General features: G+C 39.3%; 1 long non-coding RNA gene across 1 annotated transcript; it reads right to left on the bottom strand.

Moving 5' to 3' along the window:
* Window positions 1-37218: 37218 nt before the first annotated feature.
* On the bottom strand, window positions 37219-65348 carry LOC123453252. The gene is made up of 4 exons (XR_006634247.1): window positions 65236-65348; window positions 52426-52566; window positions 51411-51519; window positions 37219-37507 (listed from the first exon to the last, which is right to left on the bottom strand). It is a non-coding gene; the product is annotated as an uncharacterized LOC123453252 (long non-coding RNA).
* Window positions 65349-72089: the final 6741 nt, after the last annotated feature.

Raw genomic sequence — 72089 nt, 5'->3', positions numbered from 1 at the left:
TCAAGGCCAATTTGTCCTATACAGTGATGTTGAGGCCAGCCTGAACTATATGAGCCCCTGATTTAAAAAAAAAAAAAAAAAAAAGGACCCAGGTTCTACTCCACAGGACCCACATAAGCCAGCTGCACAAGGTATCACATGTGCCTGGAATTTGCTTGTAGTGACTAAAGACCATGGTGTGCTCTCTCAATCTTTAACAAATAAAATATTATTTAAAAAAGAATAATGAAAACAAACAAGGCTATTTAAATGACATAAATTATTATGTGTGGTTGCTTGAGGTGAATTTTTGATCGAATTCAAGTCTTTGCATGGCAAAATGGTTAATGAACTTGACTATCACAGTCATGAGTACAATACATAATAAGCATGTGAACTAAGAATGGCCTTTCTTCTAAGATCAAGTCACAAAGCACCAAAAAGTGTCACCAATGTCGTTAAAAGAACTCTTTATTCTCTGGAATCATAAAGCAGATATGACTAAAAATCAAACACAAATGTTCAAGTCACAGGATTATAATATAAGATAATTTACAAATAAACTACGTTTTAATGTGAAATCACAAGTATTCCTCAGAAGTGGATGCCTGATGCTTGGGAAAAACAGTACTTTGGGCTCAGGCAAGGTTGAGTATCTCTGTTCTAATCTAATAGCTTGATTAGATAAATAGCTAAGGCCATGAGTGCCAGCACAAGTTTTCCCTGCATTTGAGGCAAGTAGCCATCCCTTAATAGAACATTCTGCCAATGGCCTTGTATAAGGGACCTGCCTGTCAAAAGGATTCCTACCACTAAGGACTACCTCAGTATCTATTACCAGAGATAGATCTTAACACATTCTACAGAGGCAAATACCACAACTTCTTTTTTTTTTTTTTTTTTTTTTTTAATTTGAGAGCGACAGACATAGAGAGAATGACAGATAGAGGGAGAGAGAGAGAATGGGCGCGCCAGGGCTTCCAGCCTCTGCAAACGAACTCCAGACGTGTGCTCCCCCTTGTGCATCTGGCTAACGAGGGACCTGGGGAAGCGAGCCTCGAACCGGGGTCCTTAGACTTCACAGGCAAGCACTTAACTGCTAAGCCATCTCTCCAGCCCCACAACTTCTTTAGAAGAAGAAAGCTCATACTGTAAAAGAGCAGCAAGACTTTGAAAGTATGCAATGACATAAAGCTGGATAATAGATGTCACAATGAACTGTGCAGGCATTAATCCCAAGATGATCAAATAGAATGTTAGATTGAATCAAATATGTTATTGTGATTTATCCCTCCAGGGAATAAAGTAAATAAATGTGAGGATCTTGTTTATCTGAAATGTGGAGCCAATATTGACTTGGTTTAATTCAGGTGAGATGTTAAAACTTCCTTGGCATAGAAACTGAAGAAAGGAACAAAAGCTGAGAAAGATAGCAATGTTGGAGATAATCTGGATATCCATTTATAGCATATTCCTTGAGACCCAGAGTTCAGTTCCTTTTCTAGAATGTTAAGATGTACATGAATGAGTGGAGAATTACCTCCCAGAAAAGTCCAGTGTTGGTTGACTATCTTTTGTAAGTTTGAGAATGAGTTTTATCACTGAAATTGGCCTCCTTGTTTTAAAGTGGTTGGTGGACTTCTGTGATATCCAGGGCCAAACAGTAGGATTTAAGCACTAGAGAGAAGATAAACATAATTTCCATGGTGAAGAATCATACTTGACCTGAAGGTATCTTCAGTCATAGCTAATTGATCACAACATTTAACTAGTATAAATCAGTCTACCAAATAATCCTGTGCATAAATAGAATCAGGAGAAAATGGTGGCGAGAAGAAATGACTTGTATCATGCCAATAGCAATGCAAATCTTGCACCCAGCTTTTCCCTAAACCTGGTCACAGGCTCAGATTTACTGGTCCCTCCACAGAAGGTTTATCCCATACTTCCAAAATCATGCTCTGAAATATTCCTCTAGGACTTAAACAAAGGGTGTGTCCAATGTGATTCTCCTCTTTGGTTAATGTAAACAGCAGAAAGAGAGTGGCTGTGGTAAAGCTGCTCAGGTGACAATTTCAAGTAGAGTAGTTGGCACAAATGTGTATCTTGAGTGGTACACTGGAATGTAGCTTTAGTCATGTCTTCCAGAGAGGGATAAATAAGTACTAAAATTTTCAGACACCTAGGACTTAACTGTCATTTACTTATCCTGCCTACTTACCTCTGCCATTGACCACAGACATAAAGATGAATGTCTGAAATCGATGACCCCCAAGTTGTTCAGAGTAGCAGAGCCTTTGTCTCATTAAAATCTGTTTTAGTCTATTTAGATGCTGAAATAAATAACCTAAGACTGGGGCATCTATAAATAACAGAAAATTATTTCTTATAGTTTTAGAGGCTAGAAAGGCTCTAGAGTCAGGCAGATGGAGTGTTTAGTAAGGGTGTACTATATCCAGGAGGGCACCTGGTTGTTTAATCCTACATTTGAGAAGGATGGAAGGGAAAAAAAATGAAGAACTTGGCCTTTTTATAAGAGTACTAATCTAATCAGTGAAGCTGAACCCTATGGTTGAGTCTTTTCCTCACAAGCCTCATATCTTAATAACTATTGCTTTGGGAATTCAATTTCAACATGAATTTTGGAGGATATAAATATTAAAGTAGAACCAAATCTGTTTCTCAGAAACTCACATATCTTTCTTCTCTTCTATATACAAAGCATATAAATAACTCCTTCCAAATACCAAATAATTGATCAGATGCAGAAGCTCAAAGACATGGAGTGCATAGGAGGTAGCCTCATTATATAGGGCCCAGGACTTGAGAGGTATTTGGGAGGATATGGTTGTATCACCTCAATGAATGAACAATCCAAGGAGCCAAAAAGGTCCTTTTATAATCACTGCTTCTTCATATTCTGTTACTATACACTAATACCAACACTTTCTCTTCCTTCTTCTTAGCATTATAATTCTTCCCTCTAAAGGTCACTGAACAATCCCTACTAATCCCTATGAAAAATAAAACTTCTTCTAAAATAGAGTGACTCCAGGTGTACATATCCCAAAATATATTGTAAGGCAACATACAGAGAACCCTTACTTATGAATTTAAAAATAAATCTAGCAATTTATTTACAACACTAAATGGCAGATAGGCAGATATCTCAGTAAGTAAAGTGCAAGTATGAGAACCTGAATATGATCCCCAGAACCCACATAAAAGTGCCAGGTGTGATGACATGAGTGCCAGCCCTGTGTCAGAGACACAGAGACAGAGCCCTGGGGCTCCCTAGCCCCTCAGTCTTGACTAAGTGCAGAGCTCCAAACCAATGAGAATCCCTTTCCCCTAAAAAGTAGATGGTGCTCCTGAGGCATGTGACACTTGAGGTTGTCTTCGATCCTCCACACACACTTACACAAGCATCCACACTCAGGAACATGCACGTGTACGCTCTCATGTACACATCTATGCATAAAAGTTAAATGCTAATATGCAATGGCTATAGGTACAAGCTGTTGAACAGAATGCACAAAAAAGGAAACAAAGAAAGAACAAAATGAAGGCCGGAGAGAAGGCTGAGCAATTAAGGTCCTTGCATGTGAAGCCTAAAGACCCAGGTGTATGGTGACTGTCCACAGGGACACAGTGACTGTCCACAAGTGTATGGGGGTAATCCACAGGCACATGACAATTGCCTACAGGTGCATGGTGACTCTTCACAGGTGCATGGTGACCCTTAACAGATACATGGTGACTGTCCACAGATACATGGTGACTGCCCACAGGCACATGGTGACTGTCCACAGGTGCATGGTGACTGTCCACAGGTGCATGGTGACTGTCCACAGGTGCATGGTGACTGTCCACAGGCGCATGGTGACTGCTCACAGGCACATGGTGACTGTCCACAGATACATGGTGACTGCCCACAGGTGCATGGTGACTGCCCACAGGTGCATGGTGACTGTCCACAGGTGCATGGTGACTGTCCACAGATACATGGTGACCGTCCACAGGCACATGGTGACTGTCCACAGATATATGGTGACTTCCCACAGGCACAGGGTGACTGTCCACAGGCTTATGGTGGTTGTCCTATGGTACCCAGATCACAATAAAAAGATGTCAAGCTCAGATGGACAGAACCAACATTGGGCTTTCTGCTCTTCTTCCAAAACATCCAGAACTAATATTTGATGCTTATTTAATTCACAGAGGCACAGCAATTTTCTATATTAAGAATGCAAACAGATTAAGACAGACTCCCAAAAAAAAAATTATAGGCATGTGAAACAGTATATTAAGACACAGTATTTGGTTCTTTTGTTAATACCCTGGAATTAAGAAAGAGAAGCAAACTCTTTCCTTAGTGAACTTTAATAAATATGTGCTGATAAAGCAGAACTGGTAAACTGTCAACCCTAAAACTTTATTTTCCTATTTTGCTTTTTAATTTTATGTAATCAATACATCAGAACTTTCCATGTGTATAAATTTATTTTAATAAAAATTGAAGGTTAGACTTATCAAATAATTCCTGACTGATATGTGTTGGAAGCAACACATGTATTAAAAATGTAAAGGGCTGGAGAGATGGCTCAGTAATTAAGGCACTTGGCTGCAAAGCCTAACAACCCAGGTTAAATTCCCCAGTACCCACATAAAGTCCCAGGCACAAAGTGGCACATGCCTCTGGAATTTGTTTACAGTGGCTAGCAGCCCTGGTGTGCCCATTCTTTCTCTCTCTCTCTTTCTCCCTCTCTCTCTCCCTTGCAAAAATAAAAATAAAGAAATAGAAAGTAAGTGATGGCCTAATATACTTTGTATTGGTTTATTACAGCCTGAACTTGGACAAGAAAATGTTAATTGCTAGATTATATTTCTTCCAACAGGGGCTCTATAATCACAAAGGCAAGGATGTGTAGGAAACCCCTATTAACATATTGGTCCATTCTAGTTACATTGGAATAAAATTCTGTTGTTCCTCAGCCAAACCTGCTCCTGCCTAAGGTTTTATGTTTGCTGTTTCCCAGCCTTGAATGACCTCTGTCTTCCACTTCTTCCCTGTCAGTCTACTGAAGACACTTTCTCATGACTGCCCTCTCTGTCACCCTGTTTAAGAAGTCAACTCCTTCCTTGCTGGATTTCTTGTCCTTAGCACACCCTGCTATTTAGCATAATATGTGTTTGTTTTACATTTTTCTTTCCAATGTATAACTTCACTACTGGACTATAAACTCCATAAAGGCAGAAGTTGTTTTTCAGGACTGTATTTTCAGCCCTTAGTGGCATGTGGCATACTTCAGACAGCCAGTAAATATCAATTGAATGAATAAGCAGACATGTAATGTTCAAAAGCATGAAAAGAAGCATGACAGGGAGACAAGCTATACAGCCTATAAGTCCTCCCTTTCTTCCTGAGCCTAAACAACATTTTACCTACATCTTGAATAGACTCACTATTTCTTATTTTATTCCAAAAATATCCAGCTGTTTGGGGCCACTGGGGGAAGACAGACAGCTCTGATAAATTATGAATGCCCCAGGAAACTTCAAAAATTCTATTCCCTGAATTCTTCATAATACATTATACTTTGACATTTATAAAAATGAAAAACAAATAGAAATTAATCTCATCTTTAAAATATGAAGCCTATAAATGTTATTGCACTATATTTATATCACCCATTTTAAAAGCATGTATAATACTTGGATTTAAAATCCATTACTACTTCACAACTTAGAATTTTTAAATTAATGAATGTTTATTTTTATAATCATTAATATTTCTGCAACAAAATACATTTGCTAATCTTGTAATATTCTCTTTTTTTATTTTTAGCCTACACTATAGAAGCTGTTAATACTCAATTTGTAAGCTTCTTCCAAGCTGCTTTCTGAAAGTAGGGCAGAAAATGAAAGCACACTGTTGGGATCATAAGCTTACAAAAGTTGGAACTTACGAAGGCAGTGCAAATGATCAAAAATATGTAATTTCAATAAACACAGATGCTGGACCAAAAATTTTACCCATGTACCTATGAGTGGGCCTTCATGGACAGATCCCCAAAAAGAGAATGAAACAAAATTGTCACAAGGAAATTCACACATGAGCCTCACCTGAAGTGGATTCTAGAGGAAAGGGTGAAAGGATGGTTTAAGTGTTTTGGATATAAAAGGTTTGCAGAAGAATGGAACAAAACGAGAGAAGAATTGGCAATCAAACCAAACCTCTCACAAGCATGTGCGTTCTAAATATCACTATCTGATACCATGCATATAGTCCAGGATGACATTTCCTCATTAGCAGTTTCAAGGTTGGTTAGCTCAATCTCTGTGGCTCGCTCTGAGGCAGGGGTATTGCAGGTCAAGTCAGGAGACTAAAGCAGACACCACTACATTCTTTCTCTTCCAACCTTACAATATTCACGTTTTGCAGCTGAACTCAGATGATGGAATCTTTATCTAAACAAAAGATAATGCAAATGATACAAAATTTTGAGGAGTTATATACATTCATGATGAAAATCATCAACATCCTACAAATACAAGGAAATTTATGTCACCTGATAGAGGGTATCTACATGTGAAAAGGAGAGTGATAATCACTTCATGCATGGAAAGACTTGATAATTGTCAATTCTACTCTAATTGTTCTATGTATTCAACGTAATCTCAATCAAAATCTGAATAAATGGATGAATGAACAATTGGCAGAGAACTCAAAATCCTATAACAAACTATAATGGAATATTTTTGCAAACAGTATGTTTGCCTTAAATAATAAAAGTTTGTGGGGGTCTTTTTTGCAACATGTACTAAGGGTTTAAAGGACATTGAAGACTCAATACGGGCTCTGTTTTCCTGTCAGTCCTTAACACAGTTCTTTGTAGACATTTTACTGCTTGCAATCAGAGCCCTTTCTTAGCGTGGGCTTCTGTCCAGTAAAGAAAAAAAAATTCTTGCAATATTTTTCACATAGATTGGTTTCTTTATTACTACTCAAGACTTCTGGTATTTTATGTCACTTATTAGTCAGTTTTCCAAATGATACTCTCTAATAACTTGTATCACTGTGTTTCTTTGGAAATTTTAGATACTTGTTTGGATGACCTAGGAATAAAGTTTGATTTTGGGGGTGAATCACTTCATATATAATTTAATTTTTAATAACCTCAAGTAAAATCTTTTATCTATTTTCTCCTCAAAAAGTTAATCTTGGTTGTCTCCAAAGCCTGAGTGAATAACATAGATTTAGAATTCAGGCTTTAATGTTTTTTTCTTCTAAACCTATTTAAGCCTTCTTTTTGCATAAAAACAAAATATAGTTTGAACACACACATATTTCAGATGACCAGTTTGCTTAGATCTACTATGAAATGCCTTCTGAAATTAAGGCATGTTTGTTTATGTGGCACTTACAGGCATTTACATGACATCAATTATTAAAGAATAGTTAACATTCTAGAAAGATAAAACATAAGCCATTGTCATGTCTACACACAAGATGACTTCCTCCTAGCACCTGTGGCTGATCTTGGTTTATGAACAAGGAAGAATGTGTATTTCTTGAATTCACACATTGGTGTATGATCTGTAACCAAGCAGAAATGTCTACATAAATGGTAAATTATAGGAACAGCAGTATTTGTTAATAAAAGAGTAGGAAGTCGGCTACATATGTGGGAGGTCAATCCGTCACCTTTATGGGAATAGTAGTCAAAATTCCTGAGTTCTCCTACAAACAAATGGACATTGAATGTTGTATTAGATAGCCTTAGGTTGTTGGATAAATTTCCAAATCAGACACAGTTTATGTGAAGAAGAAGAGGTTTATTTGAAGCTCACAGATCCAAGGGAAGTTCCATAATGACAGGAAAAGCTGGCCTGTTTTCACAGGTCCAAAGAGAGAGAGAGAAAAGCCACAACCCACCACCAATACCATCAGCAAGCACAATCCGGGGACTCCAGGCAAAGCTCAAAAGTGTATATCTTAGGCTGGAATTCCAGGCCCATCTCCATACCTCCTCTGTCCAGGTAGCTGGAAATCCAAGAAGCTTTAATAAAACATCTAAATCTATTGAGGGACATCTATTCAAACTACCATAGCTATGAACCCTAATACTCTTTCAGAGGGATCATGCAAGTATTGATCTCTTACGTGCTGCAAGGTTTACATGGCAAACATAATGGCTCCATGAAATTTTTAGGTGTGTGACTAAATTTGGGCAGAAGTTTGAATCCATTGAGTTGTTCTGTTAGACATTCTATTTAAACATTAATTGAAATAAACATGAGGTTTGTTATAAAATGCCACTCCTACATATAATCACTTGTATACTATTTTCATACTTGTTTCCAAGGATCATGGATAGTAAGTACATGGTCTGCTTACATAGCACCTTCCCCATGTGCCTAAACCTTCTATACACTATCTGAAGAAACTACCTGGGCATGCAGTAAAAAATGAGAAAATGAAGAAAAGAATAGACATTTCATTCATTCAAACATTTCCTTTAAAAAAATAATCAGGGCATTTCACCTACTGGCGAAAATACAGAAGGCTAGACAGACAAGTACACAAGGGCACTTGTAAAAGCCATACTGCATACTCATGAGTATCCCTATTTAAGAATATGGGGATATTTACTAAGTTTCATGGATTATTTTCCAGGCCCTATTGCCAATAAAGAATTATTAGTTTCCTATGTATCTTCTCAAAATGTCTTTTCAGCTTTCACTACATTTGGGCTAACATTTGTGGCAGCATGGGTATTTGCCAAAGCAGCAGCATGAGTCACTGTTTTCAAGACAAGCTTAGGAATAAGATGATTCATACCTTACACATTCAAGCTGCACCACTTCAACATTCCATGTTTTAATTCATTATTTACATCTTACATTTTCAACTAATCATTAATGCTTTTCTACGGCTCTAAGGTTTTTTAAGTTTATTGCAAAACAAATTCTTATTTTTTTTTTCCACAGGAAGGGCTGGGAATGCAGCTTGGTGGTAGTATGTTTGTCTTGGATATGCAAGACCCTAGGTCTTCAATCCCAAGTACTGAAAACAAACAAATAAGTTTCTTAATGTTTCAAGAGAATTACTCCTTACACTATAATTAATGCTATACCATTAGTAAATAAGAAAGAGATTATTCTTTTGAGAAGGAAAAACTAAAACCTTTTATATCATATTGAATGTGTGAGAAGGTATATTAAGACTGAAATGTTGTTGGGCTCAGAACAGATGGCCTGATTTACTCAGTCCAGGAATCACTTTGTCTTTTTTTTTTTTTTTTTAAATACAGGGCTGGGCATTGAAGGTAAGACTCGTGTGTTCTAGGAAAGCACTCTACTAACTGAACTAAAGGTCCAACCCTTTTCATTTTGCGACAAGATCTCCTTATGGTGCCCAGGGTGGTCTCAAATTTTCTCTGTAGCCCAAGAAGACTGAAGTTGCAATCTTCATGCCTCTGCCTCCCAAATCATTTAATTAATTTTTGCTGTAAAACTTGCAATTTTTCTACAACAATCATGTCATTTACTGTGGACACAATTGAGTCTTCTTAAAGGTGTCTCAGTTTATGTTAGTCATTTCTGTTACAAACAATTAGCTCACATGTAAAACTATACTGAAAATTAAACCATGGAATTTCATTTTAATGGTTTAATTATTAAATCATTTGTACATATTATATAATTTTAACTTTAAAAAACGAAGTGTTCATCCAGGCATGATTGTGCATGCCTTTAATCCCAGTACTTGTGAGACAGAGGTAGGAGGATCACCATGAGTTCAAGGCCAGCCAGAGGCTACATAGTAAATTCCAGGTCAGCCTAAGCTAGAATGAGACCCTACCTCAAAAAAAGTGTTAATTTTTAAAAAATGAAATTTATGTTAATAGAATGATTGTTGGACCTCAGCAAATCATATGTCTGAATTATATAGGATTTCCTCAGATATTCCTCATGTCAGGAAAGAACAAGATTGTTGCTTCAGAACTACTTATGAAAACAACAGTAATATAATAAAATACCTTATGGTCAGTGAGCATCCCTAGAATGTTGCTTCTGTAAAGTCACTGTAGCTCAGAACTGTGCATCAAGCACATATGGTAAATTGGTATTATTACTAATATGTATTCCTGTTATATGGAGGTGTAGAAAGGAAGAAATGCTGCTAGAAGTTTTGTTTTTAGTTGTTAATGAAGTAAATTTTCCAGATGTGATTTATATTTTACAACTCTTTTCTCATAAAAAGTTATATTAACATCTATTACTAAACTACACTAGTTGTTTCAATCCAACAATTAAGTTTAGGATGTCCTCATTTCTATTAGATGCCAGAGATTAACACTGGAAATAAGTAAACTGGAATTCATGCAGGTGGATACAAAGACAGGATACATTAGGATGCAATAGAAGGTAGTGATGTTGGCATGGTAGAGGAACATATATAAAGGAAAACATAGGTCTCCAAAAACATTAAGTCACTTGCACCCTCTCAAAAATCAATGTATGCCCTATTTTAATGATATTCATGAAGAACAGACTTGGGGCTCAGAAAATGGGTCAATGGGTAAGTGTTTACCTCACAAGCATGGAGCCTTAAACTCAACACCCGTGAAAAATGTCAGGCATGCTAGTACGCAACAATAATTCCAGCAATGTAGATAGACACTAGAGGATTCTCATGTCTCACTAGCCAGCCAGTCTGAGAGACCTAGTCTCAAAAATAGCATTCCTGGGGCTTGGAGAGATGGCTCAGTAGTTAAGGGTACTTGCTTGCCTTTAATCTGTCAGCTCAGGTTTCATCCCCACTACCCATATAAAGCCAAAAAATATACAAAGTGGCACGAATCTGGAGTTCATTTGAAGTGGTAAGAGGCTCCAATCCCTCTCTCTTGTAAATAAAAAATATTAAAATAAAACAGCATTCCTGAAGATAACATCCAAAATTTTCCTTGGCCTCCACATGCATGTGCATTAACACACACATGCATCTACAGACATACAAACATGTACATACACAGAAGAAACTGTCCCCCTTTCCCTGGTTCACACAGAGAAATACCAGCACCACAAGCAAGGAACTCCAGGAACCTGAGGCAGAGTTCCAAAGGCTCTCTGCTCACCCAAACACAACTTAGGGCTGAACCCTAGGATCTCCCCATGGTTATGCTTTCTCCAGCCAAGTTACAAGCTTGAAGAAAGCTGAATCTGTTTAGGCAACATCCATTCAAACTGCAAGACAGCCATACTCCCCACCTGCTTAATGTGAGTAACTCATATTAAGTGCTGCAGTAAAACTTCAAACCTCAGTTTCCTCATCTATCATAGGAGAGTGATGAACTCTCATTTAATAGGTTGTTGTTGGGTTGTGGAGATAGCTCAGTGGTTAAAGGTGCTTGCTTGTAAAGCCTGCTGACCCAGGGTCAGTTTCCCAGCACCCATGTAAAACCATAGGTACAAAGAGTGGTGCATGTGTCTGGAGTGTTTTGGATTAGAAGAGGCCCTGGTGCACAGATTGTCTCTCTGTCTCTTTTGCTCATATATAAATAAATATAATTAAAATAAATAAATAAAGATTGTTAGAACTAAAGATGATCTACGAAATCATTCTATATATTGACAGCTCAGTAAATAGCTCTCAGTTAGTATGACAATTACTGTCATCGTATTTAGTTATTTGAATGGAAGAACTCCAGACAGGTTTTTCCAAACAAGGAGACAGGGCTTAGTAAAAAGCACATAACAAAAAAGTGGTGCATGGAGGTGCACGCCTTTAATCACAGCACTCAGGAGGCAGAGGTAGAAGAATAACTGTGAGTTTGAGACAAGCCTGAGGCTACATAGTGAATTCCAGGTCAGCCTGGGCTAGAGCAAGACCCTACCTTGAAAAACAAAACAAAACAAAAAACAACAAAAAAAAAAAGGATATGGATTTAATTCTATAAAATACCATACAAAATGGAGGGGGGGGCGGTCATGACAAGATCTAGCAGACGTGACTAGATGGAGCTTGGATCTATATATCAAATAGGCACCCTGGGGGGTATTGAGTTTGGGGGCTAAACTCATCATCAAATGATGGGAAGCTGGAGTTCACAGCAACCAAAGACAAGAACCAGCCTGATAGGAGGATCACAGCAATCCCCAAAGATGAACTGCTAAGCCAAAATAATGATTAAATATTTTCTTACATTTTCATGTATCCAATAAAGTGAAAGGAAAGCTATAAAAGACCAGAAACTTTTAAAAATATTTTTGATTACTTTTATGTATTTATTTGAGAGTGACAGACAGAGAAAGAGGCAGAGAGAGAGAGAGAGAGAGAGAAATGGGCGCGCCAGGAACTCCAGCCACTGCAAACAAATTCCAGATGCATGTGCCCCCTGGTGCATCTGGCTAACGTGGATCCTAGGAAATCGAGCTTCTGACGGGGGTCCTTAGGCTTCACAGGCAAGCGCTTAACCATTAAGCCATCTCTCTAGCCCAAGACCAGAAACCTTTGTTAGCAACTTTCATGCTGAACTAGAGAAAACTTTTTGTATCCTGCAGAACCCCTGATTTACTTAGTAAGTATCCAGTAAATACTTGTTAATGGCATAGGTTTTTGTCTACCACAGAATCCTGGGAAGTGATTCTGAGAAGCTCCATGAAGCAAATTTGTGGTGATTGCCATCAAGATGAACAGTTAAATCTAGGGGAGTAAAAATCAGAATAGAAAATGTTAGACAGCTCACATGCAATGACTACCCAAGCACAGAGTATAAAATCACTTCCTCATCCAACTCTAAGAAGCCATCTTATTCCATAGACTTAGGCCTACAGACGCCACAGCCCAACTTCTTTTTTTTTTTTTTTTTTTTAGAACAACTCAGCAAAATAAAATTCTGGTTTATTGTTGGACATTGTTTCACACATTATCAAACAGGCCAAAAAAATAAACAGCAACTTCATAGACAAAAACGGAAAAAATGAAACCTTTTATCTTTGGCCTTTTTAACCATCTCATACAAACCAACTACTTATAGTACAGCTAGGTACATACACAAAAAAAGTTACTGGAACGCTCGGAATAAGATTGGTTGGTTGGTTAGTTAGTTTGTTTGTTTGTTTGTTTGTTTGTTTTACAAGGTTTTTTTTTTTTTCCTCCTTTGAGATTATAATGAACATGGGCACACCACAAGTAAAGTCAGAAGTAGGACCGAGAACGCTTCTGAAGGCTGGTCTGGTCATCCGTTATCATTAAAAATGGCTGACCCCTAACAATATGTACAAAAGTATAAAATGTAAATAAAAACCACAAACAAATTTTCCTTTTAAAGTACTTTTAAGAAAAAAAGCAGGGCCTCAGAAGTTTTGGTTTTCTCCTCCCCTGTTGCAAATTCTCGCTGTGGTTTTGGTGGGGAGGTGAAGAGCGTGTCACCTGCGGAGGCGCTGCCCGTGGCCGGCGGGCGGGCTGCTTCTCCACCCCAAGGGGACCACGCTTGGGTTCTGAGACGGGAAGTGGAGGGTGAACTGGTCACGGTGGCCTTTTTTCAATAACTTTTCCTTTTATGCTGTCTAGTCATCCTCATCATTCTTCTGCTTCTTGGTATCAGCATCATCATCTTCATCATCTTCAGCTGCCCGCTTGCCCGTAGCTGCCTCCGCCTCCTCATCTTCATCTCCATCCTCTTCCTCGCCATCACCTTCTTCCTCCTCCTCCTCCTCTTACTCCCCACCTTCTTCTTCTTCATCCACCTCATTATCAGCCTCCTGTTCCCCATTTTCCTCATTAGCATTCCCATTGGCAGGGACTTCTCTTCCATTCTCTGCCTCCTCCACAAGTTCCTTCTTTTCCGTCAAGTCCTAGGTGGTGATCTCGGAGCTGGGGTCCACAGCCGCGTCTGACAAGGTGGGGCGCCGGTGAGCCGGTGCCGCGGGCGAAAGAGAAAGCGAGAGTTGAAGACGCTGGCGAAAAGGCTGCCGGAGAGAGGGAGGGAAGGCAGGCGACGGAGGTGTCTGCGGCGAGCGGAGAGACGGAGACCAGGAACAATGCAAAGACGGCTTTTCTGAGCAGCCTGTGGGGCCACAGCCCAATTTCTATTCCCTGCTCCTTCCATTCCTCAGAAAATAGGGTCACTGGAGCTTGCTGGCCAGCTAGTGAATCATTATTGGTGAATTCCATGGCCGGTGAGTGCCACTGTATCAAGATTATAGAACAGAAAGTAATAAAGACATGTGACATTGACCTCTGGCCTCCGTACATATGTGAACATATGTGAACTCATGTACTTTGTACCTACACACATGCAAATATTCATATACACATGCATGGTGTGGTTGTTTGTATCAGATGTCTCCAGTAAACTCATGTGTTCTGAATATATGGTTCCTAGCTGATGGCAATTTGGGAGGCAATTTTCTGGAGGAAATGTGCTTCTGGGGTCAGGCTTAGGGATGTTAAAGTGAGCTCCCCATTACTAGAACTTTTCACACTCTCCTGCTGCTGTTTTCCACCTGCTATGTCAAGGAGGTGATGTCAGCCACTATTTATGCCATGCTTTTCCCTCCTTCATGGAATATCTTCCCCTTTTGAGACTGTCAGAACAAAATCTCCCCTCCCCATCACCCTTGGTCAGGTGTTTTCTTTCCAGCAATGAGAAGGTAACTGCAGCACACTCACACACACATACACACACACATCTGCATGCACACACATAAGTGGATAAGTAAATAAATAAATAATACATAAAAAGAATGACTGTGAATGACAGAAAATGCAAACAGGATATCATCAAGAACATTAAGGAAAATGACAAGATAGAAAAAGGTGATAAGAAAATTGATTTGAGGAATTTGAAAGAAAACACCAGATTGCCATTGCACCATTTAACAGTAGTTTACAAAACAAGAAAAGCAATGATCACATGCAGAGAAAGGGACCAGAATAAGATGAGATGACTCCCTGCGCTTAAATACACACAGACATGTTTTCTTATTTAAAATGGCATTTGAAGGTGAATAGATGGCTTAGCTGTGAAGGTACTTGTCTATGAAACAGGATTCAAGCCAGATGTGCAAGGTGGCACATGTGCGAGGATGTGCACGTGCACAAGGTGGCACATGTACCTAGAGTTTGATGGCAGTGGCTTGGAGGCCCTGGTGCACCAACTCTCTCCCTTGCAACCACACAAATTTTCTTTCTCTCTCTCTCTCTCTCCCTCCCTCCCTCCCTCCCTCTCCTTCTCTCTCTCTCTCTCTCTCTCTCTCTCATAAAATATAAATGCCATTTGAAGGGCTGGAGAAATGGGTTCGTAGTTAAAGTCCTTGCCTTAATGATGCCTATGGACCAGGGTTTGATTCCCCAGTATGCACATAAGATAGATGCTCCAGGTGGCACATGTCTGGAGTTCATTTGCAATGGTGGAGGCCCTGATGTGCCCATTCTCTCACACTCTCAAGTAAATGAATAAATAAAATATTTTTAAAATATTTTTTAAAGTCATTTGAGTGCCAGGCATAGTGGTTCATGCCTTTATTCCCAGCCCTCAGAAGACAGAGGTAGGAAGATCACCATGAATTCAAGGCCACCCTGAGACTACTTAGTGAATTCTAGGTCAGCCTGGGTTATAGTGAAACCCCTTCCCCAACAAAAAAAAAAAAGTCATCTGAGCATCAAACACAGAGTTTAATTATTCTGATAGTTTAAGAAACATCAACATGAAAAGAAAGTCTAAACTTTGGACATTTGAATCTTTGGGCATATTTCTTTAACTATGAATTATAAATGCTTAACATAATATCACAATTCCTTTGATGTCTTATGGAAAGTCATTTTTAATGTATATTTCTATAACCAGCTAATTGTCAGTCAAATATAAAAATCAAGACAGTTTCTGACATAGCAAGATATTTTAAAAAATTTTCTCCCAGATTTACTTTTTGAAATCACTTCCATGTGTACTTTTGTAAAAATACACCACAATGAAAACATATGTCTCTTCTGTCAGTAACAGAAAAAGGACAGTTAGAGGTTCAGGCAAAGGAAAGCAAATGCTTTATCACAAAATCAGTCAAGTATGAATAAAATTATAATGAAGCATGACTTTGAGTTATTGACTGACTTTAAAAGATGTCACTTTCCTCATGCTTGGAGCACTCATCATTAAATGTCATATATTTAATGACACAAGATTACATTTTCTCTCTTGGAGTACAATCCAACCACTTAGATTTTTCAATGAATAATTGTACATAACAATAAATTTGTAAATGTCATTTAAGGGCACTCCACTCTTCAAATCGACTTATATGCAGTACTAAAAGATAATTATAGCTAAAGACCAGAAAATAAGTGTTTTAAACTCTTGCTAATATGGCAAATGATGCAGAAATCCAGATATTGGAATGGAAAATGCAATTTCCTTGGGCCACACAAAATAATTATTTAATTAAACTCTCTCTGAGTTATTGACTTAAAACTCATTAATGTCATTTTTACCTTGCAAAGAATGAGGACAACAACAGTGGAACCAAGGCACAACCAATACCCTGCCAGGGGTCTCTGAGCACACAAGTGACTAGAAACACCATCTGGGGAGTCACTTTCTTCACCTGTAATGCCCCCATCCAGTCTCAAAATGGCTCTGTGGCTTGACTACCACTTCCTTCCTTTTCCTCATCATTCTTTAGTGAACGGTGACAGGTAAATTTTGTGGAAGTTTTTTGTTGTTTTATTTTTAATCTGAACAGCCAAGTATATTCTTAGCTTCATGATGAGACTCAAGCATAAGAAAGACATTTTCTCACACTATGAAAATGCATTCTTGATTCTGATTGAAAATTTCAAACATTAAATTCATTTGTATGCTAGTGTACCTTAAAATATATAACAGAAAACATTAAAATCTCATTGGTTTAACACATACAGATTTATTTATTGTTGGCTAATGGGGCTCTGATTGGCTTTACTCAATGTTCAGGAACCTAAGTTAACAGAACATGGCCATATTTAATATATGACTCAAATAGCCTGAGACACAGGTAGCCAGGCACTAGATGACAAAATAGAGGAGTGAGAGGGGAAAAGAGAGAGAGAGATTAGAGCACTCCACAGTCATTTATTCTTAGCACTTTGGTAAGTTTTAGGTCTCCACAGTCATCACCTCCAACTTCAAAAAGAAGCTTCTTTACCAAAAGGTGAGGGCAGCACCAACACTGTAGAAGAGGAAGAATGGAAGAGCCCATGGATGGGGAGGAGTGCTGTGGACAGCCTTCCCCATGTCTTCTAGATAGGGCATGGTTGCTGCACTCATGAACTCACAGTGACTGCTGCGGCCTTCACAAGACCTGCACAGTATTGAACCTAGCAATGTTCCATCAGGGATGGGGAAGGAGAGAAAAAATAAAACAAGACATCGAAGCGGAAGAGAAACTAGTTGGGTGTAAGAAGAGGTTCAGTTGAAGGGGGACAAAAGAAGGTAGTGTGATGAATTATGATCAAAATACATTATATAGGGTTAGAGGATGGCTTAGCAGTTAAGGTGCTTGCCCCTAAAGCCAAACAACCCAGGTTTGATTCCCCAGTAACCACATAAAGCCATATGCACAAGTTGATGCATGCATCTGCAGTTTATTTGCAGTGGCTAGAGGCTCTGGCACACCCATTTTCTCTCTCTCTGTCTCAAACAAATATATAAATAAAATATTTGAAAATACATTATATACACGTATGAAAATTGTCAATATTTTTAAGGGAGACATGATCGAGGATTTCCTGAGGTATTATGGGCTAGATATAAATGAAAGATCTATTGTTCCTGTCCACATTTCACTGACCAAGACATAGTCATAAGTCTGTATATTGATGCATGAGAATTTAGAAAATAGAAAATATGATTAAGCTAATTTGTGTAGGCAGAGGAGTGTAACTGGGTTTGTGAACAATTAGCCAATATGCCACGAAGAACACTATTTAAAGTTAACAGAAATGCAGAATGCTTGCATGGTGGTTTAGCACTTGCTCAGCCCCACCAGCATTGCATTGCAAGCAGCCATACAACAGGAAGCACGGCTTAAACATCTTTGCTTTCTTAGCACCTCCACTTGCACAAGTAGGTGTTTGAGAAAATCTTGAAGGAATTAATTTACTTAATTATATTCAAGTAGCAAGACAAATTAATGCAGCTACCAGAGTGAAAAACAATCTTCTTTTTCAATGAAAAGATCAAGCCAAGTATTTTGAACTGATTATATTTTTATTAAAATAACTACAATACAATGATCCCATAATTGGTTATTCCAAATAATAGCTGAGTTAGTGAATTTCAATATTTGTTTTATTATTGAATGCAAAAGCAATGGAAAAGACTGCAAAACACACACATTGTTTCATTTTATTTTCTTGCGAAAACAAGAACATGCAGGAAATGTTTAATGATACAATGGATTGCTAATTTTCTAATTTGCTACAAAAGAAGAAGCATTTATCAGGTGATGTTTACATGTGTACAGGGCAACAAACCATTAATGTAATGAACCTAACTCTCATAAATCAACCAAACAAGTAAGTTCTCAAATACAGCAACTGTTAGAGGGGTACCTGAATCTCCAACTCTCAGGGGCCCCAGGAAAGGATGAAACAGAGATCGTAACTGATGGAGGAACAAAACTACAAATCTGGAGGAAATAAATTGCATAAATCAATGGGGACACGTTGTGAATCAAAAGTCCAAATGGGAACTGGACCTGGTGGTACACGCATTTAATCCCAGCCCTTGAGAGGCAGAGGTAGGAGGATCACCTTGAATTCAAGGCCATCCTGAGACTACAGAGTGAATTCCAGGTGAGCCTGGGCTAGAAAGAGATGCTAGCTCAAAAAACTAAAAAGAAAAAAGAAAAAAAAGGTCAAAGAATGGACTGCTCAAAACTTATGGCTGGGGTTCTCAGTTTCTGGTAAAGACAGGGCCTATGATACCACCAAGGAGCAGGTAACTGAGATGGCGCTGAGGACAAGATGACTGAAGGACGGGAGACTAGAAACTGGGAGGTCAGCTGATTTGCAAAGATTAGGCAAATGCCCCTCGATTTTAAATATGGGGTTATATCTAGGTAAAACCATCATAGTTTGAAAACAACCCAAGTCAAAAATGCATTTAATATATCTAATATTCTGAACATCACAGCTTAGCAACCCAGTTCACTGTAAAGACCTCATAATTTCATCACTGTCTGGGAGGTTCAACTCGGGGCTGCTGCCCAGCATAATGACAGAGTATTGTACTGCAAGTCACTAGAGCCTAGTGAAAGATCCAGATTCAAAATGAAGCAGATGTTATCTAGGGAATTAGTGTCACTTTCACATCATTGTAAATTTGAAACATCCTAACTGCAATCATCCTGAGTCAGGGGTTGTCTGTATGTGTGGATAATCTGATAGACAAGGAAGATGCTAAGAGTGATTCAGAGAATGACAGTGAACCAGGAAAAGCCATCAAGATCCAAGGGACTGGGGCTCAGAAGACACACAGAGAGATGATAGGTAGGTCATAGAGTTGAATGCCATGAGACTCAAAGCCGGGTTTTCTGTCATGGGAGAAGCAGCAAGATGGTTTGCAAACACCAGTGGATCATAGGTGGTAGCAAAAGTATGTGAGAGAAAATAGACACCAAATTCCAAGGACAGCAGTATTGTAGCAAAAAGCTAAGAAAATGCTCCAGATTTTGCTAATGATGCCCAATTGTGTTCTTTCCAACTGAGGAGCCCAGAGATGTCAGGGAGCCATCGGGAAATGGTACTTCAGGGTGCTTTCTATGGCAGAGCCAGCCAGACAAGCAAAGGTCTCATAGATGGAAGGCAGATGTGGGGCATGTGTCCCTCCATCACCATCTTGAAGAAGCCCCATGAAAGCTTGAAGCCTGAACACCCAGGCATGTGAGCCCAAAAAAGTGGGTTTGAGGGGCCAATTGTGATAGATCAGTTTTTCAGTTTGCTTTGCTTTTGTTTTATATTTGGGAAATGCTTCTCTTTCTAAACATAAAGCTTAGGGATCTGATAGCAATAGGGCCTGACAACTGACGAGAGCTGAGCAGATGAGCACAGCAGCTGAGCAGCTGGATTACATCAAGCCAAATTCGTAAGGGCTTCAGAAGGATGCTCACATGTCTACATCTGAAATTTGTTACACTTTGAACTGTTATGAAGGAATCTCACCAGATTTAAGCATATACAAGAGGACAAGAGAAAACCTCTCTAACCCATTACTTTTTTAACCTCAAATCCTTATGTGATAATTTTTCTATATTTTTAGTATTTTATACCCATACATGACATATGGTTGATAAGAACATTTCTAGGAAATTATCCTCCAGCTAAACTCAACTCAGGAATGATATGGTGCCTTTCATAAACTAATTTTAATGGACACTTATTTAAAATCATGACTGTTGGACTCTATGATCATAATCTAAAGTAAGATGTACATTTAATGTTTTCATTAGGTAATATTAGTACAGATGGTGCCACACATATGAAATAGAATTTTAATGGAAAAAAATTCTTAGAAGATGAGATGCACATTTTATCCTATTAATTCCCTATATTAAATTCTGATCAAGAATTAGTGATGTAATAACCAATTAATGGAAATAGCCAATTAATGGTCACAAATGGCAGTTTGGTAAACATTAACTTTTGAATGGCAGTATAGAATTACCCTATTTTTTTCTTATCAAGAATCTTTGAAAAAGAAAATGTATCACTATATTTAAGAAACGATGTTGTTGGAGAGATGAGATGGTTAAAGGTACTTGCTTTCAAAGCCTGATGGCCTGGTTAAATTCTCCAATACTCATGTAAAGCCAGATGCCCAAAGAGGCACATATATCTGGAGTTTGTTTGCAGTGGCAAGAAGCCCTAGCATGCTCAATCTCTCTCACTCTCGCTCTCACTCTTGCTCTCACTGTTGCTCTCTCTCTTTCCTTGCAAAGGCACAAATTTAAAAAAATAATCTTTTAACATTGATGGCACAGGAGGACAAAAGGAATTAGACAACAAAACAGAGGAAGGACTACTTGGAAAGAAGAGTCTTCAGTGGCATAGAGGTAGGGGACGGGGGACAAGACAGGGTGATGGAATAGGAATAGAATCAAATTATAGTATGCTAATATATTAAAGTTCTCAGTAAAAAGTGAGTGAAACAAAAACACAAAAATCAGGGCTGAGAAGATGTCTTAGCAGTTAATGGTACCCTTCTGGCCTCAGTTCAATTCCACAGCACCCACGTAAATGTTAGGATAGTGGCACAAGTGTCTGTACTTCCAAAGTGTTTATGACAATGGAAGAGGCAGAGCCAGGAGAATCTGGAGGCCAGACTGGCCTATTAGCAGCATAAACAAGGGGGACCCTGCCCAAAAAGATGGAGAAGGCTTATTGCCTACACACACACACACACACACACACACAATTTAAAGTCTCTAACCAAACATGGCACTAAATTTATTACATTCACTGTCTGATTTAAGCATTGTGGCAACTTGTGAGATAGTCACATCTCTCAGATACCTTTCTCACTTTACAAACTATAGAATTGGGCTTCTCATCCTATAATTCACTATATTGCCCATATTGTTTCAGTTTTTGTCATTGAAATTTGCTAAGCTATGCTAAGGGATCTGCAGGGGACAAGACATGATAAACACTATTGGGAATTTCTATTCAAATTATGCATAGCATCTCACAAAGCCACATTTCCCAGTCTACCAGACATTCCATTTTCATTAGCTATGAGACTCAACTTCTTAAGGTAGCATGGCCTAAACTTCAGAAAACTCACACAATAGCCTTCAGAATTCTCATGCTTTTATCTGTTTCTATTTTCTGTTCTGTACTATCAGATGGCTCCCATCTTCTCCAAATGTTGCCGCTAGTTTTCTAATTTAACATTGTTAGTGGCAGCCAGAGAAACTTGGAGAAATAGCCATTTCATCAATTACCTCCAGCTGGGAGGATTTACTGCTTTTTAAACAGGGCCACAATATCAAGTTCATCTACACTATTAGTTAGGTCTTTATCACTGCCACATTCACAAAGTGATAAAGCATTTAAAGTGTTTTTGCCTTTGTGTATTGGGAGCAGTTCATTTTCTTGCTTTTTGTGGAGTTTGAGTTTCATCTCTAAGAAAACCATCACTCAAAATCAAGTCTAGGCAGAATTATGGAATGAATATTCCACAGGTCAACCCAACAGTTAGTCAGCATTTACTGATTCTGCCTATGTTCAAAGCTCTGTGCTAGAAACTCTCTGAACCTTCAAAAAGACTAGAAGTCTTACGTGATCAGTAATGCTGTTCATTAAAGACTTCCACTCTTCTCTAGGGCATGATAAAGTCACTTTTCTCCACCCCCTGAGAATTAGGTATGGACAAATGACTTGTTTCACAGATGAGCAGAGTCACCTCCAGGGAAAGTTTTCAGAGCAGTGGGTGATGGACTGCCTTCTTTCTTCCTCCTGCTATCCCAATCAACAACAATTCAAACAGCAGCTGCTCCATCACCTCGGGTCCCTAAGTAAGGTAAAGTGGGATGAACCCCTAACTGACCCACAATGTGTATAGAATGTAAGTGATTGTTTGCAAAGGAAAGGGTATGGAAATGGCTCAGTGAGTGAAGTGTTTGCCACACAAACATGAAAAGCTGAGTTCAGATGCATAGGGTGATGCCAAGATGCTCTAATGCTGGTCCTGGAGATGCAGAGACCCAGAATCCCCAGAGCTCACTGAATAGCTAATACAGCCAAATTAGTGAGTCTGGGAGAAGTTCAGTGAGAGCCTTTCTCAAAATTAAGTATACATAACTGAGGAAGACCTCCCAATATTCACCTCTGGGCTCACACACATGTGTATCTACACATGGACTTGCATATACACATGCATTCACTACACACAAGCAGGTTTTGACAGTTCTATCAGTCAGGATACAACTGACATAACAAACTAAAAATCTCTGGGGAGGTTATAAAATATACTTAAATCACACAATTTAAAAAAATGACGTATAGTGGCACATGTTTTCTTAATTTATCTTTATAGATATGGACATATTTAGTTTGTAAACAACACATGTTGGTACCATCCTTTCCCTCATCCCTGCCCCTTTTCTGATGAAGCCTTCCTCATCAGGGATGCAGGTCAACCCCATGGGGATGGTGAGTCATGCATTGTGAGGGCAGCAGTCAGTTATGGGGGAGAGGCAATGTCTGCCTGGATAATGTCCCAACCTATAGCTCTAAAAATCTTCTTACCCCCCTTTCTACAAAATTCCCTGAGCCATGCTGGGTGTATTTTAAGTCTATTTCACTAAGGGGCTCTTAGGAGCCTCTGGATCTCTGCTTTGGTAGGTGTTAAGTGTCCTCAGCGTCTCTCTCCTTCTTCCTTGTGCTGACGTCAGGTTAACTGAGAAAGCAGCACTCTTGCACATTTCCCTGATTCCTCTGTGGTTTCAGCTGGTGTCAGTGTGGAGTGCGCTGTGTCATTTATCTCCTCAGGTCCCACTCCCATCTGAAAAAGAGAAGCAAAATCTCCAATGGAAAGTGAAGTCAGCACTGATTAAACAGGATGACCATTTTTAATTTAGAGAGAAATTAAAGGGTGTAGACCATCTTATAGCCCAAGATTAGTGGGAGCTTGACATTGGAAAGCAGAATTGTTATCTAGACATGATTCTGACTTGTTTCCAAGTTCCAGATATGGGTTCCTTTACTCAGGCATTCATTTACTTGTGTTTTTACCTATCATTATGTAAGAGTTCCTGCTAGCCAGATGCTTGGAATCCAAAGATAAGTGGGTTGTGATCTTTAGTTTAAGTTCTCAATGCTTCATAGAGGTCATATGAACAATTCCCAGCCAGTGCACAATAGTGGTAGGTTATAACAGACACTTGTATTACCAGGAGTACAAAGCTAGATAGGAGTTAATTTTCATATTGGGAGGAAAATAAATTGGAAGATGAAAGGAAGGCTTTAAAACAAAACATTGGGCTAAGGACATGACTCACCACATAAAAGCACTTGCTTGCAAAGCCCAGCTGCCTGGGTTTGATTCCCCACTACCCACATCAAGCCAGATGCACAAAGTGGTACATGCACCTGGAGTTCATTTGCAGCAACAAAATGCCCTGGCATGCCCATTAATTCTCTCTCTCTCTCTCTCTCTCTCTCTCTCTCTGTCTGTCTTTCTCTCTCTCCCTTTCTCTCTTGCTCACTCTCTTTATCTCCCTTTCTTTGATTGCAAATGAATAAATATAATTTTAAAAATAAAATAAAACAAAGCATAACATCCGAGCAGTTTCTTAAGGGTTAAGGATCATGCAGGCAAGGGAAGTAGGACACCTCAGTCAGGGAGAAGCACACTGGCTCGCTAGTGACCGGTTCATTATGCTTTGTTTTTCCATTTCTTAGTGTCCTGCGTACCTGGCTCACTTCAAAGCAGCTGTTTATCCATCACACACGTGCTGCCTGGCAGGCACTGTGCTAAGCTTGGGACATGACAACAGCGGAGATTATCTTCCTCTCGTCACATTTTAGCTAGAGAAGCATAAAAGAGTTAATTAGACAAGTGATTATAGCGAGTCATGGTTGGTGTAAAAAAAGGGACAAAGCACAGTGCTATGACAACGCATGGCACAGACCCCAATATAGGGGTGGGAAGCAAGACAACCCAGAGTGATGACTTTTAGTTGAAACTTAAAAGTGAAATAAAAAAATATCTAGGGGAAAAGAAAGGGACAGATGGTTCCAGGGAGGAAGACCTATCCATTTGAAGATTTGCAAGTGAAAAAGGGAATATATAGGAGGATACAGACATGGGAAGAAATACAGTATGGCTAAAAGATAGAGAATGAGGGTGAGAGGCAGAATGTGGGGACATGCAGGCTGGTGAAAGAGCAGGAACCTAACTCCAAAGTCTGGGTTTTATCCTGAACTCTGTTGGAGGGCCTTTGGAATACTTCAAAGAGCAGGTCGCAATAAACTTTGTGGTCTAGAAAGCAACCAAGTGAGGATGAAAAAGAAGTAGTACCAGAGATAGAACGAACAGAAAAGATGCTTTTGTAACACGCCAGAGAAGACCAATGGTACTTTACCAGGATAGCAATAGTGGAGACAGTCTTGAGAATATCTGAGAAATACTGAGGGTAATGATGTGGTCTGACTTAGCTCTCTGTATAAGGAAAGAGAGAGCTTAGGGCCATGCCATTGTGAGGGTTTTGGTTTCCCCTTCTGAAAATGGACACTTAGAGGTATCATGCAGAGAGGGGGGCACAAGATTTTCCAAAGCATTGCGAATAAAAAAGAGAAAAACGTGTAGGGAACTATCTATACTCAACACAGTGAGAAACGGAGTGCATGTGGGGAGGGGTGAATGAAATTTGGTTTGAGCTGAGATTGCAAGTGTCCCTCTATGCTATGACTGAAGGGTAGAATCTGTGAGATTCTGAGGACTCTAGAGACAGGATGGGTGGAGAATTGGAAAAGGAAGTGGGTAACAATGAAATTGGTGATTATCTCAATTGTCCAAGGAAGTAGTAATAAGAGCATAAACTAACAGGACCATGAAAGGGCTCAAGAACATGGAGCACAACAAGAGAGACTTGATGGATTTGGATGATCATGTGCTGTGGTGAGAGAAAGAGAGGTGCTAAAGGTGAGCCAGCTGCTCTGGTGTAGGAGTCTGGAAGAATGGTGATTCTGGAATGGAAGAGTGCTCTTTGAGTTAAGGAAGAGCTTTGGAGGAAGCATGAAAGATGTGGTCTGTGAGTGCCTGTGGGACCTAAGAGGTACATTACAAGGTGTGCTGGACCTTGATGTCTGGAGTTTAGGAGAGTGAAATACAGTCATAGGAACTGGAGATGTGATCATACAATTGGAGATATTGTCATAGGAATGGTGATGTGATCATAAACGACTGGAGAGATGGTCATAGCAACTGGAGATATGGCCATAGGAATTAGAGATGTCATGGGAAATGAAAATGTTGACATAGGAACTGGAGATATGGTCATAAGAATAGGTAATAAGTACTAGTTGACATATAAAACACAGAGAAAGACAAGAAGGAACCCTGGGGAAGAACCTCTATAATGGTTATGGGCAGAGGTAGAAATGAGATGGTAATCCTTCTGTCCAATAAAGCCGAGGCCCTCTCAAAGAGACTGCAGAGTACTTCAAATGTACCTGTGTGTTAAAACTGAAACATGAGTCACTTGTGAAAGGAAGACCCACTTGAAAACTGTCAGCAGATCAGATTGGTATATTTTAGCACCAATTATAGATTTAATATGAGTATGAATGAGGGTAGGCTTTTGACCATAATGACTACTTTAGGAAATGACATTAAATTCAAGTTTTTTTTTCTACACAATCTTTTTTCCCCATAAGTTAAATTACTTCGGCTGAAAAAAATATACTGAATAAAGTGACTGCTCTGTCACTAGTACAGTGAAGAAATAACAGTAACTATTATTAGTTGGGCAAATGGGCCAGAAAGAATAGAAAAAGAACTTATAGTAAATTTGGCTGTTTGACTACTCAACTGAGAACCTGCCATGAGGCATCAATTTAAGGGTGCCGGCAGCAGTGTTCAATTCTAAACAAGGTCAGTAAAAAATGACAAGAATGTGAGCCAAGAGGCTCCACCCAGTCATGCATAATACTCATTCTGTAGCTATTTGGAAACAGTGGGACAGCTCTGGTGTCTCGCTTTTAGTCCTGGCTCACTTGTGTATGACATGATGACATGCCAGTGCATACCAAGTGTCAGTGTAAAATATTAGTTTTGAATTTACCCAGACACCTCATTAAAATGAAAAATGCACTGTAAAAATTTCTAAAGAACCTAGGCCTCCATCTGGTTTGCTTATAACTCAGGAAAAGACATAAACAGAAAGAGATTTGTCTCTATCCATAGCCAGGTCCCCATCTAAGTTCTGAAGTGAGATGAGTCATTTCCCTGTGAGCAATAATTTCAAATATGCTATAATTACCACCCTGTCCATGTCACCTAAGGAGAAAACAAAACATCTGAGTAACATTATGAACTGTCAAACACTCATCAACAATCTCCTCTCACACTGGTGATGACCATTCTGTGTTGTGGGGTGTTTTTTTTTTTTTTTTTTTTCCTTCTTCACAATAATAGACCTGCCAGCCAGGTCAGAAGAACAAGAATCTCAGATAGAAAAGAAAGTTGGGATCATTATTAGCTTTATCTTCATAATCCAGGGAAAACCCAAAAGCTTATATTTTAATTGGCTCACTAATGCATTTGAACACAACATCTCTAATGAGATTATTTTTGCCATATTCAAAAATAATGAGAGAGAAAATTATACTTTCAAGAACCTTAATATTTGGCGTTCAGAATTTAGAAAGTTATGCATCTACTTAACATTAGTCAACTTGACACTTGTCAGAACCTAAAACTTCTCTTCAAGTGGAGGTGGTTAGAGGCTAGGGCATGCAGAGCTGGGCTTAGAGAAAGAGAAACAACTGTTCATGTTATTTTATAGGACTGTCATGTAAAACAAATAAACAAACTAGGCAACTTAACAAACAGGAATGTATTGTCTCTTGGCTTTTATAAACTAGACATGCAAAGTCAAGGTGTGAGCAGGGTAGGGTGACTTCCTTCTGAAGACGGTAAGGGAGATGCACTACACCTCTCTTTTTGGCCTGTAGATGGCAGTCTCCATACCTTGTCTTCATCTACGCTGGGAGCTTCTGCGTCCAAGGTTCCCCGGGGTAGAATACTAGCCACCCTAATAGCTCACATTAATGTGATCATTTCTGCAAACACCTAGTCACTAAACGAAGTCACATTTTAAGGTATTGAGGGCCCAGATTCCAAGTATTTTATCAGAGCCGCATAACCCTCTCAGAAGAGTAAATAAATACTTTGAATTCCATCCACTTATTTGTTATTTACAGTCAACTGTCACAAGAGGCATGATAAAACACAAATCAGGGGTGCATAGCTGAAAAATAAAACTGGCACACAGTCACTGAGAGAAGCAATTGAGTGATTTTGGTCCAGTTCACAAGGACAAATATATCATCAGTCAATTTCTGGTGGAACCATAGCATACTCTGCAATAAGATATCTAGATAAATATTCATACACATTCTCATGCCACATTATTCATGACTTTTACCATTCACACTGCTTGTAATTGCTTAGCATGGAACCTGAAAATCCATCCCTCTGTGTTAATGACATTGTTAGATATTCCAAGAAACATCTCAGAAAGAATGAAGGAAAGAGAAAGGAAGAAAGAAAGAAAGAAAGAAAGAAAGAAAGAAAGAAAGAAAGAAAGAAAGAAAGAAGGGAGGGAGGGAGGGAGGGAGGGAGGGAGGGAGGGAGGGAGGGAGGGAGGGAGGGAGGGAGGGAGGGAGGGAGGGAGGGAGGGAGGGAGGGAGGGGAGAAAGAAAGAAAGATAGGCAGGAGGGAGGGAGAAGGGAAGGAAGAGAATTCTTCCTTTCTAAGGATGAACAGAAATTTGCTGCAGTGTGTCGAATTAAGAAGAATTTGATTTTTGTGGAAAAGGAGTGTACAGAGACAGACTCACAACCACTGGCTTGGGTTCACAGAAAGTTTTGCTCTGTGGAGAATCAATCAGTTTGTGTCATATTGCCATCACAGAGGACCATAGAGAACATTTCCTGCCCAATTCCCTCACATTAACTACTTCATGAACTCTATTCTGAGGAAACAATTTAAAGTGTGGGCAAAGATGTCCTATCTAAGAACCATTCCTAGTGGCAGAATTTTATTTAAATATTTTGTTTATATTTTCATAGGGAAAGACAAAGAGGAAGAGAGAGAGAGAGAGAGAGAAGGAGAGAAAATGGACACATGAAAGCCTCTAGCCACTGCAAATGAACTCTCCGGATGCATGGCCACCTTGTGCATCTAGCTTTACAAGGGTGCTAAGGAATCGAAATTGGGTCCTTTAGCTTTTCAGGCACATGCCTTAACTAGTGGCAGAATTTTAAATGCACACTCAGGGTTAAGAAAGCAACAATTAGGATGCATTTGCTCTTTTAAGATTTTGTAGTTCTGAAAGTATTATATGTGAATATCCTACTGCATCCTGACCGTATGACTCTGTAGCAAAGTACATACATTTAAAATCCATTCATGCCCTGAATTTTCACTTGGCCTTTGAATGTCCTTCTCTACACAGGAGACAACTCAGGGTCACCAGATAACTGAAGCAGATTTTTTTTTAACATAAAAGGCAGAGCAAAAAACAAAGAGTGTGAACAAACTACATGAAGAAACTATGAAAGAAGGAAAGCTCCAGTGAAAGCTATCATTTGTGCTGGCCATGTCGGTCATGCCAGTAACGTCAGCTCTAGAGAGAATTAAACAAAGGTTTCCAAGACTCAGGGCCACAGAGCAAAGCCTTATCTAAAAGACATAACGGTATCATTTATACATTAATGTCCTTAGTAAGATATGGAAAGATAGTAACATCCATGTCATATGCACAAATGTTATTTTAAAATATTAAAGGAAGAGTTCAGAGTTTTTATATTAAACATAAGCAGAAGGAAAACCAAACCTAATAGAAAAATAAGATCTCAAAAGGCAGCAAAGTAAATGTTAGAGATGGGAAATATGTAGGAAACAAGGAAAACTGAGGGTAAACTGTGCATAGAGATGCACACTTGTGATAGCAATATGTTAGAGGTGGAGGAAAGAGGATCAAGAGTTCAAGGCTAGCCAGGACTAGATAAGACCTTGTCACAGTAAACAGAAAGAAAGGTAGATAGAAGAAAGGAAGAAAGGAAGAAAGAAAAAGAAAGAAAGAAAGAAAGAAAGAAAGAAAGAAAGAAAGAAAGAAAGAAAGAAAGAGAGAAAGAAAGAGGAAGGGATGGGAAAAGAGAAAAGAAAAATGGACCATTGTCCAAGAAATAAAATCTCAGTTAATAGGAATTGCAGATAGAGAATATGAAAGGCAAAATATTATCAAATAAGTAAATTAGAAAGTTATCCCAGAATTGCAGACCAAGAGTTAAAGAACTTTTCCAATGCCTATCAAAATTTTATAAATGGGCTTACACTAGGACCTATTATGATAAAATATTGGAATACTGGAGACAAAAACAAGATCAAAAGTTCTAGATAGAAGAAGAATATTAAGTTACATTCAGAGTCACAAATCAGAACTATTCAATTTTTCAAAAATAAGAAAAGTGGGACTATAATGGAACAATGGCTTTAAATTTCAGGTGATTAATTCAAACCTAGTATTCAGTAGGTAACTAAATTTCAGTAAATGATTAGGGTCAAATCTAAAGTCCTTTTCAGTCTACCAAGTGTCTTTAATTTGAAAAAAAAAAAAAAAAACAGAAGAAGAAGCCCTGATACAAGTACTAATAGATTATTGGCAGGGATTGGAGAATGATGTGAAAGAATCTGGAAGGAGGCTTTATAGCTTTGTCCCTCTGAGGAACTGCAAAGAGACAGCTGAACATGCCACCCACTTATTTTGCCAATGGATGAGAAAGCTGACCATCATTGCTAAGAGATGTTCCTATGTATGAACTGAACAGGACGGGCAGAGAACCCAAGCTACTCGTATTCACACCAGTCAAGATATGCAGAACTTTGAATATCAAAGGAGTCTGGTGAGGGTACTGATGACATCTGTGACAGGTCTCAACCTAATTTCTAGCCTGTAAGCTTGGTAGTAATGCACAGCCCTTGGTTTAATACTCAGCATGTAACATAAAACAAAACAACCACATCAAACACCATGCTTTCTTATGAAGAAATACAAGAAGCACTTCAACAAAATGATATAGTAAACCAGAAAAGGAAAACAGAGATTCCCAGGATAATGATAGAGGACCAAGATGATATAGAGAGCCATCAGCTGAGATGTGAGGAGATGAGTAAACACCTAGAAAGATGTCCCCAGAATATGAACGCTGGAGAGGATTTGATGTGTTTAATACACGAGGAGATTGAGACACCTGATGAAGACATCATAGGTAAGTGAGGAATACACAGAAAACTATGGGGAAAAGCAAGATATTTAGTAATTTAAGGGGAAAATAAAGCTTTATAAGAAAGGAAAATAATTATGGCATACAACATAAACAATTTACTACTTTGGGCTTTATTGCATGACAATTTATCACATCTGTACATACACAACTACTGTATTTTCATATATTAATATGCTATAGGGCTGGGTGATAGCTCAGTTGGTAAAGCACTTGCAAGCATGAGGACTAGGGAATGATCCCCAGAAAGCACATTAAATCCTATGTGTGGTGGTGCATGACTATAAATCCAGTGCAGGTGAGGCAAGAGGACCCCTGGGAATCACTGGCCTAATTGGTTGAGCTCCAAGTCAATAAAAGACCCTGTCTCAGAGGAGATTGACAGCCTTCCTGAGGACAATGCCTGCATTCACTCTAACACACATGAATTGTGCACACACATACACACATGCTTATCAAAATAAAAATTAAAAACTTTTAAAAATGCACTTTAGTTCATGTAACACTTCTTTAATAATAATAAGTATTTTGGTCATTTCCAGTTTTTTCCCTGTTACAAATAACCCAAGAATAAACATTCTGAAAAATTTAGTATGATATAATCTTAGTAATGTAGTAGTATGATACAATCTTAGCCAAGTAGTATACATAGCTGAAGTTTTTACTTTTTTCCAAAATTCTTTTTTCATTAACTTATGTTTCCATCAATTAAGCACATGGCTTTTCTCCACATCTTGTACAATGGATAATACTAATGTGATTGTTGTGTTTTTATTTTTTTATTTTTGATAGATAAAACTAAAAAATAAAAGGGCTTATTAATGACTTTTTACTTAATTATACATATGAATTAATTTTGTTTCAATGCACTATTTTTAAATTAAGTTACCATAATTGATTAGTCCAATTGAACCTTCATACTGATACTGCAAAGGCAGATTTTTCAAAATAAATAATGTACTAAAGTCATAAAGCATTATAGTTGTCCCTAATACTAAGTGATCTTATTCTATGAAAATTCAGTCTCTTCTTTTATCCATACTATAGTTGCCAAATAGCCAGTAGAGTTATGAAAGGATTTTCCTTAATATTTTAAATTATCCATACATATTATGGTATGTATTAATTTTAAGCACTTAATTTTTATAAATTCCAGGTCTTTCACCCAAGAGAAGTGTGAATGTAAGAAGGAGGATACATGACCTTCAGGTATCAAATGAAGTACAGGATGATTAATGACAATTAGTGACAATAAGTAGAGAATTATATCAAATTCCACTGGTGAATGGTTTCAATTCCTTCATCTATACACTATCTTACTTCTGTGCTAAGGAACTCTGTCACCCAAAAGTGTAGACCCAAGTTGTGATGAAGAATTCACGTGCTATCTTCTAAATTTCTCAATTAAAAATAATGACTGTTAACGTACACTGTTATTAATGACCTCTTTTATTAACACAAATAGTAATTTATTTGTACTGACTCTCTCTGACATAGTTTGAGGCTTAAATTAGATTCTAGTGTTACATCAGTTTCTCCAAATTATGAAAAAGACTTGGTTTTCCTCCCTCAAAAGAATAATTCATTGACAAAACTAGAACTAAATAATAGCAAAAGGTCAGAGTCACAAAATAAGTCTTAGTCCTTTCAAATCATTTCTGGTTCTCAGACTAAATAAGCAAAATTCAAACACATGTATTTGACCCTGGTTCGTGGTGGCGCCCAGCATTTTTTCAAGTTAACTATTTCAAATTGTAAAATCTTCATCATACCCTCTCCAGTGCCTTGTGGCTCAGGTGTTCCCTCTAAGGGCCTGGTGAAGGTTCAACCACTTTAAAATATAGGGCTGGAGAGATGGCTCAGCAGTTAAGATGCCTGCCTGCAAATCCTAGCGACCTAGGATTAATTCTCCAGTACCCATATAAAGCCAGATGCACAAAGTGGTGCATCTATCTGGAGCTCGTTTGCAGTGGCTGTAGGCCCTGGCCTGCCTATATTAATTCATTCTCATTCTCTCTCTCCTTTCTTTCTCTCCTTATAAAAATCCTAGGAGCCTGTATTTACTAGCATGTCTTTTGTGACCTTAATTTTAAGTTATCTTCTCTTTAGCCAGATTCAAAATGCATCCTGGGTATGGTTACAGAGGTGGGTGCAGAACTGAGGAAAAGTGAACCTCCTCCGCCAAAGCCATGTATTTTACATGATCTCCTTACAAAAGAGCTCCTGGTGGACACAATGCCATCTATAGAGGACAAAGATACAGAGAATATATAAGCTAGATACCTGGCTCTATAAAAACTCACACAGAACATGAGGGCCAAGAAGATTTCCCCTTTCTCTCCAATCAGACCCTGATTTGAATACTCAGCCCATCCTGGGTTTCACAGGCAGAGAGGATATTGGAGATATTGGACCAAGAAAGAAATGAACAGATTGCTAAACTTGGAATAGGAGGGAGCTCTATTTTAAAAAGGCTTCTGAGTAATGGGACCGATTAATAAACAAAAATAGAATCTCAGCTGCTTTTCCTTCCCACTGTGAACAGAATAAGAGAAAACAGGTGGAACTAAACATGAGGGTTCTGGCTGCCAACAGTTTAGCAAGTCAGGAGCAGCAGTGTGTATAGCAACCAGTTGTGATATTTCAGTGCTCACAACCTGAAAAGTAGGGCATTATGGAGGTGAATGTGATCATTTCAGCAAGACGCTGAAATGAATGAAGGTATGCTGTAGGGATGGACCTATTCCTAAAAACACCAACCAAACGTAAGCCCTCATTTCCAGACCAGCACGATGAGTAACTTACATGCCAATGGAATCTGGAAATAACACTTAAATGACACTCCTGGGGTTCGCATCCTGGCTCTTCCCTTTACTACCCTGGAGTCCTTAGACAAGGTACTTAACCTATATGTTCTTCCATCTCCTCGTTTGCTTACCTCTGGGAGGTGTTGGAAAAGATTAAGGAGTAAAAATACATGCATTGTGGCTTATGTACTTATTAACACTATTTTTCAGTTAGAAGAGTATGAGTCAGAAGAATATATTTAGGCAAGGATTCATGCATCTAGCTTCAACATTCTAATGGCCAAATTCTCCCTTAATCAGGGTCTCTATTATTTTACTGGTTGTTGTGACCAAATACCTAACAGAAAGCAACTTAAAGAAAAAGAGAGTTTATTCTGGCTGGCAGTTCAAAGGGGGATGCAGGAGGCTGGCTGGTCACATTGCACCCATGTCAGGAAACAAGACAAACAGGAATTGAGGCCAATTTATAAAACCTCAAGGCCTGTCCCCAGTTATCCACTTCCTTCGGCAAGGTTCCACTTCCTAAAGATTCCATAAACTTCCCTCCATGTCACCAACTGGGGACCAAGTGTTTAAACACATGAGCCTATAGGGAAACATTTCATTTTCAAACCTCAGCAACCAGCATTGTCAGCCAGTACATTAAATGCAAAGGCCACCTTTCTGATAGTACTGAGGAGGATTCCATGAGACCCCTGGGTAAGAATCTCACAAAATGGAATTACATTGACAGGGCACTTAGGCTTTATCTATTGAATTCTTGAGACCGAGTAACCTTGTATTTATTCTATTCAATAATTCTTTCTTTGTAAGATACTGTACTAACTAGAACACATATTTTTCTAATCATAATATGTAACACATGCCACTTAATGTATCATACATAAAATTCATTCATTCATTAGCTAATCAAATTTTGACTACCGATGCAGACCTTTGGCTAATATTCCTGTATTCCCTTTGGCTGTTTGTAAATATGACCACATAGCTTAATGAACTGCAAAACAAAAAAAATGGCTAAGGAAAACAATACCTTCTTTTTAAAGCCTGTATTGATTTCAGACAAGCCTTTTATAAATTTAGTTTAAGAGCTATAATTAGGCACTACTTTAAAAATGTGTTGTCTTGCCTCTGAGTGGTTACACTCTAAGAGAAAAGAATAATCAAAGTTGCTATGTTGGATAATTATGACTCTTTTAAAACTTCATATTCAGGACTTTAAGAAGAAAGAAATTACATGACTTAAATTCTGCTTCTCTGTTGCTTTTTTGTGCTGTTATGTTAGTTGTTCAAATAAAAATTTAAAGTAAATAAATCATGTGAGTATACTCTAGACACAGAAATGCTCTACTCATACCTTTAAGGACACGACGTAAAGCTGTTCCCCTGGTTTGCACAAGCACACGTGCTTCCCCAGGACGACAATCGTTTCTACATAAAAAATAAGCTGGTGTCTTTCAATAAGATAATGTAAGAATGTTACATAAGTACAAGTAATTTTTGAATATTTAGGGTCTTTATTTTTAACTAATACTCCTTGATTTCCTCTTTTTTCTTTCAATTTTTCTGAGGTACTACTAACATACAAAAAAATATCCTGCACATATATAGTATATACAGTTTAACAAGTTTGAATATCTGTATACACCCTTGGTGCCATCACAATAATTAGCAATATATATCACCTCCAAACACACCTTTGTGTCCCTTTTCTGTTTTCTTTAATTTTGTGTTTACAATTTATTTTTTACTTTATTTTAACTGATAGATAAAAACATACACATATGCCGGGCGTGGTGGCACATGCCTTTAATCCCAGCATTCGGGAGGCAGAGGAGGATTGCCGTGAGTTTGAGGCAACCCTGAGACTCCATAATGAATTCCAGGTCAGCCTGGGCTAGAGAGGGATCCTATCTTGAAAAACCAAAAAAAAAAACAAACATACACATATACCATGTGATGTGTGTATAGTATAATGTGTAAGTCAAGTATGTCTCAACATTCACCATTTATTTATGATGCAAACATTCAGCATTCCTTCCTCTAGCTTGTGGTACATTACTTGTGATCTATAGTCACCTACTTTGTACTTCATTCTGGTTAGAACATCTAACAAGAGATCTACCCTCTTAGCCAAATTCTAAGTATATACATCATGCTCTTACATATAGGTACTATGCCCTAAGCAGATATGGAGAATTTATCCTGCATAAACATGAACTCATACCCTTGGAACAGCAACTATTCCATAGCCCCTGACCACTGCTATTCCACTTTCTGATTTTATGAGAATGACTGTTTTAGAGATGTCATATAATCAGGGTACATACCATGTTTCCTTGTATGTCTGCCTGACTTACCCCTAGCATAACATCCATCCAAGTTATAAGTGGTAGAATTGTCCTCTCTAAAGACTGAGTACTATTTGCAGCTTTATTGTCCATTTGTCTGTCGATGAATATTTGGTTTGTGTTCATATGCTGGCTATTGTGCATGCTGCTGTGATAACGGGAGTGCAGCTCTTTCTCCAAGGTTGTGATATCACGTTATTTAGAAAGATACTCAAGAGTAGATTGTTTATCTTAGTTTCTGATATTTGAGAAACTAGTGCCCCAGTGACAGATGGCAACCTTGTGCATGGAAATGGGCTGGGTTCTTCTTTATCAAAGCTAAGATATCTCCTTGCATAAGATGAGGAAGGGAGAAAGCCTGGGTGGTAGTCCTTCATGTACTTTAAATCGTGTAACTTCTGCTGATGACTATTTAATGTATATGTATGGGCAAGACCTCTCAATACCTCCTCCAACTTCCCTCCATCTATAAGATTAGGATTTATTTACACATTTGAAACAGACTCATTCACAGAATTGAATGCACACTCTTCTTAAATGAGCAAAAACATCCATAAATAAAGTCAAAAGACAAACAATGAAAAACGCTTCCACTGCACATAAGGAACAAAAGATTACTACACCTAAATTGTGCACAACTCCCACCAACATAAGAAAAGTAACATAATAGAAGCAACAGTAGGTGGTACTTTATATAACAACAGAGAGAAACAGTTATGGGAAGGTGCTCAGCCTTAGTAGGAGTCATAAGAATACAATTTCAACAATGAGATAACAATTTTTCAAATATCAGATTAATTTCACAATTTTTAGGAATAATGACCTTAGTGGTGCCAATATAGAAAACTCAACCAAACCTCTTGAAGACAGTTGACAAGAGGAACTATGATTAACTACAACCAATTTCTTTTTTGGAAAGCATGCCAGACATACTAAGAGAAAGTACTGAGCTACAGTACACCACAGTTCTTTTTGAAATCTATGCTTAGAAGGGACATTTGTTGCCTCCAGCTCCTAGTATCCACTCCTCTTTCCTCAACTGCACACTAAAATGTCCACTCTGGCCACAGTGACTGGTTCTGGGAGGACTGATCAAGCCAATGATCTCTAAATAGGAACCCTAGGAAAATACCAAATTATCTTGCGACCACAGGATGGGGCTTCTTCCGGGAAGGAATGAGAGTGAGAGGTGAAACACTGCCTGCGGAAGCTGGAGGCTCCTGAGGCTATCTTCCAGAGGCACGATAGGTAGAAAATGACGATGGAAAAGAGGCCCTGCTCCCAGGATCTGATCCACTTTTCTGCTGGAAAAGAAAGGAAACTTCAGGTACTACCAATAAGCACAAATGATTTACAGAGACAATGTTAAAGACAGCAAATAAATCATGCTTAGTTAGGGCCAAAATGGCCTACAACTTGACATTCTTAGCACTCCCTTATCCTGGACGTAAACAATACTCCTTACAACTGGGAAACATTTTGAAACTTTCAATCTTGTTACCAGTTATACACTTCAGACAATACTAGAGACAAGGGAGGGGTGATTTCCTAGAAAGGATGTAACTTGAGAGCCACCAAGTCCATATATACATATGTATATCCAGGACAAAGAAAGTAACCATGGCCCTCCTGAGGAGCCCATCCTCATGCTCCTTTCTCTCAGTAACTAAATCTGGAGAAGCCCACACCGGTTTTATCAGGTGTGAATTTTTTTCTCTTTCCTGAAGCATCTTTCTACTTTAAAAAAAATTTATTTATTTTTATTAATTAGTTTTGTATTCAGTGAATACAGTCAAGTTGGTACTATTGTTAGGCTCATCCATTTCCTATCTCCTCCTCCTAGCCACTCCTTGTAGAGGTATATGGGTTATGCAATTTGGAGTTAGCCCACAGTTATGGGTAGGAGAAATGTCTCTGCATATCATGACCCAACATGTGGCTCTGACATTCTTTCCGCCCCCTCTTCCTCAAAATATCCCTGAGCCATGTTGGGTTCATTTTTGGTCTGCTTCAGTGATGAGGCGTTGGTCTTTCTCCGTTTAATAAAGTCTCCAACTTAACATCATCAGTGGGCTCTTTCTAGAATTTTTTTTTTCTAATATGGAAGCCAGGAACCCTAGGGTTTTATTTGAATGGCGGTCACTCTAGACTTAGGGAACTCCTCAGGCTGCTGAGAGAGAGGCTGACAGGTGAGAATTAAGAGTAACCACGAGTGCAGGCAATGTGTCCAGCACACCTGTGGATCTCATTACCTGAAGTCTCCTCGACTTTCCAGTCACCTGAGCTGACAAAGTGGACCCAATACCGCACACCACCTTTCCTATGGAATATAATGTGACCCTTTTCAAAACAAGGAAATTGTGCTATTGCTGAGTTTCTACCTTCAGAGATGGAGTCCTGTCTGTCATAACAAGTTAGGCTTGTCCACCTGTCCTCAATAAGCCAATTTAGGGCTGGAGAGATGGCTTAGCAGTCAACGCGCTTGCCTGCCAAGCTTAAGGACCCATGTTCAAGTCTCCAGATCCCACATAAGCCAGATGCACAAAGGTGAGCCAAGTGCAAGCTTGCACATGCCAACTAGGTGGCCCAAGTGTCTGGAGTTCAATTATGATGGCTGAGGCCCTGGCATGCCAATTATTTCTCTCTGTCTCTACTTCTCTCTATTTTTTAAAGCCAATTTAATAAAGTAATAGTGAAAAATCAAAAAAGGAAAGAAACTGCATTCAATGTGGCCACATTTTGAAAAGAAACTAAGAGGACCAGTAGCCCCCAAAGATAAGGTTTAGGGTCTAAATAGAAATCAAGAGGTATGAATAATGAAGCTGTCCCAGTCTCTCTCTCAGCAGCCTAAGGAGTTTCCTAAGTCTAGAGTGACCTCCATTCAAATAAAACCCTAGGGTTCCTGGCTTCCATATTAGAAAAAAAAAAAAATCTAGAAAGAGCCCACTGATGATGATAAGTTGGAGACTTTATTAAAAGTAGAAAGACCAACGCCTCATCACTGAAACAGACCAAAAATGAACCCATCATGGCTTCAGTTCTAGTCTCTCCAGCAAGGCAGACTAACACATTATCAGATTGTGTGGACTCACATGCTGGGACACAACCTCCACACTGGGACTGGTCTTTTGTCTTTCCTTCTCCTAGCATGAGATTCCTAGGGAGATTCCAAATTTTGGAGGTCCATTGCCTCAAGTCCATTAGTGGTAGAGGGGGACACACATTGTCCCTTTCACATAGCTTCATTCCTAATAGGTTATGAGTTATGTATATTGAAAAGGATTAGCAAACATTTCTCTTTCAAAGGCCAAATAATAAATATTTTGAGAATGATCCAAAAGTTGCTGGCAACCACTCCATTCTGCCTTTGCTGAGAGAAGCAGATAGGGACAATACACTTCATATGGCCAGATTTGGGGCCAGGAACAATGTCTGGCCTATCCTTCACTCATGTCCATGATGCATCCTTAAATGCAAAAGCATGCAATTTTATCAAGGAAACTGTTTAAAGAAAAATCTACATGTAAGCATATCTTAAAGTATATTGAAAACATAGAGATCACACATGCCTACCTGTAATTAGTGATTAATTCAGGTATTATTCTAGAAGACTGATGATGTGGGGAGGGTATGCATGTGTGTGTGCATGTTTATATGCATGAGTGCACATGTGTAGAGTGTATTCATGAAAAGTGTACGTGTGTATGGAGTCTGAGGTCTATATCAGGTGTTCTCCTTAGACACTTTACACCTAATTTTTTGATGCAGTATCTGTCACTGAACCTCACTGATTTAAGTTAGACTGGTTAGTAAGTAAGGGATTTGCCTGGCTCTGCTTCGCCAGTGCTACAGTTACAGGCACATACCCGCCTTTTGTGCGGGTGCTAGGGGTAAAACTCAGGTCTGTATGCTCACACAGCAGGCAATTTATCCAGTGAGGTATTTCTCTACCACTGAGGAGAGACATTTACCTTTAAATCTTTCTTTTTTGCTTTCTAAATCTGTGTTACTTGACTTGTTATAATGGGAATGCATTGGTTTCTTAAAAATAGCTAATGATCTAAAAGAAAAGAATAAGGCATCAGCCATCTTTAAAGAAACCTGATTCCCTAAGTTTTAACTATTTTTATAACCTTATCAGACCAGAATTGGGTAAAATTCCCAATACTTAACCTCCCGTAGTTGTACTTTTTAGAAGATAGAGAGTATGTTCCTTTTCAGAGGTCTTTACCCAGTTTGCACAAATGGCTCTAAAGGTGTCAAGCTTTCCAGATGTTACAGAGCTGCTTAATGGTACAGCCTCACCTGCTTCCCAATTTCATGTTTATCCGTCACATGCTACAGGCCCATAGATGCTAGTCTCTTTCCTTAGAGATGAACACACAGAAACTAGATGCCACTTCTCCAAACATCACATCATGAATATGTTTACAGCATCCAGCTCTAAGCAGCTCAGCCTTCAAAGACTTTTATACCACAGCCAGATTTTCACTTCTGTAAATTATTAGCACTATTTTTAGGAGCCCTTTTCTCTGGTGGGTCCAAGCATTCTTGTGTTTGAGCCCTGTCATCTCTTCGGTGTGTATTAGGTCGTTTCTGCACTCTGCTCACTGTTTGCATATCATGACACTGGGCAGAGTTCAGCAATACAGAACGTCTTATCCATTTCCTCTTAATCCATTTTAAATTCATCCTGAGCCCATCAGAGCAGAAGATGGAAGGAGAGTTTTATAATTACCTTTTGCAAACAGAACATTAAATTATTATACAGTGGAACACTCTGCTTTCTTGGACATGAAGGTGTTTACTTGGCAGTGAACAGATCCGCCTGTGCCTACAGCACACATATGTACTCAGGAAATCAGTTCTTTTAGCTTGGGGTTATTGATTGAATTTGGTAGATTACTGCAACAGATTCTTAAAGTGCCTTAAGATTAAGAGACGTGCTTGCCTTTCTTCTGTCATATATCTCAAAGGAAAGCTAGGAGATGGGACACACAATGGAAAACAGCAGGTGATACCATATGAGACTCCTTATTAAAAACACAAAGTGCCTTTCACTCCCGCTTTTATTAAGTCGACTTTTCAAGCTAAATGGAGGTTAGGTGCAACGATTATAATACAAGTCACATCTCACTATTTCATTATCCATGTCCCACAGGCAGATAGCCCCAGAACACCTTTGAAAGCTCCAGAGTGATGGCAGCAGGCTGAGTATAATGAACGGTGCTACAAATGGGGACATGAGACAGCAGGTCTGGTGGGGATGGGATCTCCTAGAAACCACAAGGCTGTAATTACTGAACACGGCCTCGGCCTCAGTTGACTTTGAACACTGGTTACCAGCTATGGCTGATTACATTTTTCTCAGCTAGTTAAAATGAAGCCAGTCAGATTAACTGAAATTCATAAGGCATAATACATTCTCATAAGCAGTGTCTGCCTGCATTACTCTAATTTTTTTGTCTGGTTTCCAATTTCATTCTACTATATACTATGAAACTGAATTAAAATTGTGTTGGAAAAAAAAAAGTTTTATAAAAAGTCTCAAGGCTGAATGGTGACAAGTTATATTTAAAAAGAACTAAGCAGTCCAATTTTTTTGTGGGGCAGGCAGGAGGAGAAGATATGAAATTCTAGCGTGATGCATTAGTAGTCTTTTCTAAATCTCATCGTTGAGATGATCCTTACATTAAGGATGGCATGAGGGAAATGAGTGGAGAGAGACAAGGAGTACATGGGAAAGAGAAGAAAGTATATATAGGGGCTACATAGAGGGTTCAGTGGTTAAAGGTGCTTGCTTACAAAGCCTGGTAGCCCAGAATCGATTCCTGGTATTTACACAAAGATAAATGCATAAAAGAGGTTTGTTTGGAGTGGCAGGAGGCCCTGGGGTACTCATTCTCATGCTCCCTTTCTCTCTATGTTTCTCAAATAAATAAATATTTTTAAAGGAGAAAATGTAAACAACGACTTAAAAAAGATTCATAATGATACTAGTTACTTCATATATGTGTATATAGTATAAATCATTATGCTATACATGGATAGTAAATAATATGTTTACTAGGAAAATAAGAGAAAAGAAAGTATATATGGTAGCTGCTACTGTGAAACATTTTGACTGAGACCTAAAAAAAATTTTTTTTTGATCCCTCTTAACACACTTATCCAAAATAATGAAAATTGCTGACAAAACCCACTTGGATTCATTTGAATCCCTGGGACACATTTTAGGTGACAATATAGCCAGAGTGTTAATATTAAGTTGATTGAGGAACTTGAATGAACACTGGTAGCTGGCCTACTGCACGTGCTCAGCTGATTCTTGCTTATCCATTAGAGAACTCAGTGCAGGCAAAGCTTTGCCCACAGATGCAGACCAGAGGTGAATCACAAGAGTCCCAACCTTCACTGCCCGTTCTGTGTTGCTTTCACCCTGCCATCTGGTTCAAGGGAACACTGAGGCCGCATTGACAGAGACAGAAGAAAGACCCACATCATAGAAGCACCACTGGAGGGGGATTTGTGGAAGGGGATGGGCCACATTGCCAGGATGTATGCAAGAGGATGGACTGCCTTGCCAGGAAGTCAGCCCTGAGCCCCAGCCCTACACTATCCTGTGTACAAGACGGTGGCTGTCCCTGAAAAGACAGACCATCATCTCTATTCATCATCTTGGCTTTGAAAACCTTTGGTAGCATTGCCTCAACCTCTTTTCTCAACGGCTGCCCCCTCATCACTGCCCACCAGTCACAAAGCCTAAAGTGTCAGGCAAGTACCCAGTATTCCACTCTCTGCAAACCTCCCAGCTCAGCTATTTGCAGAGTATCCTCCCCTGTCTCCCATATTCAAACAGTGAGGCAGAAGACAAGTGGTTGCAACAGTGCCAGCCTGGTAAGTCTCACTCATGTGGTTTCTCACTACAACCCAAGCATCACCTTTGAATGGTCCCCACCAGCCCTGAAGTTCTCCATCTCTACCTGCAACATTCTCAGGCAGAGGGAGAATGTTCAGCAAGGACTTGGGACCTTATGAGAAGCATTTAGCAACTTCCTTAGCCCAGTGTGAGAGCTCTGAAGTAGCAGGTTCATAATCTCTCAGAAGGTCCCCATAGGACGGAGCCTTTTTTCCCCTCACATAGCAACCCTTGGTTGTCATTCTCTTATAGCCTTAAGTAAACTACTTGACTCAAACCATTGTCTCCAGGTCTGTTGTCAGGGAATGTCATCTAAAAACCTTCACATTACTGTCATAGCACTCAGGTCAGTCCTGCCTTTTACTCAAAGACCATCTCTGGCCCCTGAAAGAAGCAAAAGATCCCTTCCTAACCAATTGCTACTTCTCCAAGAACAAATGGATCATTCCACCAGTTAGGAATAGGAAGAATTACAGCCAGTCAGGGCAGACTGGCCTCCTCCAAAATGTCTCCACCTGACCAAATCCAATGCTTTCTGAACTAAACAGAGCATATACCTATACACCACTGGAAGATGGAGACCGAAGGATTAGGAGTTCAAGACCTACCTAGGCTACATGAGACCTGTCTGTCTTAAATGATTATTCTGACAAAATCCTGTCAGGACTATAACAACAGACAAAAATTAAATTAGAACTCAGTGCACATTACCACCTGCAATGACCTTCGGCAGTCCAGTTCCCTGCTTATATCCCTGATTATCAGAAAAGTTCAAAATGTGTGTTTCTCAATAAGAATCTGGTATACGTGCTGAGCTGGTATTCATCTGACTGGATTAAGTGGTGAAATGCAGTGTGGTGGGAGGTTGCTGGACTCTGTGAAGCAGACTGGACAACTGGCTGGAAGTTCAACCGACTGGAAGCTTGAGGACCTCACGGGTATGTGGCCAGAGTAGAGGCCCCGGTGCATGCAGTCACGATAAGGAGCAGTAGAGATGAAGCACGCAGCTGAGGTTCCATCAGTGGCACACTGATCATTCAGGAACTAGAAAGCATTCAGAGCTTGACCCAGGTCCAAGCCAGCCCAAGGACCACCTCCCTTTGGAGTCTTGGCATGCTCATAAGTTCCATGAAGACCCTTTGAGTTACTTACTGAGCACATGCTATGCTATGCAATGAAAGAATATAGCCTCTGACTTCATAGAATTCTGCATATTAGAGAAGACAGTAATACTCAAAGGCTCACTTATAAATATTATGTGTCAGCTATGAAAGATGCTTTTAGAAACACGTTATCTCATAAAGGTATCATGGAAAGGTTAGAAAGTGAGTTTGGCAGGTGACGGTTGAACTGAATTCTAAAGGAAAAGTAGGGCTGGAGAGATCGCTCTATATATAGTTGAAGGTATTTGCTTGCAAACCCAGATGGCTCTGGGTTCAAATCCCCAGTACCCACGTAAAGCCAGATGCACAAAGTGGTGCATGAGTCCGGAGTTCATTTGCCATGGCAAGAAGCCCTGCTGTGCCCATAGACACAATCTCAATCTCTCTCTCTCTCTTTCTCCCTCCTCCTGCTTGCAAATAAATAATAAATAAAATACTTCTTATAATAAAAGAAAAGTACGTGTTAAACCAGTGAGTGCAGAATGGGTATAGAGATGGTAATGAGTACTTCAGGTAGCAGAAATTGTCTGTACCAAGATCCTGTGGCTAAAAAGACAGCAATAGGAAGTCACTGGAGTGTTAAGAAGTGATCAGAAAAGCATGGAAATATGATAAAGGAGCCTAATCAAATTTGTGTCTACAAGACCACTCTGGATGCAAAAAAATGACTTAAAATAGAGCCAGAAATAATACAGCCACAGCAAGAAGCAAACTGCCAGAGTAGATGCAAGTGGCTTGGTATAGAGGAATAGTAACAGGGATAGAATAAAAGCAACAGATTGAAGATATTAAAGGGGTAAGTAGGTAAGATCTGGTAATGACTCACATATGAGGAGATAAAGAAGAGACAGAAAAGCTGTAGCCTGTATAATTAGAGGCTGGAGAAGCTGCCTGCCTGAGAAACAGAACTTGAGAATGCTAGAGCTGAAGAGGAATTTTCTGAGTCTGATGTGGATATGACCTGTCTGAAGTACCTTCCAAACACTCAAGTAGAGGACATGACTTGACAATGAACTCTAGAAATCTGAGTACAAGACTTCTGAATTGAAGGCACTCTACTACATTCCCCATGGATAGCTGTTCCGCTTTACCTTGCTCGTGTCCAAAGATGGCACACTCATCCCCATGTCCAAAGATGGCACACTCATCCCCAAGACCAGCTTAGTCCATGACTAGATAAATACAAGGTAAGCTTTACTTGACAACTCATTCCATACCTACAAATCCCACTCTTGCCCTGGTTCTGCCCTTTTCAGACACTCAGAATTAAAACAAGTCCAACTATCTTCTGCATATTTTAAAATGTTGATCACAAGCTCTATGCCAGGATATAAACTTCTTGTTACTAATGTTTCCTGCTCTTTCATGTAGACCCCACTTCATAATTCCTATACCTGTCACCATCCTATTGCAAACCTCTGACTGGAATTATTTCATTTACCTTCCTTATGATTTTCCTTTCTTCACTAACAACGTTCTCACTCATATGCCTGACCCCTCAAAGCTCATGTCATCAGCCCATGGTCCTCAACGTGCTCTAAGAAGTTTGCCTACACACAAAAGCCATGTTACTTTTCAGATTATTCATAAATATCATCCTGGAATTTGTTATAACCATCTATAAGAAATCCAGGAAATGCTTTAAATTATTCAAGTAATACTAAAATATAACTTCTTATTCAAGTAATACTAAAATATAACTTCTGGGTCCCCTGAATTTCTGAGATGGCTTACAAATACTTAACATCCTAATAAAAGCTGTGTAAATGTCACATGTATATCTATGTACACCCACAAATACTTCTGTGTAAGACTGTATGGATTATAAATCTTTTGACTCAGGCATAGAATCCTCATGTTCACTTAAACTCTTCCAAAAACACTCTCTCGACCAACCCAACCCAGCAGTACACTGGTACTAATACTCTCAAGGTAAGGATCCAGGTCCAACAAACATCATAAAATTAGGACTTGGCAAGATGCTTTCTCTTGCTATAAGGGATGATTCCACTGCTTGGGCACTGTGTGATGGAAGCCCAAAGCTTCATGGTATAAAACACTAAACAAAATCTCCACTAGGATGTTTTAGTAGCAAGAACCCATGATGCCTTGCCAGATGAGGCAACCTTCTAACAACATCTCAGGGTTGTTTTCTTGGGATTGTTCCAAAGTTTCTGTTGAAACTTGTAGAGGAGATGTTAATTACTGAAAAATAAGTAATTTTGTCTACAAAAATAGAGAAAAAACTTCCCGTCTAGGTAGGATCATCCGGCTATAGTAAATGTGTCTTAAGAATTTGGCCACAGCCAAATTTAGAAACCAGCTAATTTCAATCTTGAATGCCTACAGTGGATATTCAAATAAGGTTGGTGACAAAGGATGTTGGAAAATATGTTGGCTCTGGGCCAAGCATGTGTGCAATGTATGAGTACACACCATTTTAGAGCCTCCCTTTAATTGCTTACACACCTGGGCTGGGGCAGATGGGGATGCTTCGATTAGAGGCACTGGCTTGCCTTTTCTCAGGACATTTTAAAAGTGTGTGTTCATGCATGTTGCTGCTTTTTTCATTAAGTTCTTGCTGTGTGCACTGAAAGGTAGGCAAAGATGAATTATATCTGTCCATTATTGATGATGGTTTTTATACTTTTGTAGGTGAGATAAATCTTAAAAGCAGTACAATTGCTTCAGACAGAATGCTGTAGGCATTCAAAGAACAGATTTCTCAAAGATTTGCCTAATAAAATTGAAAACTAGGTATTATTTTACTTGTGATCACTAAGTGATTTTTTTTGCCAAGTTCATTTCTTATCATTTTAGAACATAACTTGTTTTTTAAATAGCTATCTATAAATATAATCTACCTTTTCTCTAAATTTAGTAAAATATTGTCTTGAAGTCACAATGAAGAGAAGTTTATGGCCAAATAAAACAAAATTGAAAAATATGCAAAATTTCCATATATATATGTGTGTGTGTGTGTGTGTGTGTGTGTGTGTGTGTGTGTATGTATATGTATATGTATATGTATATGTATATGTATATGTATATGTATATGTATATTGCAAGGGCAAGGAGATTTATTTGGGGTTTAAGCTTGGTCTCTTGACTTCACCAACACAGTGGATCCATACAAGAGCCCCGAGTAATGGGAGGATAGGGTTTTTATAGGGATTTGAACATAGAAGAAGGGGATGGGTACATGATTGGTTGATTTAAACAGTGTAATCTTCTGGTTGGCTTAGGATTTTGGTGGGCAAAGTTGGTGGGCTGGGGCTAGGGGAATTGAATTTATCTATGACTACAGGAATGTAGTCAATTTCCAGTAGTGTTAAACCTACCCATACTGGAAGATAAAAACCTAGACCTTGCCGAGAAACAGAAACTTAGGCCTACTGAGGACTCTGAAGCCTGCCATGGCGCCCATCTGTTTCCTGAGTCCTTTATTCCCTCCTCTCTTTGTACCATGAGGAGCTAATCTTGGATCCCAATTAAGTTAGCGAGTAGAGTCTAATGGTATATACTGTGATCTTAAAACCATAAGCTGTACTGTATTAATATGTTCCCTAACAAAAGCAACTAATCTATTAATAATGCAAGGTCCTATTGTGAGTAGCAACAAAAATAAAAGTAATGGACCTGCTAAAGCAGACAGCAGAGTTGTTAACCATGGGGAATGACTGAACCATGACTCAAACCATCCTCTGTCAGCTTCTCTTTCTTTTCCAAATTCTCTCGTACCTTCACCATTGAGTCTCTAATTGTACCTGAATGGTTGATATAAAAACATTCTTCCCTTAAGGCCACACATAGTCACCCTTGCTGGAGGAATAATAAGTCCAACCCCCATCTATTCCGTGATACAACCTCAGCTAAGGAATCTACATTTTTCTCTAAGTGAGTAATGGATGAGCCTCTGAATGTCGAACTCTACACTTGATGTTTTCCTTGAAGGGCGAGTGCTGCAATGCCTGTTCCTGCCCCTACCATGCCTGCATTGGGAAATGTTGTCACCAACCGGACAGTAAATAAGGCACTGGGATCATACCCAGTAACATACAGTCTTATTCCCCATGTCTTTCCATTATCCCAGAACACCTGTCTCCCTTTTTCTATAAACTTGACAGAAAAGAAATTACAGATCTCATTTCCTTTCAAGGGTGGAAGGTAACATGGTCCATTTTGGTCCCTGGTCTGGTTCAATGTCATGGTGATAAAATCCCCCTTAGTAGGTGGGTTTCAATATACCCTTCCGGTAGACACACATTGCCAGCCAGCACAGGAGAAGGATAAAGGTCCCCCACAACCCCCTTTGATTCTTGCTTTCCCTAAGTGCCCAGGGCATATATATAAATACGAAATTTCTGGCCCCTTGGTAAGTCACCTGTCTTCCTCAGCAGGGAGAATATGGAGACCCAAACAAAATTGGTGTACAGTCTGAAACAGGAGAATCAAAGGGTTATTTTCAAATCTAAAATATGTAAATATGTAAAATATGTAAATAATCCAGGAGACTGGGTGCTGCAAGATACTGGAACCCTGTTGGAAGGGACCCGATGCTGGAAGGGACTCTACGTCTTCATCCTGACCACACCTACTGCTGTGAAAATGGACGGAATTGCCACTTGGATTCATCACACCCACCCACATCCGACCGGCAGATCCACTGGCTGAATCCGAGGACTATCTGCCACAATGGAACCCCAACACCCCACTCAAGCTTCAGCTCAAGCACTCCTGATCCTGACTGTGCTCATAACTGTACATATTGTAGCATCTACTCCCCACCAAGTTTATAATCTGACCTGGACAATAACCAACACTGCCACTGGGGAAATTGCTTACTCCAAATCACATCTTGCCCCACGGGGAACCTGGTTTCCTGATTTGATCTTCAACCTCCATCAAATTTCCATATTTTTAAAATCAGCTCAAATGATATGGAAAAGTGGAATCTAGAAAGTAGGCATACAGAAGTAGGGTAGGTTCTGTGAAATTCATCCTTAATCATGATCTGTTGACTATAACAAAATCACATCACATCCTGTACAAACAGGTCTCACTGATGATAGGAATCTGGATTCTTTTCTCCCTCTCTCTCTCTCTCTCTCTCTGTCTCGTGTGTGTGAGTGTGCATGTGTGTACATGTGTGTATGTGTGTTGTATACATATGTGTGTGCAGATACATGAGCCCAGGGTAGGTACATGCAGAAGCCACTGGAGAATGTCCTCGACTCAGTCTGGTATGTCCTTGAGACTGTCTCTCAGTGATTCCCTAACTTCCCTTAATAGAGCCACAGGTTTGGGTTGTAGCACTTGTGGCCACACTCAGCTGTTCACATGAGTGCTGGGGAATTGATTACAGCAGGTCTCAGACACTCAGGCTTGCACCCGAAGTACTGTTGACCTTCAAACCATTTCTCTATCTCACTAGGCTAAGGTTCTTTGATGGGAGGAAATTGGAAGGCAGAAGGAAAGGTCAAACTTGATGAAGTCACAACTTTTCTTTGGAATGTGAGGCAGAAGACAGAAGGTCCCTAGATCCAGAGATTTTGTGACTTATTCTCCCCCACATGAGTCTAGTGAAATGTATACAAATGAACCATGAGATCCTGGGAATTACTGTTGCCATGCTAAAGTTCCCATGTTCCAGAAGATGTCTATAAATAGGTTGTCAGAGAGGCCAACTCTTGCTGAGTGCCATCACTTATAGCTGGGACCGAGACAGGTTTAGATTCTTCAGCCCAATCTCAGGAACTCTGCTGCAGCTAGCTCACCCTCTTCATTTCATTAACCTTGTCACATTGAACCTGCATTTTATTTTATTGGGATTTTAGGGACTCGACTTATCAGGCTTTGGCAGGGTTTGAGTTGGTAAAATATCTTCTAGGTCATCAATGTTTTAAAAAACAAATTTATTAAAAGGTCAGCTATAGTTTTTAAGAGTAATGTACAACTAATCAGAAGCTGAAATCTGTAATATTTTATGGTGTAGATTTGGATTCAGGAAACAATATTAGAAAAGAAGTGTACAAATATGAAAGTTTTCTCAATATGTTTTTATTCTGCAATTTAAGCTGTAGCTAGGCACTCCATTAAGTTTTCCATTATCAGCTCAAAAAAATTCAGTTGCAGCCACTGTCTAAAACTATAGCTTGAGTGCTGTGAAGAAGGCTCAGTGGATGGAGGCCCTCGCTTGAAAAGCCTGTCAGTCCAGGTTCAATTCCATAAGCTGGATACAAAAGGTGATGCAGGTATCTGGTGTTCATCTGAAGCAGTAAAGACACTGGTTCTCTCCTCACTTCCCCCACACATGTGCAAATGGATAAATAAACTATAAATAAAATTATACTTGAGGAAACTACATCAGAATAATTTGAAATTTTTAACACAGTAAAACAAAGATCTAAGTGAAACTTAGAAAGTAGATGTCCAGTAGATAAAAATGTATGCATGTTCTCTCTTCCTCTCTCTCTCTCTCTCTCTCACACACACACACACACACATCATAATAATTCACATAGTCATGAACTGTGCCTTCTTGACTGTTGCAAAGTGTAAATTTTGCCATAGTGATACACCTACTTATTAACTGTATTCACATAGTAACAGTGAAAATATTAAAGCATCATGACCATGAAGCTTCATATAAATCTATGGATTTATAAATCAGTGGATGAAAATAAAAGACTTCCTAAGTCAACAACCCCATTTTTCCTATTAGCTGTACTGTTTTACAGTCTTTCTGTCTCACTGTCTCTCTTCCTCCAGTTGTTCCTTTCCCCCCTCTCCTCTGTCTCTCTTCTCTCTTAAATACACCACCACCACCACCACCACCACAATGAATTGGTGCTATATGCAAAGAAAAAGCAACATCCCACAGTAGGTTATAAATGTGACTGGACTCATTGTGAAGTATTATTTCTGATCTACTTTAAAAATCTCTACATTAATCAAACAGAAACATCAGTGGCACAAAGGACTTTGCTCCTATGTAAGGAAGAACTACTAAGGTACTGAGGGGCACTTTTAATACAGCTGATGGAGAAGAAAATTTAAAAAATAGAAACATTTCATACTAGAATTCAAAATAAGCATTTGGGTCATAAACACATTCCTACTCACCTCCACAGCTCTGTGACCATATTACTCAGTCCATGGCACTGTAAGAAGGACATAGCCCATAGCCACCTTTCTTTCTTTTTTTTTTTTCTTTGCAACATCTGGTGTACAACTGTTATAAGGAAGGGAAGTTAATTGTCTATATTTGAGTAGTCGGAATATGTATAGGTTTGATTATTCAAACTAGATGCTTTTACTCTGATATATAGTAAGCTCTTACTATTGTATTAATAATAATAATAATAAAAGTATGCCAAATGAGTGAAAAAGCATCATTATGAAAGGGATTTGTGTGCACAATGAAACTGTTTAAGTGCCTTGTGGCTCTCACAATGAAGATGGAACTATTTTCATATGCAAGTTATTAGCTCAAGTTGTTCTTTATTGTGCCATAGCTTTGCTCCTACAGCAACATGATCATGGCAGAAAAATAATTATGGCTAGTTTTACATGCCAGATGTTTTTAAAACAAAGGTGACAGTTTAATTTTAAACTAATTTAAATAGTAGACATAAGCAGTCCAAAAAACATACAAACAAAAGAGTTGTAGGAATGTGATATGCACTTAATTAGAAGTACATATTTTAAGGCATCTTTCTTCTAATATAGCACTTTCTAGAAATGTCTACAAGTACATAAATAATTATAAATTTGCCAGTAGCCACACAAAATGAGACTAATTTTACTGAGACATTGTAACCCCAATGTTTCCAAAGTATTTTTCAACATGAAAGTAATATAAAATGTATCAATAATAATTATGACATTCTTACTTCTTATTAAGTCTTTAAATCTGGTGTGTGTTTTATACTTACTAGCTCATCTCAATTCAAACTAACTGAATTTCAGGTGCTGGAAAGCCCTGTACAGCTTAAGGCTATGGTAATAAATAGCATGATCCATGCTTTTCCCCTGACTACAGTTAGTACAGTAGGTAGTCCCTCCCATGCAGTTTATAAAAGTATTCAGAGAAGATGATCCAAGAAAAGCTCTGCACTCATTTATCACCCTCAAACACCTGCATGTGGACTCTTCACGGAGGGTGGCTGAGCACTTCCATTCAATCAAGGTGATCACAGTTCCAAGTTCAACCCAGGAAGGATCTTTTTTAAAATGTCTTCTAAAATCCTAGAGAATGACAGCTGTGTTCTTCTGTGCCCTGTAAGGAAGGAAAACATGCAAAGATTGGAGGGTACAGTGTATAAGTCACTCACTCCACACACTTGCTGCTGGCAGGCACGGGGCACACATGAAGTTTTCATGACAATTAAACACAATGATGCATAAAAAGCATTGGGACCTGCAAATGTTGGCAGCAGGGAATGACCAAAGAGGAGAGGGTTCAGTTCAGTTCTGTCCTCAGGTCAAGGCCCACCTGCATCTTGGGGAGGAGCACAAGAGCTACTCAACTAGAACCCACAGGAAAACAAAGTCAAGGCCAGGGTGGCTGGGAAGGTGCACTTGAGCAGCAGTCAACCCTCCACCAAATTCAATCATTTATCCTTGCTCCCGAAAATATTTGTATGTGGATGAAATTAAATGTGTGGGGAAAGATGAGTGCTTTTAAGTGACTGTCAACCTTAAAAAAAAAAAAAATCACAAAAGAGTATTGTACAACATGAAATAGAAAGGAAATCTACAGGATAGGAAGAACAGGATTTTAAATTTTTTTGTTTATTTTTATTTATTTGAAAGCAATAGACAGAGTGAGAGAGAAAGAGGCAGATAGAGAAGAGAGAGAATGGACGTGCCTGGGCCTCCAGCCACTGCAAACGAACTCCAGATGCGTGTGACCCCTTGTGCATCTGGCTAATGTGGACCCTGGAGAATCGAGCCTCAAACCAGGGTCCTTAGGCTTCACAGGCAAGCGCTTAACCGCTAAGCCATCTCTCCAGCCCAGAACAGGAATTTTGTTGTTGTTGTTTATGGTTTGCCTAAGAGATGGTACTAAGTTCTCCAATTGTGTATTTCTTTTCTTATTTATCCCAGTCATCCAGCCCTCTTGACCTACTCAACAGCTACCAGCTATGAAGGCAGCACACGGCACTGTGGGAAATGGCCCCATCACTTACTTGAAGGTCTCTGGGTCATGCAATGGAAAATAGGGGGAATAAGTTTGTTGGAGTTAGAGGTGAAAATTCACCTTTTTTTCTAGGCAGCCAAGGAGGTGAGTTAGGGAGGGGAGGAGAAAGATGGAGGCACAGTTCATGCTCTCTTGATTCCATCATAATACTTGTCCCTGCTACCTGCCTTGGGAACTTATCTCAAAACTAAGGACTGTTCGGTTCTCCCAGATGGGACTAAAATAGCAAGGCAATTTAACCAATTCTGGTTAACACCATGGAGGGTAGGGTACCATAAGAACCCTGAACATCAAGTACTTAAAGACATAGCATTCTTTTCATGTTATTCATGTACTCATATGATGTTCTTAAGAGACATTTAACAGGTTATAGTAAAAATCTAATAAATATTTGAATGAAGTTAAAGAGGAAAAGCAGCGTCTTCCATATCAAAGAATCAAAACTGGCCGGTGTTGGGCTGTCCCCCAGAGACACCCTTAACAAGACCAGGTATAAGAACACATGGGAAGAAGTCAGGTGAATGCAAGAGAATCAAATAGATTTAGAACCAATCCTTCCCTGGCCTTTAAGGGATAAGTGAAATGAACTCATTTGTTGATCAATGTCTTTACACATTTACGTCTATTGATTTATCACTTCTGTTAAGAGTCTGCTTTAAAACCTAATCACTTTACTCTCCATTGCTAATCCTCATTTCAGCCTGGAGGTCATTTTTTAGCTACACTTAATCATACTGCTTTCTAACAAGCTAAATAATTTCCCTCCATCTTTGATGTTTACACTGTTCAAATATTTTCATAGCATTACTACATCTCCCATTTGTTGTTGTTGAACAGAGCTTTAAGGATTAGGCACCATTAGAGCCTTTAAATCTGGAAAATACCTCTAATCAATCCTCCCATTACTCTTACAATTTCTGATGGTCTTCTAGGGATAAGTCTCCACCCCTGTTGACATTTCAAAAAGAGGCAGACCAGTATCATACCATGACATAGATTTTTTGTTGTTGTTCACCTGCATCAAAATATACTAAGGACTGGTCACAGTCTATTAGAGTTGATTCCAGAAATTTAAAATATTAAATTAACTAGACATTCCAATTGTTTTTAGGTACATTAGAGCTTGAAGACCACCCATAGGAAATTATTGAGAAATTCTCAACATGAAAACTGTGTATTTTTTTCCTGCATAGGTATTAGTCATGAGAAAAAGTTTTAAAATAGTACACATTATTATTTATGGCTATTTCACAAGTGGAGTCATGAAAAGAACACAGCATGGATTTCAGATATGCAAGAGGAGGAGACAATACTGAGTGTGTTAATTATAGTGTTTCCCCAGTGTACTATAGCTCCTAGTTACTCTTATTTACTTCAAGTTCATGGAGTCGGATTAATCATATCCTTGGTTTATAGTACACTTTCATCATCACTCCATGCATGGCTTTCATTTATTATTTATTTGTTTGCTTATTTAAAATATAATAAACAGCAGAGATCCTACTACCTAATATAGAAATTAAAACATTCACATCACTTTATATACTCCTGTGTGATGTTTTGCTCCCTGTCCCTCAAGAAAGCTTTCCTTACTATATAATCTACAAGTGCAAATTCAAGGGTTGGCAGGGAACCTGCTGGGACCTTTTATAAAGTTTCCATTTCCCATGGAAAAGAAGAAATCTGAGAACACAGTGGTACAAAGACATGAGATGAAATCAAAATAAACACACAGGAGCACTGGCTAAGACGTGGTTCATTCAACAACAGCACATTAAGTACCTACTGTGTGCAAAGTTCAAGGACATAAAAATGGTTTCTACTCTCAAGGAATTTGGTCAGTTGAAGAGAAAAGGAACCTCAGCAAGTAAAATCAAAGAAATGAGAGAAATCTATACAAGGGAAAAGTACAACTCAAAGGATGAAGAGTCAATTCTACCAGGGAAAAGAGAAATGTCAGAAAAGGTTTTCACAGAGAAGATAACTGCAGAACTAAATCTTGAGAAAGGACTTTGAAAGAAACCTAGATAATATCAAACTCTGATTCTCAGAAACAGGACTGGGGCAAGATCAGAGCTTATAAATTCAAATTCTACTCATTATTCAATATTTAGCACCATATGTTAAGCCCACTTATGTCCCATCAGTGAATAATTGCAAAAAGTTAGGCAACCAGAGAAATAACAAAATCAAGTGATTCTTGATACTTTGGATTGAATGTAAAGAGGAAGTATAGTCTGTAGTTAGTATATGTGTGCCAAGGCATGCATGTGGCGAGAGCAAAACTTCAGATGTCACTCCAAGCCTTCCACCTTGTTTCAAGTAGGGTCTCTTTGTTGTGTGGCATATGTCAGACCACCTACTCCATGTGCTTCCAGAGATTCTCCTAGCACCATCTCCCATCTGGCCATGGAGTGCTGATATTACATATGCGCATTAACACATCTGGCTTTCTGAACTCAGGTCCTCTCACTCACACAACTAGCACTTAATCCACTGAACCATCTCCCCAGTCCTTACATGCTTTTAAGATTTATTTTCTTATCTTATTTATGGTCTTTAAGCCTTAGGGTACTTCTATTGCTTTTCCCCTAAAAAAACATTTCCAAAAGAATCTCTTCCTTTTCTATATCAGGGCTAAGCATACAGTCACCAATGATTAAACAGAAATGTATGAGGCTATAATGTTTAAACAGGTAAACAGATTATGGATCCTGAAGCTACAACTAGCTTGAATGAACAAAGTTTCTTAACACCACAAATGTATATTTCACCTCATGAGACATGTTCCTCTCAATGCTATGCTATATGCCTTGTCAATTGTTCCCAAGAAACATTACTTATGATTACAGTAATTAATGGACATATTTCCTGAACCTACAGATGACTTATTAGAAAAGGAGCCTGAAATGCTAAGGAGCAAAAGTAAACGTCTTTCAAATAATTGGGTTAGGCCCACACAAGGAAGTAAAACAGAATATGTAGCTTTCAGAATTAACAATAGAGTTTGGTGGGCTCCTAAAGGAAAGGCATCAAGGAAAAACACTGGTTGGATAGATCAACTTTAACTAAAATTAGGAGCATATATTAATGGAGTAAGGATGATCTGGAAAGATGAGAAAAGAGTTAAATATCAAAATCTTCCTTTTATGAAGAGACTTGCATGGTCAGGACCAAATTGTAAAATAGAACAACAAAAAAAGGCCATAGAGAGACAATTAAATCAGTACTGGATTAGACAACAGAAAAATATGCTGTTATTCAGGTTGCAAGGTAATATTATGTAGAGAGTGGCTAACATAGCCCTTTCTGAGGTCAAAAATGTTGATCGCCTTACAGCAGCAAGAGCAATCTGCCAGGGCTCTTGGTGAGTTTCCATGCACCTGGGTAAGATATGAACCAGCTTGCAATCCTTGACTTTCTTGTTTAAGATGTTATCAGAATGTCTATGGGGCAAGAGGTTCATGAGTTAAGCAGAAGCAGGGGAAACCAAGGAGAATATTGTGCAAGATTTCTTAGAGACTAGAAGCTACATGAATAAGTTACTATGTCTTGTTTGCAAAAAATATAATGTATAAGTAAAGAAGAAGTTTTGCTCTGCATCCAGTATGCTTCACCTGAACTACTGGTCCAAATCATTTCCTCACAATGCCCACTCCACACATCCGTTCAAGTTCTACAACCCTGCTGAGGCTGGACCTCGGCACTATGTCTTTGGATAATACATTCCAAAATACACATCTATCTAAAATAGTGATTCTGTCAAAAGTGAAAATAACTTGTGACATCTTCTAATCCACACCCTGAGAAGCTGGAATTTGTGGGAAAGCCAATAAGAACCATATTGTGGAAGGTTTGAATTCAACCTATGAAACTAGTTTAAATTCTATAGCAAGGTACCTTAGGCCTGGCAATTATAAATAGCATAAATGGAGCTTGGAAGATGGCTTAGCAGTTAAGGTGCTTGCCTGTGAAGCCTAAGGACTCATGTTCTATTTTCCAGGTCCCACATAAGCCAGAAACACAAGGTGACCCAAGCACACAGGGGTCACACATGTGTACTAGGTGGCACATGCATCTGGAGTTCGATTACAATGGCTAGAGGCCCTGGTGGACCAACTCTCTCTCTCTCTCTCTCTCTCTCATAAAAAGAAAGAAAGGAAGGAAGGAAGGAAGGAAGGAAGGAAGGAAGGAAGAAACAAAGGAAGGAAGGAGGGAAGGAAGAAGGAAAGAAATTGCACAAATATCTTGCTGGAAGAGCTGGAGGCATCGAAGTCTAAGACCAAGTTTCCAAGAGATTCATTGGGAAGTGAAAGATGACTTTTAGTGGTACTTTTGGTGGCATCACTTAGAGTTTAGAACTTTATGGCCACACAATAATGTATTCATGCCTACCCACATTCTCATGCGGCAGAAGGGATAAAACAAGCTCTTTTTAGATTTTTTCTTGTTTTGTTTTTTCAAGGTAGGGTCTCACTCTAGCTCAGGCTGACCTGAGATTCACTAGTAGTCTCAGGGTGGCCTTGAACTCATGGTGATCCTCCTACCTCTACTTCCTGAGTGCTGGGATTAAAGGTGTGCACCACCATGCCTGGCCTTCTTAGATTTTTTATATGAGTGCAAATCCCATTCATGAGGTCCCTTGGGAGCTAACCATCTTCCAAGAGTCCCTGTTAATACAACTATATTGGGGGTTAACTTTCAATATACAAACTTTGAGAAGACACAAACATGCTGACCATAGACATCCACCTCTGACCTCCTAAAATTCAAGTTCTCACACACACACACACACAAATACCCATTCTATCCCAAGCTTCAAAAAGTCTGAAGCCGAGGGGACTTCCAGTTAAGATGGCAGCGTAGGTACCACGTCAAAGCAGCCTGGTGGGAATAAAGACCAAAAAACCTCAGCAAAATACACACTTTTACTAAAAAGTGAGGTGTATAGGAAACTGAAGCAGCAGCGGAGAAGTAGGAGAGATCCAGAGCATCCAGAGCCTGCACAGGCCGGCAAAAGCAGCCCCGGCAGCTCCGCCAACAGCTGCGGTGGCAGGGCACACCAGAAAGCCGCCAGACTCGGCTCCAGCCGCAGGAAAAGCCAGGTGCAGGAGCTTCCCCTCACACCGGCGCTCTCCGCAACTCAGGAAACGTGAAGGGAGAGCGGCAGTGAGCAGCAGAGGAGCAGAACGCGAGGTAGAAGAACACGTGGAGCAGCGAGACAACCAGAGCAGCTGCGGCTCCCTCCCCTCCCCCACCGCCTGAGCCCAGCTCCAGCAAACAGAGCAGCATCCCGGGACCCGGCCACGCCAACTTGAGCCAACAGCAGGACCCAAGCAGGAGCAGAGTTCAACAGCAACATCAGCAGCTCCGGAACCAGTACCAGTGGCCCCAGCAGCAGCAGACCCAGGAGCGGCAGCAGCGGCAGATCCAGAAGCAGCAGCAGTTCCAGCAGTGGGGGTGCTGATCTGAAGGGCCACAGTTGCCAGGCTTGGTTTGCCCCGCAGGAAAAGCCAGTGCACAGCTCCAGAAATCAGAACAGCAGCCCAACAACCCAGGCAGCAACTTGACTGAGACCAAACTCATCCAAGGTAACTGGGTTTGCACCAGGGAAGGGTCTCACTTGGTCACAAGCTGACTGGGATCCCTCAACAGACCAGAAATATTAACCTCTGTGTTGATAGAGGATCTGGTTGTTATAATAACTACTCTGGCATACATACTTGGGGCTGTTTTTGATTGAATGGGTACAGTGTTTAGTTAACTTTTAGAATCTACCGGTGTTTTATTCCACTCAGCCTACTTGAATACTCCCATAGCAGGGAATCTCAACCCCTAGGAGCACCTTTGTAGATACTCTCAGAGTCTTAAGAGCCACATCTAACACCTTAAGCTCCTACCCTGAAAATATATAACATCAAATCAGTTGATATACCTAAGAATACCCAGCTAGCTAGAAAATCCGAGCATTAACTTAATCCAAGATGCAAAAATATATACATTATAACACAAGAAACACTAAAAAGCAAGACAATATAAATCCACCTAAAAATATTAATGCATCAGAAATGACCTCCAGTGAGAACGAGTTAGAGGAAATGCCTGAAAAAGATTTCAAAAGAATGATTATAAATATCTTCAAAGAAGTCAGAGAACAAATCAAAGGAGTCAAAGAGGAACTTAAAGAGGAAATCGAAGGAATCAAAGAAGATGCAGGACACCAATTTCATGAAATAAAGAAGGCAATACAAGACATAAATAAGGAAATAGAAATAATAAAGAAAAACCAGTCAGAACTACTAGCAATGAAGAACACAGTTAATGAAATAAAAAACTCTGTAGAAAATCTCACCAGTAGAATGGATGAAGGAGAGGACAGAATATCTAAGCTAGAAGACCAGGTGGCAGATCTAATACAGGCCAACATAGAAAAAGACAAACTTATAGAAAAATATGAGTGGGAATTTCAAGATATTCGGGACACTATGAAAAGATCAAATATTAGAATTCAGGGCATAGTAGAAGGAGAAGAATTTCACTCAAAAGGGATAGTAGGTGTCTTCAACAAAATCATAGAAGAAAATTTCCCCCAAATTGGGAAAGAGGTGCCAATACAGATACAGGAAGCCTTTAGAACCCCAGCCAGACAAAACCTGGAAAGAACCCCTCCTCGCCATATTATAATCAAACTTCCAAACACACACACCAAAAAGTCTGAAGCCCAAAGTCTCATTTAAATATCACCCAAATCATATGTGGTTATGACTCAAGGTAGAATTTATCCAGGTATAATTTTTCCCTCCAACTATAAGCCTGTGAAGTCAAATGTTAAGCACTTCTGAAATACAACAGAGGAGCAGGAATAACAAGTCAAGCCTATGGGTGCAGGCTTGTAATTCCAGTAACTTCAGGGGACAAAGGAGGAGGGTCACAGTTCAAGGCGTTCTGGGGCTACAGAGCAAGTTGCAGGCTGGCTTGAACAACTTAGCAAGACCTTGTCTACAAAGAAAATACTTCTTTACATACAACAGGCTTGAGACATAGTTCAGTGAAATAATGCTTGCCTATTATATATACTGTATAATATATTTATATTATATTATATTATATTATGTTATGTTATGTTATGTTATATTATATATGCCTATTATATATACTGTATAATATATATATATATATACTGTATTATATATATATATATATATATATATATATATATACTGTATATATAATATAATATAATGTATATAGCTATAAGTATGCAGGAAGCCCTAGATCCTATCTCTAGTACCAGGAAGAAAGGAAAAGAGAAAAAGAAAAAAAAAGAAGAAAGAAAAAGAAAGAGAGAGAGAAAGAAAGAAAGAAAAAAGAAAGAAAGAAGGAAGGAAGGAAGGAAGGAAGGGGAGAGATGGAGGAAAGAAAGGAAGGAGGGAGGGAGGGAGGGTGGGAGGTGGCTTGAATGTAAATGTTCCCTATAGTCTCAGGCATTTTTGATTAAGATTAAGCTTCCTACTTAAGTCTGTAATAGGCAGAGCCCTGCTGGAAGAAATGTGTCACTAGAGGTAGGTCTTGAGTTCAACTCAATGTGTGTTCAGAGTCAGCTCTTGCTTGCTGGTAATGACTGTTGTCTCTCTGCTGTGGATGTATAATGAAGTGATTCAGCCTCCTCCATCATGTTGAAGCTTCCCATGTAATTGGTAAGACTGAAGTATTCCCTTTCCTCCTATAAACCGCTTCATGTCAGGTGTTTGCCCCAGCAATGAGAAGGTAACTGAAACACAGAGGAAGAAAAGGAAAAGAAAAGAGAAAACGAAAAAAAGAAAAAAGATGGAAAGAGGAAGGGAGGGGAGGGGACGGGAGGGGAGGGGAGGGGACGGGAGGGGAGGGGAGCGACTATCACAGGTCAGAATCACCTGCTTGTGGCTGTCCTAGACTAGAGTTGCATTCTGGTAGCTGCTGTGTTCCTCTGCCTAGACAAGGGGGTTCTTAGGCTATCCTTTGGAATCTGTGGGGCAGCCCACTGTTACTCCTCAAGGCTTGCACACTCTGGGCATAGATGGAGAAGGCACCATGCTACCCTCGCTGGCACCAGCCCATGCAGGAAGAGGAACTATTACCGGGCCAGGGACTGTTGGAGCAGAACCTGAGGAGCATACTGGATGTGTGGAGTACAGCTGTAAGGCGGTGCCAAGCAGTGATACTCCGGGACTCAACAGGCCTCCCCTGTGAGAGCATCCTGTCTTCAAAGTCATGGCTCGCTGGATTTGTGATGGTGATGACGACCTCAGCAATATCTGAAATGCCTGCAGAGTTGCTTTTCCATTGCCTGGAAAAATGGCACAAGGCCACGCCCATCTCCTTACCCACACCTGTGGTGTTATTGGTCCCTACTACGTCTTCAGTGAGCATCCTTTCCAGAATTCATGTTAAAGCACAATCCTGGTGCTAGGGGGATTGCTTAGTGGTTAAAGATGTTTGCTTGCAAAGCCTGATTTTTGATTCTCCAGAACGCACATAAAGCCAGATGCACAAAGTAGTGCATGCATGAAGAGTTGGTTTACAGTGGCAAGAGGCCCTGGAATGCCCAACCCATTCATTCTTCTCTCTCTCTCTCTCTTCTAGCAAACAAATAAATACAAATATTTTAAAAATTAAAAAAAATCGAAATCCTTATTGCCATGTATTAAGACATGGAGTCTTTCAGAGTGGGGACAAAGCGACAGAGTCTTGAGGGAGGGGCCTGTGTGAGTAGATTAGAGCCTTAGAAAAAGGCTGAAGAAGCCTGAGCGCCTTCCTCTTCTCCCTCCCACATGACGATTCCATGGTTGTACCCTGAGGAACAGGGCACTCACCAAAACCCACTGTGCCTTGACGCCTACACTTCCTAGGTTTCAGGAATATAATTGAATTCATTTTTTATGTAGAAATTACCAAATCTATAGAATCACAGATTCTATAGAGCAACGCAAATAGTCTAAAACAGTTCTGCTCTGCTTTCTCATTTGTTGTAGATAGTTTGAGATGCTTGAGAATTTCCCAAGTCTTTAAATCCTGTGAAATTTTCTTTAAAATTCTTTTTATTGAGGGCTGGAGAGATGGCTTAGCGGTTAAGCGCTTGCCTGTGAAGCCTAAGGATCCCCGTTCAAGGCTCGATTCTCCAGAACCCATGTTAGCCAGATGCACAAGGGGGCACACACGTCTGGAGTTCATTTGCAGTGGCTGGAAGCCCTGGCGCGCCCACTCTCTCTCTCTCTGCCTCTCTCTCTGTGTGTCACTCTCAAATAAAAATTTTTAAAAATTTAAAAAAATTCTTTTTATTGAGAACTTTACTATATGGACATATTGAATATTGGTCCTATTCCCATCGAGATATACACTTGTGTTCTCTTCTGTGCCTCCATTCCACTGAGGGCCCTCCTCAGCAGAGTTAACAGTGTTCACTGTGGAGTCAGAACTTTGTGATTCCTGATCCTGTTTTAAATTCATGTCTCTCTCCTCCCATGTAAACAGTTAAGAGAGGCCATATTGTACCCCCCATGTGAAAGAAAGCCCTCATGAGGTGTCCATGCTTTGGTCGAGCACTTCCCAGCCTCCAGAACTGGGAGAAAACAGATTTTTATCCTTTATAAATTACTCAGCCTCCTGAATTCTGTGATAGTAGCACAAAATGAACTAAAGACAGTACTTTATGCTCAAATATAGAAAACTGACTTTCCTCAAAATATGGACATGGAATTACTAAGTTTTTCAACTTTGAAACCAGAGTGGAACCAGTGATTTGAAATGGAATAGAATTCAATAAAAAAAAAAAAAATGTTAATGTTCTCGTTTGAGTGAGCGGATGGTTACATTGCTCATCCATGCCTCTACCCACACCCTTCACCGGCCATCACTGCTACACAGCTTAAAGGTGGGTGACTTTTCAATCTGTTCTGAAAATCTCTGTCATTTCATTGGTGTGCTGAATTCATTAGCATTAAAGTGATTATATTTGCCATTTTCTTTGTTTTATATATTTTTGTTCTTTGAATCCTCCAATACTAAATTCTTTTGTTATCTACTTTTTTTTGTAGTGTGCCACTTGACTCTCTCATTGTTTCCTTTTCTGTATTTTTAGTTTTGCTTCTCTTAGTAGTTACCAACAGAATTATAACTAATAAGCAAAATATGTGGTAAGAAAATTCAATGCTCAGCTTCAATAGAATACAAAATCTCTGTTACTATGCTTGTGGCCTACTGCTGTTATTATCACAAATGACATATTGATCTATTGTTCACCAATTATCATAAGTTTATAATTAGTTACTTTTTCCAGGCATATTTATTTTTTGTTGTAATTTTTTATTGACAACTTCCATACTTCTAAACAATATCCCATGGTAGTTCCTTCCTTCCCCCCACTTTTCCCTTTGAAATTCCACTCTCCAGCATATCCCCTCCCTGTCTCAATCAGTCTCTCTTTTATTTTGATGTCATGATATTTTCTTCCAATTTGATGGTCTGGTGTAGGTAGTGTCAGTCACTGTGAGTTCATAGATATCCAGGCCATTTTTCTAATTCAATTTTATAGATGGATAGAATGTATTTTAATCATACTTGCCCACCATTATCCTCTTTTGTTCCCCCACCTTATACTTCCTCTAAATCCCTTCTTCCTGATTAGATTTCTTCCCACTTTCATGTTTCTGTGAGTGTGTGTGTGTGTGTGTGTGTGTGTGTGTATGTGTGTGTGTGTGTGTGTGTAAGAGAGAGGGGGTGGGGAGAGAAACCACTGAATTAAATTAGGGTTGTTTGCATGAGAATGGGTGAGGAATATTTACTGGAGCATGGGCAATATATCAGTGGCTACACCACTGAAGAGCTTGACTTCCCCTGTCCCAGTACTCATTAACTAGTAACAGATCCTTGGGGAGTGACTTTCTAATTCCCTGTAATTTTAGCCTGATTATCCTTTAAGCATGTCTCATAGGGCAGGTACACTAGCAATGATCTCTTTGAGCTTTTGTTTATCTGGAAATGTCAGAAGTTTATGGTGTTATGATTTTTTTTAGTAAACTATGCATTTCATTTTATTTGTACCCCATGTATTAAGAAGGCACACTGCTAAAATAACAATTATTTAAAAAGCAACAACCAACAAACCAGTATTTAATTTGCTATTTTAAATAAGTAATTAAAAATCAAATAGGAGCAGTGTCTAAAGTAACTAAGGTAATTCATAACAAATACCATAAATGCAAGCTTTACTTATTGGAAATATGATAATCCAACACTGGTAAGCTAAAATGCACATGTAAAGATAGAATAAGGCATACATTAGTAAAATTTAAATAAGGTTTTAAGGAGCACCTAAAATTACTTATAAGGACATTAGAACTAATTCTCTTACACAATAAAATGACTAACTATAAATGTTTTCCACGTCTTTCCACACATGACCTTATTTGAAGCACTGTATGTGAATTCACTAATACAATTCATGCTAATTAAATTTTTTGAAGTATTTGATTTCCTCACTAGTTTGAAATAATCAGTCCAGAGAGTTGTCTACATATCTATTAAAACCTAAACCTTTGATGAAGATACACTTCTGAAAATAAGGCAGTTTTTCTACAGTCTTCTCATGTTTTTTAGTTAAAATGGCAAAGAAGATTTTGCAAAAAGAAATACTAAGTAACCAACACAATTAAAGAGCTTTTCATAAGCAATGGGAAACTCCAAAGACCATCAAGGTCAGTAGCATACCTAAGGCCCCTCAGGTTCAGATGATGCAGTCGTCTTTGCTCAGAGTTCTGACAGCCTGTTTACATGAACCATCTGGAGACGGCAAAGCTGAAAAGGTGATGTCAGCAATGACTACAGGGAAGAATAAAGGAGAACGGTAAGAGTACATGATGGGAGGGGCACTAGAAGTATCTGTTCTCCCTCCCACAATGGTGTGAGGAAATGGAGGCCCAGGGAAAAACAGGGTGACACCAGTTCCTGTTTCCAGATTCATAATCCATTTTTCTCTTAGGACAGGAAAACTCTAGATTTTAACTTATATTGTCCAATAAACAAAGTGTGAAGGGTTCCACAGATGCAAATTTGAAAGAAAAACAGATCCTCATAAAATCTCCAGAGGCAACCTGGAAAAGAACAGTATTTTACTGTCTTAATTCCTTTATATGGTTGGACAAGTTAGCTAGTATGTCAGTTGATTTACACAATTTCTTTCAAATATATCTAGAAATAGATCAGAACTAAATAAGAAAGCTACAGAAGTTCCACTTGAGCATACATCAGGCCACGGTACCTAGTGGGAACCACCATTGCTGGGGAGAAGACATTCAATGCCCAGTTCAGAGCAGAGGCCACTGTCTAGTACTTCCTACTCTTCAATGGGAGATGCTGCTTATATTTTCAAAACCTCTACAAAGCTCATATGCAAGATCATACATCCTAGATTTGTGAATGGTCTGAACATCTAAGGCTGATGTTGTCAAGTATAAATGTTTAGTACTCTATTACCCCATCTGTGCAGTAGACAGAGCTATAAGTGCAAATCAAGGTAGTTAACAGAAGCCCAGCAAAGACAAGAGAAGTAGTCATTCAGGCAAAAGCAAATTTAAATGTAAGAAAGACTGGAAACAAATTATGAACTAGATTTTGCTTCTATTAACTGCAATAGGTGGTTCACGGCACACCTTTGTTGAGCACTACTGTCTGTTTTATGGCATTTGGAATGAGACAGATCCATAGCAGAACAAAGAAAGAAGCTAAGTTAGGTAACAGAACCAGCTGTTAAAATGGTTTATCTCTAATACACTTCTATGGCCCAGAAAAAGTTTAGAACTAGCCTCAGTATTAAATTACTTTTGAGATGAATATGAAAATTTGTTTCATGATTTTTTTAGGCAGTTAACTTAGGGAACCAAATTGCCTGTGTGTTAAATAAATCAACATTACTTACATTATAATATAATGAAATATAATATGGCTGGAGAAATTGGGTATGTGGAAGCCAGTAGTACACTGTTTGACTTACTCTCCAGGAGGGGACATAAGTAGTGGTTCTATGACTTCGGCTATGGTTACTGTATCTGTATCTGAAAGGGGACATCAGTTTCATGTATGGAAGCAGCTACTCTTAAAAATTCCATATATCATGCTTAGATCCTAAGCCTTTCCTTGACACAGTTTAAGTGGTTTGCTAAGATTTGGTCAGCATACACATTTGTTTGATTTTTATATGCACAGCCAATGTGGAAATTAAAAAAAGAATACTACCTAACTCAGAAGGTGAAATTGAGTCCAGGATTGTGGCCAACTTTGATCCAAAATATTAATTTTTAATTTCAGCATATATCTCATGCAGCTTGGGGTAGCAAACTAAATCTACAATTGCCAGAAGCCTTGTTACAGTTTAATGCACATTAACTAAAATGTGTACATTTTTAGTGTTCATGATAAATGCAGTTATGACCTATTATACTTTTGGCATTCTTTTTTTTTTTTAATTTTTTTTTTATTTATTTATTTGAGAGCGACAGACACACAGAGAAGGACAGAGAAAAGGAGAGAGAGAGAATGGGCGCGCCAGGGCTTCCAGCCTCTGCAACCGAACTCCAGAAGCGTGCGCCCCCTTGTGCATCTGGCTAACGTGGGACCTGGGGAGCCGAGCCTCGAACCGGTGTCTTTAGGCTTCACAGGCAAGCGCTTAACCGCTAAGCCATCTCTCCAGCCCACTTTTGGCATTCTTTAAGTAAGCACATTGAGTTTTAGTATAGAAATATTTATGTTACACTTAATTTATGCTCAAGTAATAATAAAATTGCTGTTTGCTTTTAACTCCTACATTCTCTCCTCAGGTGTGGCCCATCTCCTGTATACTCAGTGACCTTTGACCCCGCGGCTGGCTTGGTAATTTTCACCACTCGAGATATACTGGAATAGAAAGCAATTTGCATGCAAGAACAATTATGAAGAGCAAAAAGAGGAGTCATTTCTTTGTGTGGAGCCCACTGGACTGTGCCGAGATACGTATGTGGTCAAAGCCAAGCGGTTCCAGCACAGCACTGGATTTGAAGTTGCTTTAACATGATGTGATTGTAGCTTCTAAAACTGTGAAAACCCCTGAGAGATTGTACCTTCTAGTTGAATTTATAATAGATTCTGGCTTCAGATGCTGTTTGTTGCTAAGAAACATTCTTAATGGACTTTATAGCATTTTTTGGACAAGTTCCCTCTGCCTCTCAAATGTTAAACTGCTTCGCTGTAACAGGTCTGGGTATAACTGGAGCATTTCAAATGCTTTCTGAAAAAAAATGGTAAGTTTCCTTGGCCACTGAATATGTTTCTCACATCATCAAACAACAGTTTATACATCTTGATCCTATTGTTTTTTAAACTGTGTGTTTTTTTGGAGTTGAAATGGCTCTGATAGCCTCATCAAAAACAGTCTTCCATCCCTTGTGGGTTAAAGCCGAACATTCGGCGGAGCAACATGTGCCTATCTCTTTTGCTAGTTTCTGTCCTTGTTCCACACATACAGGTTTTTCTCTCATATCATTCAGTCTTGCTAAAGTTTTTAGATCATTTCGGAGATCAGTCTGAGTTCCTGTTAGTACAAGGGTACATTTGGTGCATATTCCTTAAGTTCTGGCACCCACTCCTCTTTCACATTTTGAAATGAAGCTGGATTTACTGCAGAGAAGTCTATCAGCCATGGGATAAGGTAAAGCCTCAGACAATCACAGTCTCCCGGACCAGCTGCGTCACAGAGTAGGAGGAGGTATTGTTTGCTCCTCCAGAGAGGAGCCTTCACAGTGATGGAAGACGGTGACACAGCTCACACATTCAAGCCTTGCCACACCCCGTCCTGGAATACCACGCACTTCTTGAGCATCAGCTGTGCCAGGCCCTGAGTCAGGCTGTGGCCGGAGGGCCTCGGGCATGATTCCCTTCTGCCGCTCCCCCACCCACTCACGCCCCTGACCTAGCCCCCAGCTTAACCTCAGCAGTGCAGCAGGGACCCACCCCCATGCAGGGGCTAGACCCAGCCCAGATCTATTTTTTTTTTAATTTTTATTTAGTTATTTATTTGAGAGCGACAAATAGAGAGGCAGAGACAGAAAGACCGAGAGAGAAAGGGCACACCAGGGCCTCCATCCACTGCAAATGAACTCCAGATGTGTGCACCCCCTTGTGCATCTGGCTAATGTGGGTTCTGAGGAAATGAGCCTCAAACCGGGGTCCTTAGGCTTCACAAGCAAGCACTTAACTGCTAAGCCATCTCTCCAGCCCCTATTTTTCATTGGTGAAGGTTAGCTTCATCACATACAGACTTCTTAGTTGGCACTTTAAATGTGATGTCCCACCGCTTTTTGGCCTCTAAACTCTCTGATAAAAAATCAGCTGTCAATCTTACCAAAGGTTTCTTATGTGTGTTTTTTTCTCTGTTTTTTTTTTTCTCCATCTTCTTTCAAGATTATTTCTCTGTGTCTGTTTTTTTAATAGTTTATTTCCATGTGTTTATTTAGACTTGGACTTGTCTCCAGTAAAATACTCCTACAAGGAGCTAGAAGGAATTTATTTCTTAAACTAATGATCACTTGTTCTGTGGAAAAGAACAATTTCTTTAACATCTGTCTGCATGTCTTTCTTCCCTCCAATTTTTGTCTCCAAATGGGCCTTCAAAATTGCTGCTTTACCATTTTCTCTCCAAATTAATAGATTAGAATATGTCAAATTAGGGCTAACTAAAACAAATAAAAACAAAATAAAACATTATGAATTACTTTTCAATGTTGTCTTCTAGTAGTCCCTATGATGATTAATGAGTTAATCCTTACAAACCTCTCTAAAATATTAGGGTATTACATATTATTGAGAAGAGGAAAGAGCCGGATGTTAAAAATTAATTGGAAGAAATCTCTTGCAGATTGTAATAAGGAAGCATCCCAAGTTACAAGGGCATTGGGGACCTCAAGTAAGCAAGCCCTCATTAATTTGGCTAATTAGTCACTTGCTGGATTTGTTGGGTTATAAGCAGGACCCTTTAAAGCAGAAAATTGAGCTGTAATGTACAAGGGACAATCTGTGTGGTGGGGACAGCCTTGTATTTCACGTTAGATTTCAGAGTATCTCATACATGCAAAAATATTATTAGGACATTGGGACATTTCAGACTCATCTGCATAAACTGGATGTTCTTTTAGGTGGCAAGAGAGAGGAGAAGTTAGGAAGAAAGAGCAACATACCATGTGTGTGTGTTTTCACCTTAAGGCCCTTTCAGACAGGACTTCACCCCAGGCAATAGTACCTGTAATTGGTTATGTGGAGCATGACAAATGGAGGTGAACTTGATTCCTAAAACCAACAAGCATGAATGTCCATATACCCTATCCTCTCACAGGGATTAGGCAAATACAGTGGAAAAGTACTCTGCCATCCAAACTGAGCTTCATTCTGCCTTAGACTAGGCTGAGAAGTACTAGAAAGTCTTTCTTACTTCCCATTTCCTTTTCATCTCCACCTACAACACCCTCTCTTCACATCCTGTGACTTCCTGATTGGCAGCCAGAAACTCCCTGATTCACGTAGCACCACATTAAAAGTCAGCTTCCAGGGGAAGTCAGACCTACATGTAGCAAATACCATCCATCATATGTCTAGTTTTATTAGTTTTAATCTCTGAAAATTCAACTTGACCTTGTTTGCCAACTCTGGTGATCCATCAATTAAAATTTAGTTAAAAATTATTGAACAGACTTCATACAGAAGTACTAAATTATAAAACATACAAACATGAATAAGATCTTTCCTATCTTTGTTTTTTTTTTTTGTTGTTGTTGTTGTTTTTGTTTGTTTGTTTTGTTTTGTTTTGTTTTGTTTTCTAAGGTAGGGTCTCACTCTAGCTCAGGCTGACCTGGAATTCACTATGTATTCTCAGGGTGGCCTTGAACTCTCGGCGATCTTCCTACCTCTGCCTCCCGAATGCTGGGATTAAAGGTGTGTGCCACCACACCTAGCTAAATCTTTCCTATCTTTAAAACACTTAAAATTTGTCTCTGGCCATTATGGTGGAACCTGGCTTTTATCACAGCACACTTATGAGACTAAATCAGGGTTAGGGGATGACTCAGCGGTTAAAGATGCTGTCTTGACAAGCTCACTGGCCTGAGTTCAATCCCCAGTATCTACATAAAACAACTCATGGGCCAGACTCATTTGCAGTGGTCCTCTGACATTCACGTGAGTGTTATGGAGCACATATTCACACACATAAATACATAATTTTTTAAAAAACAGGCTGAAGCTCAGGGAATCAGGAGTTGAAAGTCACAGAGCCAAGCCACATCTCAAATAAATATCTGTTTTTGATTTTACTTTTTTTTTTAACCTTGGCAATGACCAATTCACAACAAGACACAGAGTATGCTATTAATGGTAGGATACAATAGTTAACTCCCTGCCTAAAAATAAATAAATAATAAAGCTGGGCTGGGGAAATGGCATAGTGGTTCAGGTATTTGCCTGTGAAGCCTAAGGACCATGGTTCAATTCCCCAGGACTCACATAAGCCAGATGTATAGTGGGGCACACGCATCTAGAGTTCGTTGGCTGGAGGCATTGGTGCACCCATCCTCTCTCGCGCTCGCTCGCTCCATCTCTCTCTCTCTCTCTCTCTCTCTCTCTCTCCCTCTTTCTCTCTCTGTCGCTGTCAAATAAATAAACAACAAAAAAATTAAAGCTAAAATAGTTTCTGACCTGTATATTTAGATAAAAACCTATAATTCTAATTCTCCTACAATACTAACACCTTTCTTCACTATGTTGCCCCCTAACAGCTTTCTGCCTGCTTTTCAAACATAGTTTCGGTGGACTGGAACCACAGAGAAATTGTGGGCATAAACAAGGCTTGCTTAGTTGGTATGAGAACAAGTGTAACTATCCCTATTTGCAGGCAAAGAGCTAGAATATATTTTTGAATGTTGCTAATGAGTGAAAGGAGCAAGCTGCTGTTATCATGCAGTGGTGCAAATTAGATATTTATAGGTTTCCTGTGGTGTTCGAGGTGCTGCTCCTCTCCAGTATTTTAGAGGGGGAGGAACACTTTCTACCTGAAGAACAGCTTCACTGGTGATACTCCCTTGAGCGTAAAGACATTCAAATCTTGTCATGGTACATTTTACCTGAAGAGGCTAGAACTCTCGGAAGTATGAAACATAAAGCTAAATTTTGGGGGAATTTTTTCAACCATTTTGTTAAAATATACTCCACATACCAGTGCAATTGTATAAAGTGTACAGCTCCATTGCTTTGAGTATATTCACAGACAAATTCATTATTATGTGACCCCACAGTTAATTTTAGGACAGTTTCATGGCCTCAGAAAAACACCTTGTCTCCTTATGTCCCAGATCTCCTACTTCCTGAGTGAGTACTAGTGTACTTTCTTTCTGTATAGATTTTTCTGTTCTGGGCACTCTGTGTTAATGAAGTCACAGTTAGCCACTTATGACTGGGCACTTTCACTTAGCATAATGTTTTCAAAGTTCATTCATGCAATAATGTGTGAATATGTCATTCCTTTCTAAGACCATCTCCACTGTATG

The sequence above is a fragment of the Jaculus jaculus genome, chromosome 19 (assembly GCF_020740685.1).
Source record: "Jaculus jaculus isolate mJacJac1 chromosome 19, mJacJac1.mat.Y.cur, whole genome shotgun sequence".
Taxonomy (NCBI): domain Eukaryota; kingdom Metazoa; phylum Chordata; class Mammalia; order Rodentia; family Dipodidae; genus Jaculus; species Jaculus jaculus.
This window is presented reverse-complemented; position numbering and strand designations above follow the sequence as displayed.